Here is a 72,089-nt window from a genome sequence, read left to right as displayed (position 1 = left end):
ATTTAGGAGTGATTTCCCACCAGAGTGTTGTCAAGTTTCAGAAGTGTGTGTGTGTGTGTGTGTGTGTGTGTGTGTGTGTCTGTAACATTAGGAAAAATGCTACTGAGTTCCGTGGATGAAGATGTTGAGGTATTGTATCTGGCATTATGGACACTGTAATGCCTCCTTCATTTTACCGGGTGTATATAAACAAAGCCCAAAAAGGGAAATACACACAGACATCATAGTGTTAAATATCCACAAAGAAAGATACTCATGTCTCACTGAGGAAAATAGCACTGTTGAATATTCATGATACCTGTTTTATCCCCTAGAGGCACAAAATATTTATACAAATATGAAGTGTGTACATAATTACAGGAAAGCAGACATTCCCTGGAGGTTCAATGTGTTAACATAGTATAAAAGGTCTTGTTCTTACTGAAGGAATTCAAATTATCAATAACTATGCATTTACTGAAGGAATTCAAATTATCAATAACTATCAAAAGGACACAATATATTAGAATAGTCCAAAAGATAAAAATAGAAATAGTGATATGATGCTACTTAGTAGCGTTTTACTTGGGAACATTTAACTATATTTTGTTCCCCAATTCATAGGGATGCATTTAGAAGTGCTTTAATTCTAAAATTTCTATTATAAAGAACTGTTCGTTTAAAACTGGCTTTCTGGAGATGTGATGAAATTTCCAATCCTTGAAATGCGAAATATAACTTGACTCATGATTTAAATCCATCTTAAATTGGTTCAAATTTAGAATAAGCCAAACAAATACAAATTTGGTTGTATTTGTTTTGCTAATTACTGTTACGTAAACCTAGACAGTTTATTTCATTTCTTGAGAAATGTTACTTCGTGAACTGGCACCTGCTTTCTGGTGAGGTTGTTTGTTTGTTTGTTTGCTTTAAGAAAAAATCCGTTGGAGGGTCTCCAAATGATAGAATGTATAATGCCTTGCAGAATAATCACAAATAGTGTAGTAAAGTTTACATCAATAGGTGATGTATTCATATCACATGGGCCAGAGAGATACCAGGTTGTGTTGCTTTATTCCGTGAATGGTCAGTGACTTGCCTGGATGAATTAGCACTGAATGTTTTTAGAAGCTGCTGAAATGGGTAAATATCTAGAGTATTATCAGGAGAGCATGTATTCCTTACACGTGTCAGTTCCGTTTTGATGGAGTAAAAGAATGTGATTGTCTGTACACTAGTCTACTGGCTAAATGCTTGCATTAGTTTGGCCTGAGCCATGTCAAACTTGACCTGGAAGCCAGCTGAGTTCTTAAGCTGTCATCTGCAGCCGCTCTAGGTGCCTGTTGGCAGGAAAGCAGATCAGAAGTAGAGTAGCTATGACTTGAACTACGCCCTGGAAATTGTGATTCTTTTGTCCCACGTGGCATCTCCAGTTACTGAACCTCAATGTCTGTCCCAGCACACACATCACAACACAACCCTAGTTTAAAGCAGACTTGTTGTACTGTAATCTTCAGACATCTCAACTCCACAATTGGGTCAGGTTGCAATGCAAGCATGTACATGGAGCTACTTCTTTGTGTCTCTTACCAGTTCTGTTCCCAAGACCTGAGCTACTTTGTTGTAGTCTTTTAAGGTTCAGTTTTAAGGCAATAAGAACTGATTTTGTTGGCTGCTGATTTAGTAGTCATACTTCATATCATCACATACAAATGACTGTGCATATGTAACTTGATAATGACCTTTCGTTCAGAGCCCAAACAAAACAAAACAAAACAAAAGTGATGGTAGTTGATGCAGGCTTCTCTCTGAGCAGTGCCTCAGTGTATACTAACCGACAAAATACAGATATTCTCATTATACTGAGACAAGTTAAACTATATGAAATTGTCACTTGCTCATTTGCTGCTTGTTTCCTATAAGGTAGAGAAAAAGTCTGAGCAGCCTAGAAAACTAGAAATTTTGAGAATTAACTTCACTGTCCACTGCTCTGTGCCTGTACCTTGTTCTTGCTTAGAGCTAAGTCAGCTTCATCAAGTCTCTTCTACACATTGCAGGTAGATGCTTTTCTGTACCTGTGATGATAATGACTTTGCCCAGTACAAGCTTTGATGTTAACTCACTTTTTAAAAAGATTAAAAATAATAGTGAGGATGGTGATGTGGCACAACAAGCTAATCTTTCATTCTTTGGCACAAGCATCCCAAATAGGCACTGGTTCATGTTCCGGTTGGTCCACTTTCATTCTGGCAATCTGATTATTGCCTAGGAAAGCAGCAGAGGATGCCCTTAAACCTTGGAACCCTGGGCCCACATGGGAGGTCTGGAAGAAACTCCTGGCTTGGACCATCTTTGGCCATGCCAGCCATTTTGGGAGCAAACCAGTAGATAGAAGACTGTCTCTCTCTGATTCTTTCTTTAAATTTGCCCTTCAAACAAAAGCATGATTAAAATTAAATAAAAAAATCTCAAAACTCAATACAGTAGTCATCAAAACCCTATGTGTATGCATCTGGAATTTATGCCCTGCATTCCTCAGTCTTCTTTCTGTGTATGTTATCTCTTCTATTAATTTGTTGATTTCCTCATTATTTGTAAAGTTCATCAAACTCACCCATGACCAGTTTCTCTTTATTCTCTGTTGGAAGTGTTGCTTCAATTATTTGTTTGGTATTGTAGGTAAGAGTAAGAGGGTAGATAAGTCCAAACTTGCTAAAATAAATTGAGCATTCTAATCTGTCTTAATTAAGGAGATATACTTTGGAGAAAACATAATCTATTCCCTGCAAGAGAAGGAGTTACAGCAAAAACTCCTATCAATTTACTCTTCATATACTTTATGTGGCCTGTGCCCAGACCAAGCAGAAGATAGGAGCCCAGAACTCAATCCAAGTCAGCCACAAGAATGATGGCATCCTAACCACCAGAGCCAACATCTGCTGCCCCCCACTTCCTTAACTAGAAGCCATAATTCAGAATTAGACACTATACTCATGAACTTTAATATGAAACGCAGGTATCTTAATTAGTATCAAAACAGCCAAGCCAAATGCTTGTGTCATTTGCACATAATTTAAATGTAGTTTTTATATTGATAAATGAATGCTACTATATAATGAACACATCAGTAAACACCTGTAGACAAACGTAAACAGACGTGACCATCAGCATGAGGTCCTGTCTCACATGCTGCTGTTTTACTAATCACCAGGCAACTGATACTGACTTTTATTATTATAGATCACTTCACAAAATTCTGACATCTTACATAAAAAATCTACAATAGTATATACACATCCAAGGTTTTCTATTTTTGCTTCTTTTGCCCAAGACATTGTTTTCTAGAAAATTGGTGGTTATATAATTGGGTTTCTGTTGCAGATAATAAATAAGATTCCACAGTAAGTATATATCATGTTTGTGGTTTTTGGTTTGTCAGCAATTTGTTGCATTACAATATGTGCTATGAATAAAACTATGAAGAGTAGCTTCAACATTCTCTCTTTTCCTTTTTTCCTAAGTATTTACAAATGGATTGCTGGGTAAATTGGTGGCATATATATGGCATAAAACATGCTAAAATATTTGCTCAGGTGGACATGACACTGTATACTACTGGAATTCAAGTGTTAAACATCCAGGAAAACTCTTGATGCTACAGAGTTTAATGTTAGCTGTTCTATTGATTCTCCCAGTGATTCTCGTTAGGGTTTTAATTCTCATTTCTGGATGGTTTATGATGATCCACATATTTTCATGTCAATGTAAGTGACCTACAGCTCTTGGAAAATTAATGCAAGTTTTTGCCTTATTCTACACAGTGTTCTATTCAGAGTTAAGAGATGTTTGCCTGCTTGAGAAACCTGTGTAGAATCATCTCATCACTCTTCAAGAGTAAAGAATGAACATCTGAGCAATATTAAATATCCCCAAGAAATAAACATCGTCAATCTCTGCTTTATTTTTGGTCTTACCGATCAATCCCAGTCATGTTTATCATTCCGTGCTTAGAAGTAACATCACTTTGATTAGGGAAATCAATTAATTTTTGTACATTGAAACCACTTTAAGCTGTGTGTCATGGTTTTAACACTTTCAACTCAACTCTAGTAGATTTGATAGACTCAACTTCACGATATGTATACATGTACATTTATAAAATACATCTTAAAGTTGGATCTTAATGGACTTCTTATGTAAATTTTATCTTATTGGATGTAGTATGATAATTACTGGAATATGTCCAGTCATCTTGAAGCTATTCCTTGTCCAAACTTTGATGGATGCTTTTTGCTGTAGTTTTAAATAACTCTGATTGGGAAAAGTATGGCAAAGAAAATAAAAATACCTAGACTTGGCCCAGTGTCTCATAAAGGAGGCTCATCTACCATGAATGGGTGTGTGGAAAATTTGGGAAGTGTGAGAATTTCATAGAGCCATTTGGAGATTGGGGTGCAAAGAAAAAGCTTGCTTTTAATTTAACTATATCCTGAAGTATTACTTTCATAGCTTTCAGTAACTTTAGGCCCATTGATTTATAACTGATTTCACCTGTATGTATGGCTGGTTCATTACAGAAATTAATTTGTTAAACTGAGTCTTGAGTGTTTATAAATTTATTTTTTCACAGTGCACAATAAGTAGTGACGTAGTTGGTTTACTTTTTTTCAGTGGAAGCTGATAGATCATTTCAAAGAAATGTCGCTTACTCCCAGCCAGATTAGTTTGTCTAGTTAAAGTGTCTTTTATATCTTACTGGCAACAGGGAACATGTTAAGTTGGAGCAAGTAGCACTTTGGAATACATCCTAGCTATAGAGATAAAACACATTGGGGAAATGGTACGTGCTTTACTTCAAACTTTCACCTCTATATCGTCACAGTCTTGGGGGACTTACAAAAAATATTAGAAGAAATTTGAAGTCCACCAATTAGCTAGTGTAATGCTGAATTTTTGTCTGCTTTTCTAAGAACTTTTCTGGTTGTCTCCAGCAAAGCCATGAGGGTGGTTGTCAATTGGGTAGATAAATTGTTACAGGCTTTTTGGGTATCTGTGGCATTGTACCTTTAATGGGTTTGGAAGCCCCTATTGGATCATTGTGTGAGAAACAAATAACTGAAGTGCTGGAAGTGAATAGTTGGCTAGACCTGCTCAGAACTTCCTGGGATTTCTATCTTGTAACCATTTGCACACACACATACAATGTTTCTCACTTTGTAAATAAGGAGTATGGAAAAACTTGGAAAAGATAATGAAAGCAAGGATTACTATATAAATATGTATATTTTATACATATATAGATGTATATGCATATATATATATTTAGCAAAACAAATATTAAATTTGATTTTCTACCAACTTGGAGATGCTTTATTCACACTTAATTTCCTAAGCATACCATGTTTATGCACTTAATTAAAGGTTGATTTACATGAGTACAATTGCCCAACATAGTCTGGTAAAGTGTTATTAACATGCCTTGTAACTGAAATACAGAATGGCATGTCCCTATCTGCCTTTGAATTTTTCTCTTTTTTCTGTTTTTTGGGGGTAGAAGGGTATATGTTAGGTTACTTTTCAATGCCAGCAAAATTTTGTCAGGATTACCAAAATACTATAAAAATCCTATGCATTTATATGACTCTAGTCACAGGATGGATTTACAACTACCTTTGTCGTTATAACATTATGTGCGCATTCTTGAAGATGAAGTCTTAATTTTGTCAGATAGGTAGAGAATTGGTTGTTGAGGTCACTTGTTCTATTTCATGCATAGTTGAGTCAAAGGCCAGAGTCATGTGCTCTTGATGAAGTATCCATGATCCAAGCCCATGATAGCGTGGTGAGCCAGTCTGCTTTGGCCCGTTACTACTGTCTTCCCCATCAGGTCTGCCCTTTGATTGCTGCCCACCCCTTGAGGCAGTGACCTAACATCTGTGGACTTGAAAGGCTTAATGAAAAAGAGTCTCATAAAATTACATTTCAAGCCCTCAAGGCATCTCATTACTCTATTATTTCCTGTTAGGTACCAGCATTTTTGTTCTGGCTTCCTCTGAAAGTGGGAATTTAATCTCACTTTTATACAAGTGCCTCATAAGTTAAAATAACTTGCATTAAGTCGTCTCAAGTCTCCTTAATTTCCTATGAGAATCAGTATGACTTTTTCAATTTTGATGAGTAATATGAGACACAGTGTACAGCCAGTAAGTTTGGCATGGATACGTTGAGCTCCTTTGATTTATATTTCCCTTTTTCTAATACACTGTAGCAACCTATGTGAAACTTATATTACTGTCTATATATTTGAGGTTAGAGATGAAGTGTGAATGTTATAAAATGCCTTTTAAAACTAGGTAGTATGTGTTTGTGATGATGATTTTTTTTAAACTCTGGTTTTTCTAAAACACTGTAATGCCCACTTTAAATTTCAGAGTATTTGAAGAAGTATTTTTTGAAGAGAAAACATGTATATAAACTAAATGACTGTGTGTTGTGAAATACCATTGATACAATGAGAAGCTAGATTATTCATGCTTTCTGTGATCTTAAAATTGAGTTTTTCATAGGATGATTTTATTTTTTAACACGATCTTGTCGAGGAATAAGTGGCTGTGTGTACATGTAATCAATACAGTTTTTCCAGTAAAAATATTTTTGGAGGTATGTATTTTTGTGTCTTCCTAATTATTTTAGTGTGAAAGATTTACTTTTTATCATAAATTACTTGAAATACAAATATCAGTATTTGAAAAAGACAAATGCTCAGAGAAAGCTATAATCTACCATTTGGTTTCTCTAATTGCCTGGGATGGCTAGGACTAGGTCAGGCTAAAGCCAGTTATGGTAAAGTTAATCCAGGCCTCCCATGTGCATGATAAGGATCCCATTATTGAACCATAGTCCACTACCTTCCAAGATATCTGTTAATGGGAAGCCAGAATCTGAAGAGAATCCAGAACTTGAAACACCTGTGCACTCTGAAAAGGGATTATAGATGTTGTGACTTGACAGCTTAAGTAAGTCAAAATGCCCACTCCTGGTACAATGATACCTTGATCACTTCCTCAGCAAATATCTACAGGATCTATTAAGCAAACTTCAAATTGCATGCTACACATGTCAGTGCTGCCTGAAATTGCTGATGATGGGATCTCTTACTGGCTCTTAGTGTTTGCTGCTGGCGTTCTGACATTGGGTGAAGCTAGGTGATATACAAAGAACAGAGGCTGATTTGAGTTCATGGCTGTTGGTACTGGGAAGCCCCCAGTCTAGTGGTGCTGTGTCGTGATTTTTATCCTGACTGGGAATGTGGCAGAGACCATCACAGGGCAGAACAGGGCAAGAATGTATTAGCTCATGTCACTTCCTAATGTGTGTCGTGAGAGTCCTACCCTGGAGATTTAGCTGACTATAAACTTTATCCCACCACAAAACTCTGTCTTGTCACCCCAACAAATATATGCTGCAGGCAACTTAAGACAAATGTTTATTTACCTCCATTAAGGAGACTGACGTTCTAAATGGCATTGAATAGGCTCCAGCGTGCATTGGTGGGATGACATCATGACCAATGGCAAATGTTGGCAGCATTGTGGGACAAAGCAATAACATCTAAATAAGAAAGCCAGAGACTCTCTGGGGCTAGGCCCAGGCTTACAACAATTTAAAAAAACCAACTATGGTCATATGAGGAAAACCTTAATTCCTATTGAGGCGTATTCTCATTTTGTCCAAGGATCTCCTGCTTGGAGGAACCCATTATGTTTCCAGCTTTTGGTCGTATCTTGTTGCCGAAGATGATGTTAACACAAACTTTGAGTAGTGGGGGAAGTTAAATTCAAAGCCATGGAAGACCCTACTCAATTGTTGAGTTTGTGTGTGTGGTCTGATTAGTGTTTGGTTTTTATGGATTGTGCCTTTAGGGAAGTAGCTGAGATGTTTGATAAGCATTTTGTTTCATTCTGTGATCTGTAGGTTTTCATGTTATGATTAGAACTGTAACCCATTTTAGAGTCTAGTTTATTATGGTTCGGGAAAGCTAAACATTTTTTAATATAGGTACTCAGTTTTCCAGCACCATATATCGAAAAGATTATCTTTCCTTTGGTTTCCTGATAAACTGATCCACATAAACTAACATTTATGTACATATTTTGTCCTATTACAGTGTCTTTTGCCAGAACCACATTATCTCAATGACTATAACTTTATAATCAGTCTATCATGAATAATTGCTTCTATCAACTTTTTCTTACTTGAAAACCAGAGAAAGATATGCTAAGTTTCTGGGATCCACTAGGTCCCTCAGATGGCTACCACTGCCAGGACTGGACCATAGTAAAGCCAGGAGCCTAACAGGTCATTTGATGTCCCCGCATCCTTGGTTGGGACAGAGGAACTGAAGCTTTCATTTGCTGCTAGATGGGAAGGTGAGGAGCCAGGCTTCGTCTGCACTCCAATAGGGAACCTGGGCACAAGAAGCTATGGATTCACATGCTCCACCACACCTGTGCTTCACTAACTTTTAAAATTGAATGTGGTAAGCCTACGGATGTTCCTACTTCCATGTTTTGTTATGAAATCAAGCTATTGTGCTTGTGTTATGTTATCTGCAGAAATCTTTCACCTTTTCAATCAACACAATACTTACCTTTCCTGACTGTTACCTATAATAAAAATGGAGAGATTATTTTCTGCAAACACACATAAAATTAAATTTGTTCCATACCATTTTACACTTGCTGCCTTTCATTATCCCAGTCTTGTGCATTTATGTTACTATTAGTCTTCTGAATTTCCATTTTTTTTTTGTTGGTTTTGTCAAGATTCTGTTTTGGTTTTTTTTTGGGGGGGGGCTGAATTTCTCTGAATGGAGTAACAGAAGCAAGGGCAAAGAACAGGAAGAAAATAGAAAATAAGCAGAGGTCAGAGGTCATATATAGAATCATGAGTTCAAGATGCAAAGCATTGGACAAACTATGTTTATCATTTCTACCCTACTAGTCACCCTGCTTCTGTAAAACCAATTAATGCAAGCATTTTTCACTCTTATGTAATTAGGTTCAATAATTGTTTGGACATATTTGTATGAAAAATTAATCTTACACTAGTCATCTTTCTGTCAGTGCTACATACTTGTTATGTGCTAATTTGTATAATCCCTAATACAGATGATTTTGTTGCTATCATTTACTTGAAATAATTCACTCTCCTGGATATGAGGTGTCTCATGTCACCCAATCTGTGTGATCTTTCTTGTACCAGCCTTGATGAATGAATACACCTCCTTCCTTTTTTTTCCCTCAACCTTGTTAGATTTTTTTTTTCTAGTTTATACTCCTGTTATTTGGAGTTGTAAAGAGAAGCCATGAGATACTGCAAAATAATGAAATGTTGCTTTTGGGAGGCATTTTACATGCCATTTCCTGTGGAGTTTTAATTATAGTTAAACTACCACCTTTAGTGATGGGAGTCAACATGAAAGTGGGATCCTGTTTTGTGACTGATTTGGGCAGTACTCTGGTTGAAGCCCAGGAAGTCAGGCTGACTAATCGCTGTACTATCCGATGCGCTGCAGTTGGTGCATTGGGACAGTGCTAATAATGCCTAGCGTGACTCCCTCAATAGTTAATGCTCCAGTTGTTTTAAATGTTTCAATCCTCAAAACCTCATTCAAAGTGAAGGATCTGAAAGTTAAAATAAAAATTAGATGTTTCATAGTTGTCTACATGGAATTAATTCCTTCCCAGGGTTCTGGTAAAAATTAGAAATGATTGAAAGGCTGAGCTCTGTTAGTAAATGAGTCATTAGGCTTTTTCTATGGAACCAGTGCCTCCTTTGTAGTCCGTTTATATTCTATCCACACTTGGTCTCTTAATTGCTCTAGTGTTCCTTAATTGCATCTTAGTAGTAGGTATTCCAGCCAACAGTTAACTGGTATGTAATCACAACTAACACAACTAGTCTGAACTTGATAATTAACCATGTTTACTGTGACACAACAGGCAGAGCCACTGCCTTCAGTGGGAGCATACTATATAGACAGTGGTTTGAACTCCCACTACTCTACTTCTCCAGTGCCCAGCTAAGGCCCTTGGGGAAACAAGTAGAAGATGACCCAAGTGCTTAGGACCCTGCACCCAAGAGAAAAACCTGCAGGAGGCTTCTGTTTCCAGGCTTTGGGAAGACACAGCTGTAGCCACTACAGCCATTTGAGGGGCGAGCCAGCAGACGGAAGATCTGTTTGCCTATTTTTCTGTAATTATGCCTTTCAAATAAAATACGAGCCAATACCCACATCGAATCCCGGTGGATGCAGGCAAGGGTTTAGCCACTAGGATATCATGCCTGGCCCAACATCATCTTTTTTCAAATTTGAATTTACAACCTCTTGTGTGTAGGGGTGGAGGTTGGGGAGTGGTACACATTGTGCTCATTCATTGCAACTCCTACTTATAATGATATCTGTGTGTGAAGTGGTATGTGAATTTAATAATACGATACTTCAGCACATGTTTGACATATAAAGCAATACATTTACAAAATTCACTAAAGGAAATTCTGTTTAAGATAAATGTTCATGCCTTTAAAGGTGGCTGAACAAAACGAGTAATGGTTCTTGCCAACCAACTTAATTATAGCTTGTCCCTTTCTTGAATGATGGAGTGGTTCTGGTTAATGCATTTGCTTGCAGTGTGGAGTACAGTAAGCAGACACTGTGGTACACAACTTCCTGTAAGACAGTAGGTAGCAACAGAACAAGTGGAGAAACCCTGAAGGAGGATTCTGCATCTTTGGAATTGGGGCTGTATAGGTATTAGGCTTGCTAGGCTTGCAAAGCTAAAATGCTACTGGCATTTGACAAGCCTGGCCACCATTTTAACAGATACTGCCAAAAAAATTTGAGAGTACACTACAAAGTAGTGTGACTATCACAGAATGAAGGACGAAACGTGGAACCAAATGAAATTTCATTCTTGCAATCATACTGAAGATCAATACTAAAAAGTCAGAAGATAAATGGACAAGGAATTTGATCTGATAGCTGAGTAGGAAAAAAATCAATCCAGGATCTAAAACAAATCACTGATAAAGGAGAAAAATGTGTTTGTAATTGGAAGGTAGCCTTCTCCAAGCTAGGTTTCTTTGCGATGATGGACCAAGAAGATGTACTTTGTTTGATTTAGTCATCAGATGTGAGGTAATTGAAGCAAAGACAAAACAGTAATGCCTGAGCACTTGGTATGAAGAAAGTTGTAGATCCTTACGGTGAGCCTTTGACACTCTGTGTTAACAATTTCCCTGTGCCCCACGCTCTTAGGAGTGCTACATGCAAAAGGAACAATGCACTACTTCTTTGCCTTCTCAGAAAAGGAAGCTTGGAAAAACACAGTAGCTTACAATCTTAGCTTATTTAAACATTTAACTGCAGTAGGAAGTCAGATGTAAGATGTTTCTATGACAAATATATGAAGTTCATTTTTAAGTCACAGAGAATACATTTTGACTCACCTGGGGACTAGGTAGCAGTGAGAATGGTTGTATGGATAACTGACTCTGCATCATAAAAATCTCTCCTTTGAGGAGGTGGCAGATCCTTCGCCACATTTCAAATATGGAATCTGAGGTTTGACAATCAACATTTTCTTTAGTATCTTAAGACAACCTTTTAAGAATAGAAGAATATGAATGAGTAAAGCATATTTTAGTTGTGCTTACATGGACTAATTGGGGGAAATAGTTTCATTGTTAAAGCCAGAAAACTTCATTTCCTAAAAATGTGAAACTAAATCATTGACATACTAAAATATCTGACTTTGTATTAATGAAATCCTTCCAACTTCTGTGAACTTCCTTATAGATTTAGAGTGATGCGCTAAATGATACAGGGTGCTTCCTAGTTAAAATTAGATTACAATTATGACAAAGTGGTAGCTTGGAATTATAAGTTGCCAGAAATATTATGCAACATTATCTTTCCAATTTTATTTTTGAATGAAAGAGGAATAGCTTATTAAACTACTGAATGCATGAAGCTACCCATTAATCTGGTAGAATGGAGTAAGCATTTTTGAATCCCTGACTTACAGAAAAAGCACAAGAGAATGAATTGAAAAGAACTGAAGGTATAAAGTTCTCTATTTCCTGTTTCTGAGATTTGTTCTGGTTATGAAGGATTCTAAAAGCAATTAAAACCAAGTCAGTATCATGGAGTGAAGAAATCTTAGAAATATATTTAGCACTTATGAGTTTTAGTTTTGTTGCTCACAAAATGGAGCGATATGTGTGTTATATTACTAAGTCTCAGAGAAATATGATTATTTAAGAGCAAAAAGTTAGGGCCACTGGGCACAACATGTTGACTTTGAAACTCAGAAATATGTCTTAAATAAGTTGATAGGAGAGAGAGAGAGAGATCAAAATGGCAAGAAGTCTTATTATAGATGCATGGCATATGAATGATTCATTTTAGAAACATACCATTCTGTGTCTATAAAAGTATGGAGAACTATGAACATCTTCTTAATCATGAATCAAGCAGTGCATCTGAAGAAGCTAGAAAGAAAAGCAAATTAAGTTGAACACAATATATTGGAGTGGCTAATGGGGCTAATGTGGCTAAAAATACAAGCAAGACATGCAGTTACAGTAAACAGGTGGGAGATTTCTCAACATACATCAAGTGGGCAGAGGTAGTTTATTCACTGGTGGACTGAACTGAGTTATCTAACGGAGCTGAGCATCAAACTGTGGCTTCTTAAACCAGTTACAGGCACACCACTGATGGACTCATTGCAGCCCGTGTGAGTTTAGGACCACATATAGAGGTATGACCTCCATGACGTGAGACCACACTGAGAGTTCCCCCAAGGTGAGTTGGTCAAGCAAACTGGTGGAAGGAAGGAGGTTAGAGCACTTAGAAGCCAGTGATATCCTTCCTCCATCAACCTTTAAATAACTGAAATCTGGTTGTATGTGTGCCATCTTCATTTCAAACAGTTTAATTGTTAAATGCTTCTTTGAATAAAATGAATGATGAAATCTACCTTGAGTCTCACTCAAAGCACAGGGTTCCCTAAAGCCCCACAGAAGAGCTCAATTCCTACTGGGGCTTAAGGTAGCTTTTTAATCCTGTAGACCCATCTTAGAAAAATTATAAATCAGTTTCAGACAACTGAAATCAAATCACATTATATATATTTTTTTCAAAGCTGAGACTGGTTAGATCTTTATACAGCTAAAACATTTTGCATGTCATCACTAAGGTATACACACGTCATCAAGGTGTGTAGCTTCTTGATCACTAGGCTGTTCACCGGAGTGGCTGTTGTAACTTGAAGAACACTATGTTTATATTACTACTTCTTCTGATTGGTACAAAACGCCTAACTTTTAGTTTATCTAAGCTTTTCACATTTTATCTTCACTAAATGAAGCATCTATAGTGTTTGATGTAGAATGAGGGGCGTGTACCCAGCCTTTGTTTGACATGGGTAGCCGTTGAAGGTTATTAGTGTTGGTAATTTCAATACTGTTTAACAGAATGTGGAAACCCGAAGAAAGAGGAGAGATAAAAAAAAAAAAAACCTAATTAGTGGAGCAGTTAGGATGCACAGAAACATATTGAATATGTTTGTGTGCAGTTTATGTTGCCCACAAACAATCTCAATGTTATAATTAAATATTACTCATTAATGTAACAGACAAAATCATGATGTGTTTTTAAAATACTGTGAGAATGACCTATAGTATTAATGACACATAAAGCGAGCCTATGCGATTAGAAAAATGGCACAGACTTGGTTGCTGAAAATCATGCAAAAAATGTTGTGTTTCAGGGTGTGAAACTAACACCTTAGGAATAGTACTCCCTGAAGATCAAAGCATTTATTTCATTGTTTTGGGATCAATACTTCTTCCATGACTTAAGATGTCATTAAACTTGAGCCGGAACATCATGCTGCTGCATATATTAAAAAAAAAAAAAAAAACCAACTTGTAGAGGCGGAGAGATGATGCTCCCATCCTTTAAGGTCATTGAAGCATACCTGCACTAAATGCAGGGTATGGGAATTCAGTCCTGGTCTAACAAGGCTGTAGCAAGTACCCAACTACTCAAGTCATCACTGCTGCCTTCCAGGGTTTGCCAGAGCAGCAAGCTGGTATCAGGACACATACCCAGCCACTCCACATGAAGATACTGATTCCTTAACCAGCATATTCACTGTTAATCCAAGTGTCATCTGTTGTTGCTGCATGTTGGACCTTGATCTAACCATCCACCTGTGCTTCCTTTTAGAGACCTGGAAGGTACAGGTTTTATTGTGTTTACAAAGAATCAGAACACAAGAGGTACTAGTCTGTTCTACTTTAATATTATGGTAAAACTCTATTAAACAATATGGCTTGTTTAGTTTTAGTAAAAATTCTAAATTCTGTAACCACTTCTTCCAGTTTATCCCATGGAACTATAACTTAGAATAAGTGTGGTTATAATCCATGAGACAAAGGGGCCACTTAGCTAGAAATGTCACTAGTAAGTTAAAGAAAAATTGGCTTAATTTGTTTTTGTTAAGTGGTCAGTGTATACTAAAAGTATATTTTACAATTCAATCTGCTTTTTATTTGATTCAGCATCAGCTGCTGTGATATCCTCTAGACTTACACACAAGGCCACTCCAACATGCAATCCTGTTGTGACTTTCTCAATGTGTAGACATTTAATGCATTTCTACAGCACATATCCACAGGTGTCTGGGGAATATTTATTGATCTGTGGCAAGCTGTCACAGAGAAATAGATTTCTGGGAGTGTGTTACGGATTTGAATTATATTTTCAATCACATCTTCTATCATTAGAACAGTAACCTGCTGTGGTAGTGCTTCTTAGTTAATAGCCTAATTCTAATGGTGTTATTAAAAAGTCTCCCATATATCCATTGCTTCACAAAAAAACAAAAAATCACACAAGCATGGTAGGTAGCAGCAACATATCTGTGAACACCAGACTTTTAATTAGCCTGTTTCCCATACCGCTCCCTGGTTTTGGCCTGGGAAAGCAGTCAAGGACGGCCCCAAAGCCTTGTACCTCTGCACCCACGTGGGAGACCTGGAGGAGGCTCTGTCTCCTGGCTTCAAATTAGATTATAATTCCCACTTCACACAATGGAGGCATTGTCTTACAGGAAAAGAACAAGGGACGGTCAGAAGTGGGGACAGACATCTTCACTAAGGATGAAAGCTGGTAGCGAGGGTGCAGCATGCAACAGACATGGTCTGTTTTATACAAGCAGCATGGATATACACAAGATTTTCCATCTGATTTGGTACTTTCAATACGAAGTATCAAATCTTAGAGTTTGATAAAATCAGAGAGTTTGGTGATGCTGCTACAATAACAGCAAGCTAGATCTTACTAGTGGCTGCTCCTTTGGGTATGCATATTTGTGCTCTTTGTGCCAAATCGGTCATAAGCCTAAGAACAAATATTTTCTGATTCCTGATGACATCTTGGAATATGTTTACCTAAAAATGATGATGGTGGAGATGACAGTAGTGCTCTTTTGAAGAGCGATGTTGCATTATGGTTAGATAAAAGCCTTATATGTGAGTCTATTTGGATTTCCCAACTGATGAAAGTATTATGTCCTGCATTGCTTCTTGTCTGTTATTTTCTTAGCAAAATGTCAAGAATAACGAGATCTATGCAGTCCAGATGAAGGATTTCAATGTTCTTTCCTTGCTGGGTTCAAATCAACTGTTACTGCTGCTTAAACAAAGGTCTTGTCGGTCAAAGGAGTATCATTGCCGCCAAGATCGTCAGAATGGCAGCTGCCAACCTACTCATGTCTGTCATCATCAGGAAGTTCAGAGTGGTTCACAGGCTAACTGAAGCAGTAGAATCATAAGATAGCACCAGATGGGGCAATCTGTCATGTTTCAATTGTACAGGACATGGTGAAGTTTCTTTATATGAGTTAAGAGTGCCAAGTGCCACTTCTTTTCTGAAGAAGGGGCAAGGTCTGTCAATCATGATGATTGTTGTAATGCAGAAAGGTCAGATAGTCTTGTCCTTGTGGATCAGAAATGTCAACTCTCCATCAGTGATGAGGTCAAAAATCTGTATCAAATTAAAGGCATTTGTGCCTGAAGCTTCAAACTTCAAAAGGTCAATGTTAGTGCCAATCAAAAGTCATGTATAGGATGAAAGTTCATTTTTGCATAACTCAAATGGGTTTTCAGTTTTATTTTCCATTGAATAACTGAAACCTCTATAAGAGTGTTCCTAAATAGTTTTCTGGTGATTCATACAAATCAGTTACATGCATGGTAATTTTTGTTGTTGACGATACAATGATTCTCAAATTGGGAAGTATATCTGATTGACATGGATGGCTTGTTGGAGCATGGGTTATAGGCACTGACTTGTAATCCAGTAGATCTTTGATGGGACTCCAGATCAGGCATTCCAGCTAAATAACTGTACAAATGATGCAGGTCTAGACTAGAAATCACACTCGGGGAATCAATGTGCTCACACACAAAAAAAAGAAAAAGCAGGTGTTAAAAGGCCTTGTTTTATGGGATTATTTTAAATGATTGGGTGTTATTTAACTTGATGTTATAAATCTTATCCTTTTACGATCCTAAAAACATTAGTGTAACTATTAAATAACTATCATTCAGCCTCACTCCATCTGTAAAATCAAGTGAAGGATCTCTTCACACACAAGTTCATTACACAACATTCTTTATCGTAAACGTTGAATTTTTAATGCCTTGAATATCTTGTAGCATTTGAGAATCCCCTGGCATTAATGCGTGTGTGTGTGTGTGTGTGTGTGATGCATATATATTTTACATGTTTGGTTTGAGTTTTTTTGGCTTTCCAGATGAGCTCAAATGAACAGAAGTGTGTTGGTGAGCCTTGGAAATGCACAGCAGACTGTCAACGCTGTTTGTGCATACTACCTCTTCCATGCTGTACAATTTACTAATGTTTAGTTTCTCACCTACAAACTCATTCTCCAATTATCTAAACTTCAGTATTTCTCTCTTCGCTTTCTAGTATTGCTTTGCACTCATTTATTCACATAAACATGTAGTACCATCATGTGTACTTCAGAAATTAATAAAGTAATAGCTGGGAATTTTGTGCAAATTATTTTTCACTCAACATTGTTTTTAGATTTCTACAATTTCTATAAATGTATGTCATAACTACAAAGAGTTTTATAATACTTGCATGATCTTTTATATATTCTCCATTGACAAACACCTGAAGTGATTTTCCACATTTTTGTAACCACACATAACATACCACGCGGTTATTTCAAACACATATCTTGGACACCTTGTTGTATTTTCTTTTCTGCCGAGTGTAACTTGGAATTGAACTGACAAACCATCAAATGATTGTGTCTGAAGTTCTTGGTACATTTCATTTTGTTTCTTGTTCCTCCTGGGCTATGGTTGACTACATTTCCAAACTTCTTTTGCAATAATAATCATGTGACTTGGTCCAGGAGAATGGGAGATGACTGAGTAATGTTACTGCCGAAACTTAACCCATAGGGTCCTTCCATGAACTTTCTTCCCAAATTCTCCAAGGCTGACAGAGTAGTCAGCCCTTGAAAAACCTTAGCAGGATGTGATGAAGAGAATGGAGTAATGGTGCTTGTTGTGTCTCTGGATTCTGAGAATCCAACTGATGCAGGGACTGACAATGGATGCTATTATGAGAAAAGAAAGTTTTCTTTTCAGTTAAGTAACAAGGATATTTACCTTTTGCACTTGTTTCAAATATACTCAAGTTATTAAAGTTCTTACATCAAGTTTTCTCTTAATGCTTCCACAAAGATCTCAAAATGACTGTCCAAATTGACATTCCCATTTGTAAGATTTTAATATCCCTGCATTGTAGCCAATACTTCATTAATTGACTTCACAGGTTTTTCCAAGCAGGCAGATCTTAGACCAAATCTGGCATTACTAATTTGCTTGTAACTGATTCATAAGAAGGTCAACACACATCTATGTGTTATTATTGATCTTAGGACTTCCTCTTTCTGAATTCTGATTTACATTGCTATTTTACTAATGGATTGGTTTCTTTTAATACTGCACAAATTCCACACAGCAAAACTTACCATTCTGAATGTTACAAATCTTTCTAAATCTGATACATGTCTGTTAGCTTTGATTTTCTTGACTGGGTGTATACATTTAATTTTCATAAATCAATCCATAAATTGTTCTGCATTTAAGTAGATCTTATCTTATACTGATTAAGATACACAGTTAAATTCTTCCCTGTGTCATCAATTGCATTGGTAACAGGGCTTGTCTATTTATGCACGTACAGTGTAGAAATCTAATTAGTGATAGTACTCATTTTATATGTAGTTGCATTTCTTTCTTTTTTTTTTTTTTACCAAAATCAACTATCTTGACAAAAATTGCAGCCAAGATTCATTTTTAATAGTCACTGATGTCATTGTTTTTTGTAATCACTTAGTAATTATTCACAAGTGATCTATAAGCATGCTTGTTGAAGTACATAAAGCAATAATACTTTTTACTTAAAACGTATTTCTCAGGTAAAGTTACATTATTTTGTGTATACTAATAGATTGAAGGCCTCTCTATATCTTTCATGTTATATAATACTCTTGACTAAAATGTGACCGCTAATTTGGTAGCACTTTTTAAAATTAGAGAGCAAAGGGCCCTGCTAAAATTGCAATAACTAATGAAAAATAAACACATAGCCATATGTACATATCTTAAATATGAGCCCACTTACCTAAGTTTCATTTGATTGTATGTGATGGAATGAAATATAGGCATGGATTCAGTTTGTATATCTGTTTAAATATGGTGTTCTACAGAAATGGAGCTAACATAGAAAGCTGTTGCATTTAAATAACTGAACCGTATTTTTCAATAGTTTATTTTTTCCTTTTCCCACAGTATCTGTAATCACTGAGTTTCAAGAACATGTCTTTCCATATGGGATAAGGCACGAGTGTGCACAGCACATACTCAAGGGTACTTGACAACCCCTGTGGAGCAATAGGAGTGCGCAGAAATCCACTGTGAAGAAAATTGTAAAATCGGTTTCTGATTTCAGAGCATTGAGTCATCCTGTGGCTAGAAGAAGTATAAAGTAAAATCATAAACTCACTCAAACCATTCAACCTGAAGTAGTTTTCATTCAATATTGTTCCAAATCAAAAGAATGACATTTCAAGTGTCTTAGGAGAAAACCAGAAAGGAAATAATATTATGAATACATATTTTTAAAAAAATAATGTGCCTACAGGTTCCTTTTTTATGAAAAATAGGATAAACTAAGTTGTTGAATACGAAGGTTTAGGTACATGCACAGTGTGCCTTGAAAAATTGAGATCCTTTGCTCAGTATTAACTGGATATACAGCAAAATGAAATTCTCTGAAATATTCATTTGGGGAAATACTCTTTGTCATCCAGAAATGGCACCTTATATTTCTGAAATAAGTCATGAGCACGCATACACACACACACAACCTTGTATAATATAAGAAGCTGCCTTTCAAATTAATTTATGTAGCATTTTTAAAGAAATAAGAAATGAAAATATCTTATATAGTTTATAAATGGAATCATAATTCTATAGAGAGTTGGGTTGTGTAAATTCAGGGCACTCCTGAGTTTAGGCAATGACGTGGTAGGTAGTGTTCATCCATAATGAGGTCTCTTATAGCACAAACACAAAGCCTAGCTTGAATTTGCATATAGCTGCACCCTTTATTTCAAGTGCTTAGGATGTGAAATCTGTTGCCAAGCCTCAATGGATCAACACTCAGCATAAGAAAAGTAGAAATAAGTGTAAGCATCTAGGCCTTCATTTTAGCCTATTAGTTTTAACAAAGGTATCACCTGCATTTCCATTCTGGTTGAATTAATACTAGACATAAAGAGAAAGATTCTGGGCCTGGCATAATAGCTTAGTAGCTACAGTCCTCGCCTTGTATGTGCCAGGATCCCACAGTCCGGCCACTGTGGCCACTTTGGGAGTGACTGAAAGATCTTTCTCTCTGTCTCTCCTTCTTTCTGCGAATCTGCCTTTCTAATAAAAGTAAACGAATCTTTAAAACATGTGCTAAAAATGTCAGTAATGTTTTATGGTTAGACTTTTTTAAAAGATTTTTTTTATATATTGGAAAGCAAATATACACAGAGAAGGAGAGATAGAAAGATCTTCCATCTGCTGGTTCTGCTCCTTCACTTTCCAAGCAGTCTCAAAGGCCGGAGCTGAGCCCATCTGAAACCAGGAGTCAGGAGCTTCTTCTGGGTCACCCACGCAGGTGCAGAGTTCCAAGGCTTTAGGCTGTCCTCTACTGCTTTTCCAGGTCACAAGCAAGGAACTGGATGCATCTAGGATATGACCTGGTGCTCATATGGGATCCTGGCATATGCAAGGCAAGGATTTAGCCACTAGGCTATCGTGCCAGGCTCTTTAGGCATGCTTTCAATTAAAGTTATTCTGGCTCTGTAAATTGCAGTTCTGTCTTGGAAAGATCTAGAATCAAGTTTGATTTTCTGCCTTCAAGGGGAAAAATATTGTCTCTAAAACTTCTTCGAGAGATAATATGTCTTTCACCTGATCACTTCTGCTACAACAGTCAGAGCTAGAGCCAGTAGTAACCAGGATCCCCAAACTCCAAACAGGTCCTTCGTGTTGGGTGAGTGGATCCCTAAATATTTAAACCACAACTGGTTATTTTCCAAGATGCCTTAGCAGAAAGTTTGGATGCACAGAAGTTGAAACTTGTACCAGGCACTCCAACAAGGGAAATATATATCCCAAATGGCAACTTAATTACTGTATCAGTTGTTCACTCCATCTTTAACTTTTTAAATTTATTTCTGTTATTGTTGAAGGATGAAATAATCTCTTAGAGGCTGATGAGATAAGTTCAATAGTCTAGACATACCTCAGGTCCTGTTTTATAATCTAAAGCATCTCAGTCTTCAGAAAAATTACTGTTGCAGTACTGGGAGTAGAGCAACTGTGGAACACATAATTCACAAAAGGCTGCTGTCTAAAACAAATCAGTCCATTGTTAATTACAAATAAAAGTAGAAAAGGAAAGCAACTGGAAACATTTTCATGGAAGGAATTGGTCTTTGGCTGCCCAGCTTTCCTCAGTTATCTTTGGAGAAAGTATCATTGAAGCAGGTGTTACTGAAAGGATGATTTTGGAAACTGCTGGGTTTGACAACTTAATGTGTGCTGTCAGGATTTCCCTGATAAATTGGTGTAAATACTTTGGCTAATGGTCTAGGATAGTGGCTTTTAATCAATGCAAAGTACATTAGCAACTCATTAAGGTATTTTCTTTCCTTCAGACTTGATAGAAACCACAGTCAGTGTGTTGATAGTCTTTAAAATTATAACATAGTTATTTATGTCTGGTACAATCACCATATGCCAATCTGGTTTCCACAGTCCATATCTTAGAAGGCCAGCTAAGCTTTGACATTCACAGCCATTGTTTCCATTCTCCATTTATTTTGTATTTATAATGCTTTCTGTTCTTTACCCAAATCCCCATTTGGGGATTTTATGTGGAAATCTGCTAATGTTACTGCTTTTCCTATTTTAATTCATACAACCAGTTTCTATCAATAAAGAAGGATTAAACAAAATGTTTACAAAACGACCATGAGGTTGTTGAAAGTTGTTGAAACTATGAAATTTTAATAATTAGTAAACTAGTCTTAAAGAAATCCAAACTCAAAGCTGATAAGCAAAAATAAGACTTAAATTCATGTCTATTTACAATTTGAATTGAACCATAATGATGTGCCTATTATTTTTTATGGTTTTCTATAGCATTCTGATTCTTTGAAAAGTTACTAAGCCATGTTGGATGCTGCTGCTTCTTCTTCTTTTTTCTTTTTTTCTTTTTTTTCTTCAAGCAAAGTAGAAAACTTGAGGACTTAACATTATTATGGAACTTAAAATTTTCTAGATAAAATATTGCTAACTAGGTAGCTGCTATAATTTATGTAGTTTTAAATCCAGCAGAGTACAGTGACCCTGGTGATATTGCTTGCTGTGTTAGACTTGTTATAAATATTCTCTAGAATATTTATAGAGTACTCTAAGTGTATATGGAGCTTAGTAAAACATAAAACAGTGATGACAAGGTGCTTGCCCTGAAGAGCTTATGATCTAATTTAGATGTAGACAGGATATCAGATACCTATAAAATACTAACAGTGTTGGGTGATTGGTATCATGAATCAAGTGAAAAGATTATAAATAGATCATGAACACTGGGTCGATCAGCAGGACAGTGATCTGGCTGCTATGACATCATCAGGTGGTTTTATTCTGAATTACCAGGGAAAAGAGCCACAAACCCTATGAAAGAATGTAACATCTGACTGTGTGTTGTATGTTATATGACAAAATATCCTAGAAGGGATACCTAGGAAAGATTACATTTAGAGGGGGACTGTACTGCTCCATCAGGTAGCCTCATGCTCATCACTTAGGATGAATATTGTAAAAGATGTGAATTTTGTAATCCAGTGAGAGATGCGGGTTTTCAAGGAGTAACCTAGTGAACCAGGATCCTCCAATGGCACTGGGAATGGAAAATAGACTGGGAAGGGAGTTTCAGTCTGAGGAGCAAATGCATTGCAAGGAAATCAAACGTTGACTTTTTCTTTATATCCCTTCACCTAATTAATTTCCTCATGAATTCTTTCAAGTGATTTTTTTTCTTTCTAACACGGCTAGCCTTGCAGTTTCTTGTTGATGGAAGTGCTTAATTTTTGTTGTAGCAACTAATCGCTTCTGGTTTTCATCTTTGTGTTTTTACTTTCTTTCAGCACGTGTAACTATAGTCATGCTGGAATCCAATGATTTTAGGAAATGAATGTTGATTTTGTGATACTGAGTCTATTTGAATTGGCATACACTTTGCCATTTAATTTGATACTATTGTTCTTTAACATAGAATGAGCTTCTGCTGCGGTTTTGGATACCGTTCAGCATGAAAAATCAATATGTTTTAAAAAGGTTAATATGGTAAAAATTAAATTGTTATGACCTGGCCAGAAGAGCTGCTCCATGATTTCATTCAGTTTGTGTTGTGAAAACAAGCCACGTTGACACACTGCCAAAAGTAAAGCCATGTTTATTTATGAAATCATAAACCAAGGAAAATTGTAATTTAATCCACTAGTGCATGATTCAGTTTTTAAAAGAGGGAGGGAAAAGGTAGTGGATCACATGTTCTAAAACTTCACTTTAAAGAAAAATTCTGAAGTTTACTTTTTTGGGGGGGTCATGAGTTCAAACTGGCTCTAGAATTCAACCCTTGTGCCCTGTATAGGCCACAAAGTTCTCTGCTAAATATGTAAGTGATCTTTACCTACTCACGGAAAAAAAATGGTCAAAAGAAAAGATTGTTTTGATGGAAAAACGATTTTGAAATCCATGCATAGTTTTCTGATTGTGAATTGTCATGAACTCTTTAAAAGCATCCATATGCAGTCATGTGACACAGCAGTTAAAAATCAGCCTGTTTGTGAGCGAGGAACAGCCTTTGTGTGAGAAGACAAAGCATATCTGGAACGAAAAGTCCTGAGCTCTTGTAGCTTCCCCAGCACCACTTAGGTACAGCTCAGACTTTTCAGCTGTATAGTCCTGCTCACACCCCGATGACTGTATCCATGGTCCTGTCAGTCTCCCAAGGAGAGTCCTCTGTGTGTGGTACTCAGTGAACTACCCAGTAGGCACTGAAACCCTGGAACAAAACACCTTTCACACCCAGCAAACAGGAGAAGACAGCGTAGGGAAGGGGGTAACAAAAGTAAGAACTAGAGACCATTTGCTTACCAAGCCCCATTCTGTATACACACTCCATGTTTGGTCTCTGCACACATACTGCCTGATTCTAGCAAATGCATTTTGCTCTCCTCTAAGTTCTCGGCTAAGAAGCCTGCCTAGCCAGCCAGGTGTATTCTTTGTATTAATGTATGAAACCTGTGTAATCCATCCAGAGTGACAAGGAACATTTTGATTCGATCTGCAGAGATATCTATCTGCTGTGATATTCCATTTCACGTTGCTATTAACACATTATGCTGTCAAATGCCAGAATGCCTAGCAGAGACAAAACCTTTGTTCCACCCATTTCTGCTAATAGCAATGGATTAAAAAAATGTTTTAATGCATTTTCATGTATTTGAAAAACAACATAACCTAGTTGGTTCTAGTTGCTGTTTGTCTAAGTGCCTACAGCAGTCATGGCCAAGAAGAAAAGGCTAGAACTCTTCCTCCCTCGGGATGGCAGGTTCCTGGGTTTCAGATTGGCAGCATGATCAGAAATCAAATAGCTGTATAGCACTCTTAAAATAAGAATCATTTATCAATGGTCTCTTAGCTAAGAGATATACAAGTATTTTAATTGACTACGGGACAGTAAAGTATACATGAATATTTGAAAGTTTAACAGAATTTAATTTTGAGATTTTCTTTATAAATTAATATGATGGCTCTGAGTAACTTGAAATCATTAAATTGCACCAAGCTTATGAAATGAGACGTCTACATGCCAGTATGTAAGAAAAGATACAAGAGGTTATGCAAGTACATACAGTGCCAGACTGTGACTCCTGTTTGATATGTGTGAAGTTTTTGGCACATACTCAATAAGCCATTTTTAATTGAAACAGAGGGAGTAAAAAAAGTGACTAATACTTAGATTTTAAAGAAAGGGCAGCTATGAAGGTTAAGCCACTGCTTACAACCCTGGCATCTTGTAGATGCCAGCTTGAGTCCCACTTCCTATCAAGTGCTCTGTTATTGAGCCTGAGAAGGCAGTAAAAGATGGTTGAAAGTTTTTGGGTCTCTGCACTCATGTGGGAAACCTAGATAAAGTCTTCGTTTTATCCTGATCATTACAACTATTGGATGGAGGTAAATCAGCAAGCAAATCTCGCTATTCCTGTGTGTCTACATTTTATAGACTTTTTTTGAAAGGCTGATATTGAATAGCTAGAATCAGAATATATAAATGATTTCAAGGAAAGCAAGTAGCATTTGAAATGATCAATAAAGTATTTGCACACATTGGCTACAGTGAACACAAATTTATCCCATGCTTGCATTATGCTCGGGACCTTGAACACGCCAGAGTGAGTAATGAGAAGATTTCAGTTTGTTCACATTACAATGCTGAGGAGAGAGTGGTGGGAGATCTTGTGTAGAATACGGGTTAGGGCTGTTCCTCTTGAACGGCTCAATAATTGGGTTTATAATGGCAATAACATGAAGCAAACTTAAGTTTAGGAAATCAGCCTGTCAGACTTGAAAAGGCTAAGTCTATTCCGTCTCACACTTATAAAAATTAAGCAATGGAAATCAAAAGAACAGAGTATTTGTTTAGAAATTTAACACTATTCCATAGGGGGTGTGTAAGTAAAGAATGTCAGATAGATGTAGGCTGGAAATCAGTCAGCTGAAAAATGAGGACAAGCTGACATATTGAGTAATAGAAAGTAATAAGGAAAGATCCTACATTTGGAGTGAGAAAATCTGAAAAACAGATATGGTGAACCAATGGAATAAGTGAGTTATGTCAGGGTTTGCATTTTTTTTTTTTTTTAGGCATACCGCTTAGCAGTGCAAACTCATTGGCTTGTAAGTTCAGTACTTACAGAGGAACTGTGTAAGGATTTAGGAGTTAGAGGGACACTTGAACTATTTGTAAAAGTGGTCATTTGAGTTGCATTTAATGAGTAGTCGAAAATACAATCATTGATCATATCAAAGGGATTGACACCTAAATATATAGACATCATAGGAGAGTTTAGTTGAAGCCAGGAAAGCAGGTATGTCGCCCAGCGGGGGGGGGGGAGGATAAAACATAGGCAGAGAAATAAAGAATGCGGAGAAATGAGGAAAGCCAACAGCTGATAAGAGAGCTTGAAGAGGCTGGGAAGGAGTAGCCAGGGACATAGGTGGCGACCTCGCTGGAACCTCTGCATTACATTTGTTTACAGCTCTGGCAGAACTGTAATTAATGTGACAAGCCTAGCTATTTGCAGCTCAGATATCCGTCGTGCCCTTGACATTGGGGATTAGAAGGTTTCTCTGAAAATCTGGAAACAAAAGGCAACCTTTGCAGAACTTAACAACTGCTTGATGAATAAAGCACTCGAGTTCCTCTAAACGTGGCTTGGGGGCTTGAGAAACACGGATGAGGAAAAGACTACCTTGTTGCTGCTGGATGAATACTGTTTCGCTATGATACTAGGTGTAGTCACTAACCCATACAGGGGATAATGACACACTAGAGTCGGAGATGTGCACGTTGACCTCAAGGGAAGGGGTAGTGGTGCTTTCTAAATGCTCTACATTTTTCTCCATGGGTGTCTCAGTTGGGGTAGACCTGGTGAAGCTCACTGTTTGCACTACTTACTACAGGAAAGTGGTAGAACATCATTTTTATTGCTTTTCTGTTTCATGGCCTAGAGCTAAAATGACATGGTGATGATACGTATGATAGTGTGGATGGAATCCTCTATTTCTGGTCCCCTAAAGATTTGGATCATGGTAATTCTACATCATTTGTGGGGGTACTTAAAATTGCTGTCTAATCCTCCATGCCCAAGCACCAGCTTACCATATGGGCACCAGTGTGTCCTGGCTGCTCCACTTCCCATCCAACATCTGGGAAAGCAATGGAGGATAGCCCAAAACCTTGGGACCCTATACTCATGTAGGAGACCCAGAAGAGGTTCCTGGATCTTGGTTTTGGATCAGCTCAGCTTCAACTGTTATGTCCACTTTGGGAGTGAACCAACAGATGGAAGATCAGTCTGTTTCTCCTTTGGTAAATCTGCCCTTCAAAAAAAAAAAAATAAGAACAAAAGCAAAAATCACTTTGTTCCTGATAAAGTGGTTTCCAATCATAAATCAAAATAAACTTTTTATTACTAGGATTTTCCTGAGGTATTCCTGAAATTACCTAGCAGATACATTGTATAATTTCCAAGGGTTTAGGATCCAGATAAGATCTAACTGGTGTTAAATTACATTTGCTTCTCCCAAGAATCCCTTTGAGTGATAAACATTTGATGCATGTTTTTTTTTTCCTTAGACATATTGTCTGCCTTCACTGAACAAAATTAGAAACTCGGGCTACAGGGTTATCATTGCACAGACACAGACTCTGCTTCTAAGACCTTACAATTCAGTAGGGCAGAGAATCAGAAAATTAAAATCCAGGGAGATGAGAACAATGATAAGACTTGAGCGCCATTGAGAAAAGTAATGTAACAAAGACTCCCAGGTCAGAGTGTCTTCCCCAAAGAGATGACATCTTAGCCAGGGCTTAATGCTTCTGTAGGAAAGAGCCAGGTACAATCGAATGAAATTCTCAGTGAGGAGATTATGTTTAAACTCCCCAGGAGAATGGTTGTTGAATGAAAGTGCTGTCTCTTTTCCCTTTGGAGACTTTGTTCTCCCCGAGGCAATTATAGGAGCAAAATTTCCTGCATAAAAAGAGAAATCAACAAGGACTGGCTTGCAGCATGCTGCATTATCAGAAAGCAGCACTCAAGCCTCCCTCTCGGGAAAGGGGAGGGGAAGAGACAGGGAGAGGCATGCTTGTTGCTTCACCAAAAGCACAGAAGCAGAGCTGGAAGCAAGGTCCCGAATCAAAGGATGTTGCCCCCGAGCAGCAGAGATGTTGAGCAAAGTTGCTGGGTTATCAGCGCTCTGCATAAATCGTGTCAGCTTGACATTTCCTCGCTCGCAGACACAGAACACCCCTGAGGAAAAGACACTGATCCTAGTTTTGTTTATTCAATTGGGGGTGATGTATTGCCAGGTTTTGATCAATGTTTTCAGAAGCTATAAGGGATTTAGTTATCGCGTGACTTGAGCTTATTGCAGTGCTGGTTTTACCTATCTAAATTTCAGAGTGGGTCTGGAATGGCGCAGACTTAAAATGCAGAACATCAGCCAGTTAAAACCCTGACTAATGCCTACTAAAATAGACCTACTTCAGTTACTGAAAACTTTATTTGCCCATTACCTAGACCAGGATATGTTTCAATAGGCCTTTAAGAAAGACGCTGCATTCCCTCTAATAAGTGGTCACTGATGGTTGAAGTTCTTCTATGGGAAGTGAACTTCTCATTCCACCATCAGCTGCCTAGTTATAAAATGCAAATAATCCTGAGGAGCTGAAGCATTTGATTCAAAATGTGGTTAGTGAACTGAGCGGTTAAGAGTAATTTTTAAAACACATGTAAGAACCAAGGAAACTTGCTTATTTCTGAGAGTAGAAGGAGAAATACAGAGGGGTTGGGACGGAGGTGAAAGTGGAGATAACGAACCAGTCAGGAACAGGCTCAATTGTGATTTTGAGGAATTGCCAAGATTTTTGCACAACCTCAGTGGTTACAAAAACACCATATTGGATTAAAGATACATTAATATTATCTGTAAAATAAAAACCTGCTGTTTATGAATGTGTATTTTTCACCTTTAATAACTTATTTCATTTAAAAAAAAAACACCAGTAATTTTGAGTTTGTGGACCTTCGACACAAGAACTATCCTGGAAAAATAGCATGTTAACAAATACAACTCTAGTTATTTGCAACTTGACTCTGTATTCCAACTGGCAGGTGTTGAGAACAGGGCGTCAGTGCAAGGAAACATCCAGAACACTTAGTGGAAACTCAGTCTAGTGAATTTAATGCCATGGTTTCCTTAGTAGGCCCATGTGTTCCTTTCTGGTGTGCATAAAAAAAAAAAGAAAAGAAAAGAGAGAGAATTGTTTTTCTGTCTCTCTGTCTTTCAAAGTTTCCATCTTCTGGTTCCCATACGAGGTGGGTGCAACAGGCAGGGATGGGCAGGCAAAAGCTAGAACTCACCTGGGTCTCTCATGAAGGACAGGGGCATAGATATTATGGCTGTAATCTATTTCTTACCCAGGCACATATGCATGGAGTTGAATACAAGTGGAATATTTGAGACTCCAACTGATATAAGGTGGCAGGTGGCTTACCTGCATGACAGCAGTAGCTCTAGTGATTTCTTGAGAAAAGGAAGTCTGCAAGCATGAAGGAGTTGACATCTGTGGACTTTTCCTGTCAGCACCACTATCCAACTTACAGAAGATCTGCAAAAATACTATCAGGGGAATGTTTATAATAAAAAGGAGTAAACAATTTACAAATAGAGTGAATGTGAGATCATTAGTATTCTTACAATTGGAGAAATTGGGGATAGGATGAACTAAGGGATATTTAGATCACATAGAAGTAATTTTCATCTCTAAAACATGTTGTTGACACTGAGAAATCAGCATCATGAAGGAAACAATACTCTGCTAACAAAGGTTCAATCACAATTTTCAACTTCACCATGGTGTAAAAACATAATTATACAACCATTGTCTTTCATTATTTTATTACAAAATTCCTGTGTGCAACATGATTTTGCTCAACAGTGGGCCATCATAGATATTCTGAATATATTTAGGATATGTTAAAATATGCTGCGTTGTTTGATAGGTTATATCTATTAAATTCATTTCTTCCTTGAGTATTGATTGTAATAACATAAGTGATTATGGAAATTGCACGAGTTCTAGATCCAGGCAAGCATATATGGATAACTTTTACCACCACTTCCTCTTGGAATGACACTGAAGTTACTAAAGTTGGCTTTGGTTTGTTTCTATTGTAGAGATACTATGATCTAGATCGTAAGATTTGTTGTGATGTAATTCCAAGGACATTTCAGAGGGAAAAATACAATTCAACTACTGATTGAGAGCATCACCAGCAATATTATCAACTGTAAGTAGAAAACATTGACATGTAGCAATATTTCTGTTGTACTCTTGTGAGTTACATATGTGAGTTCAACTGTGCTGCTCCCCCGGTTACTTGCCAAGGGACAAAAGTTTAAAATCTGGTGCCTTTGATTCTAAGTTAAGGTGCTGATGACACCACACCAAATGATATAACCTGTTTGTGCTTTCAAGTTTTTGTTTATTTTGTTTCCAAAGATTTTTATTTTAAAGAGTTGGGCATAGAGGGAGAGACAGGTACTCCTCACTGCCGCACTCAATGAATGAATGCAATGGCTGGAGTAGGGTCCGCCTGAAACATCTGAGTCTCCCACATGGGTGCAGGGTTCTACCTTGTGGCCTATGCTCTGCTACTTTACAAGGCACATGAGCAAAGAGCTGAATTCTAACTGGAGCAGGCAGGATCAGCACTGGTGCCCACTGGGGATGCCAGCAATGCCGGTGGTGAACTTAGCTACAATGCCACACTATTGGCCCCCATGCGTCAGATCTCTCATAAAATTATTGAAAAGACAAAATGATGGATCGTTGCAGAATACTTGGTACAGAGTAAGCACAACTAAATTTATTTCATGCTTCTTGGCTTTGTATCCTATTAGATAAGAGTAACAGTCCCAAATGTTAAGTGTCGTTAGCAAGGACTCCATGGTTGGGCAAGTCTGTGTGGAGAGAGGTCTGTGCCTAATAGTCTTTAAACATTGTTTTACTGTGGGGTAAAAAGTGCCAAATGATTGTGATTTCAGCTTTGGGATATGGGTGTTAAAAGTAACAGCTTGGGATCAAGGAAGTGAGGCAAAAACTTTTGAAAGAAAGGCAACTAACATAATAATTATCAGCTGGGTATCACAGCAGACAGCTGAAGCTTGCTTCTACTGAAGGAGTTCTGGCGGTCCATGTTAAACAAACTCAAGGGCCTGGGATGTCTAAACATGAGCGCTTTATTTGAATGCTCTAATGAAAATCATCAATTCCCCTGTCTAGAAAGAAATGCCTGTTTATAAGTTTGGAAATACAATATTTGGTGGGAAATACAAAAAAAAAAAATGGTCAAACTTTGTTTTACGTCTTCATCAGAAAAATTGATAGCAATTATATACTATTATAGTTTTCAATGATTTTATCATTTGAATAAAGTTGAATTATGCTTTCATCACTTGTTATTTGAATTCTTTGTTGAGCAGAGCCACTAAGCCTTTGAAACAATGTAAATCGAAAATGTTATCTCAAAAAATATTACAGTATGAATTTTACTATACATGAAAAGATGTATGTGCTTATTGGAAGGTGGACTGAGAGACAGAACCTGCTCACTTAATCCATGAACAGTTGAACTGTTGGGACTGGGCAAAGCCAAAGTCAGGAATCTCCCATCCAAGTACTAACCAAGCCCGACCCTGCTTAGCTCCCAAGATCAGAGGGGATCTGGCGCGTTCAGGGTGATATGGCCGTGGACTAGAAGGCAGGCATCTCAACTGAGTGTCCTTCAAGGCTGACAGGAACTAAGTATTATGCCCATCAACTGCTTTCCATGCAGACACACAGTGAGGCTAGACACACAGTGCAGTTTAGAGTGGCTAGGACCTGAGATGGCTGTCTCTCAAGGGAGGTGGGCATCACAAATGAACCATCTGCTTCCTCACAATGCTTGCGCCCTAATTTCCCTATTCATCTACCCTGTGAATTAGATCACAAGGCTGACTACGTGAAGAACAGTAACATTGCCTTCAGATAAAGTCGGTTGTTAAAAGGTAAAAAACCAGTGTTGCTAATACAGACAAGATCGAAATGTGAAGGTGGGAAGTATCAGTCATACGCGTTGTCCTTTCCTCTCGTCCCTTGATATGCCAAACACATGCGAGACATCAGATCATCCAAGTTGTTAGCTTATCTTTTGTAGATGTCTTAGACATGGTTGTTAACTTCAGAGGGTATCTCAGTGATAACCGAGTGAGTTTCTTTTTTCTGTTGATTCATTGGTGAAAACATTATCTCCTTCACATGGGAAGGAGAGGGCTTGTGAAAATAATGAAAGATGTTCAAGTTAGGAAGTGGATTGCACTAGATTTCTCTAGAACAGAAAAAAAAAAAAAACAATGCACAAAACAGTGGCATCCAAATTCTTTTTCTTTAATCATTTCATCAAATATTTAAGCCTGCCTTGTTTTCTGGTCTTGCCTCTTGCAAGTAGGAAATTTTTCATACTTGTTTGCCTGTTGATATTCAAGTTTTGGTTTTCTTTTCCTTGTTTTTGTACTGTAACTTATGGTGTATTTACTGTTGAAATTCAAAATAGTTTAGTTAGGGCATCTCAACCGATAGTTAGGAATCTGAACTACAGAAAATAATAGAATGAATGTAAGTTCAAATGCTGCAGGTCAGCTGATCATGAACATTATAGAGACATATAACAGACAGATCAAAAGGAATATGTTGATTCTATCATTTGTTTGCTATAGGGATCTAACAGCTAACACTATTGAAATATGCATGAAAGTCATTATGCAGATGTATAACAAACACAAAAATAGTAGTCACCATAACATTATATGTGTTTCATTTTTCTGTTCATTTTAGAGCAGTGAAAAGTAACTGTGTGGGCTCTAAGGATAATGTATCCTGCCCCCTGCTTTTGTTAAGTTTTATGTGAACACATTGAAACCCACTGTTTTCTCCAGTTCGCTACTACAATGACAGAGTTCAGTAACTGTGATAAGAACTGTGAATGATCTGCCAAGATGATAATTATATCTGTTATTTCACTGAGGGTGTTTTGTTTTTTTAAGAGAATGTTTTGGGAGACAACAAATTTCGCTTAAGTTTCTCTATTGTGTTCAAGAAAATAGCATTCTCAACATAGATGGAAATATGAAATAATAAAATTTAAATGATTATAAAATTCAAACAATTTAGCAAACACAAATGAACTTTAGGAAAGATGAGATTTGAGTTTTTGCACTTATTCAATGTTTTATTTTATGTGTATGTTTTATTTATATTAATTTGCACTTTATCATGCTTTGTCATGTATTTGGATCAGTGCTACGAATAAATAGGAGGATAAGACAGGGAATCAGCACCTCACGAATCTTATTCCGCCCCCGCCAAAAGTAGCATTTAAGGTGTTTTTGTACAATGATACTTGCCACTTACCAGGAAGGAATCCTATAGAGCATTAAAAAGGTAACATAGAATATGATGCTGGTGCTTGTGAAAGATGACTTGTCAACTGAACTGAGACTGGAAGCATGAAAAGGAGATGATTACCCAGGGTTAATAACATTGCTTAAATACGTGGTTTACTAGCTGCTGTGGCTGGCCTGTGTTCCTCCAAGTTTGAGTGTAGGACACTTTGTCTTTCATAAAGCAATATTGGAAAAAGGGGCCTAATAAAAGGTAATTAAGCCATGAGAGCAGGGTGATTGAATTCATGTTATCTCAGGACTAGGTTCATTATGAAAAGTAACTTTGGTCTCTGCTGGTCACTGTCTCACCCATTATCTCTTCCATTTTTCTCTCCTTCTCATTCTCTCCAGTACTTTTGGCTCTTTCTTAGGAAAAATGCAGCAAAGATGGGTCCTCTATCAGATGCAGACATGCTAATATTGGTGTAAGAAATGAGAACTCTAAGAAATAATTACTCATAAAATGGCCCAGACTCCTATATTATTATTATTATTGTGTGTTTCTACTTTATTCTCTTGGATTATTTGAGTTCATAGTAAGATCAGTGACCTGATTTCAGAGACCCTTGGCTTAAATCACAAACATGGAGCTGCTGTGTTCATATCCCTTGTGCACAAAGAAAAAGAATCCATACCATCCATTCCTGCTTTGCTTTATAGCCAGGGAATCTCGATCTGAAATGAAAGACATTCATACACTCTCTGCCATGGTTCCAAACTGTGCAACTCCTGCTAATCAAGTTCTGCCCCATAGACCTTGAAGGGAGGTTGAAAGAATAAAGGGAGGTGGATAAATCAATCAATACGCAATAAGCAGTTGTGTAGAAAGGTGCTGCAGTGTGCTGGATATAGGCCTCAAGCTTTCAACATGAAGTCCTACAGGACTTCACGATGGCTGAAATCCATATCCCCATAAACAGCTGGGAATCTTCATGCATTCATGTTCGTTTGAAAACAAAGGACCTTAGGGAAACACTAAAGTGAGCTTGTGCTTTGGAGTTGCATGCTTTTCCCCATGCATTTGAACACAGGCAAACTCACAATTTCTACCTACTTCTTGTGCATTTCACCTTCTTAGGCATAAATGTTTGGCAGTATTATACAAAGACTGCCTGTTAGCACCGGCACCCGATTTTTAAATTTTCATGCAATGCTGTGAGGAACTTGACAAAACATCGATAGGTTGAAATGGACTGTGGTGGGATTACATATAGGAATGGATCTGCTTGGAAGTACTGCTCCTTTCGCTTCCTCTTGGCACTGAGCAGTGTTCATCACTGCTAAGCACAGGAGCAGCACGAACAAGCTGCATCCAGAGACTAGTTATTCCCAGGTGCAGAGTCTAGCCCCAAAAGAAAAAGGGGTTAGGGAAAGGGCAGGTGCTTTCTGCTGTAGACGAAGACACTTGTTTCAAGAGTTACCAGGAAAAAAATACTCTAGCAGACCTTTTAGCTGTTGACTCTCCTTGGCTGGCTTCTGGTTGATGTTCAAGGCCGTTGCCTGGTGCTTAATGCTCAGAGCTTCTAGTAGCATCTGGGGGAGTGGAGTCAGCAGAGCAGGTGCTCAGTGTTGGGTAGAAGCCCAGGGTGCGTCACCACCCTGCTGATGCTGTTTCCTCAGCTCACAGCTATTTCTGTGCATTTTCACATACCAGGTGTGCTGGACAACGTGTGACACGTGCCCTACTTTGGAGGTTTCTTTTTATTTCATTTCTAAAATAATCTGCCTTTTCATTGGTGGCTTCCCTGCCTTAACTCCTTAGGAATTTTAAGTAGTTTTAGGCACACTTTAAAACTACCCTTGCAGTTGAGTCCTAAATGGGTTTTAATCGATCTTCCTGGTTTTTTGTTTGTTTTTGCTATACTAATGCCAATGTTCAATATCAAGTCTATGGAGATACTTTCTAGTGCAACAACTGGTTGTGCTTCTCATCTCGGTGCTAATCCAGTATGCTTTGTTTTGGAGTTCCAAGAAGCAAACTTGAAATATTGGCACTTCTCTATGATGTGGCTTTGGGAAGAACATTGGATCCTGTTGCCTGTGTAATAGGTGTGTTTTCAAGTGAGATGCAAAATAAAGTAGTTACCTTTCACATTGTTGAAAGGAGATTCTAGTTATGGCTCTCATATCATTGAGACTGTTAATATTTTATTTTGGAGGAAAATCTAAGTAATATTTTTGGAGAAAAAGCACTACAAACAATTGTAAAGAGCATTGCTTCTAGCTTAACGATGATGAAAAGACCATCTGCTGTAAGTGGCCGAGACTACTCTAGTACGTATTGTGAATGATGACCCAATACCTGTCGGTGAGAGCTGGCTATTCTAAATCAATGAACTTTTATAACCTGGGAATAACTTGTGTTCCAAACTGAACCAATCAAGTGGCAGCACGGGATTTATGTTCTATGAACAGTAATAAAAAAATGTGTGCACCTGGAGCTGTCACCTATCTATAAGTTTACAAAAGCTGATGAATTTCTAGCTCTTTCTACATTGTTTATAACAAATGCTTCTGTAAAATTCCAAGACCAAAGGGGGAAATATAATCGTAGGAGTTGAAACTTGCTGAGAAATTTGACTCTATCAATATGTGGTTACAAGCCATTTGCTTTGTAGTTGGCCTCATTGAGTGAAAATTATTCTGATTATCTGTTGCTGTTATTGTTAAATATTCACTGTTGGGTTTAATTTTAAGATTGCCTTTGTTGTTGTTGTTTTTAAAGTTTATTTATTTGAAAGGTGGGGAGAGAACATTATCATGTTGACTGTCCTGAGCACATGGATTCACACATGGATTCAGATTACCTTTGCATTCTCTTTCTTTCTCTCTCAAGACTTGGCATTTTTACTGAAAAGGCAGATTTGCAGTGAGTAGAGAGAAAAACAGAAAAATCTTCCACCTGTGGTTTACTCTCCAAAGGGCTACAATCGGCCAGAACTGAGCCAGTCTGCAGCCAGGTGTCAGGTGCTTCTGCCAGATCTCCCAGATCTGCCACATGGGTGCAGGGTTCCTGGGCTTCTGCCTCTCATCCACTGCTTTCTCAGTTTAAAAGCAGGAACCTGGATGGAAAGTGGAGCAGCTGGGACATGAACTGACATCTACATGGGATCCTGGCTCTTAGGGTAGAGAATTAACCAATTAAGCTATTATGTTGTATCCTATTTTATCTCTTCACATTGTTTAAGGGTAACTGTTTTATAATTGCAATTTAATGACTACCCTGTTTACTTCCCCCTTATTAGCATAACAAAGTCACAAAAAACTGTCAGAATAATTAGAAATCATTTATCCATGACCCAGTGCAGTAGCCTAGTGGCTAAATTGCTCACTTTGAATGTACCCGGGATCCCAATATGAGCATTTGTTTTAATGCTGGTGGTTCCGCTTCTCATTCGATTCCCCAGCTTGTGGCCTGGGAAAGCAGTCAAGGACGGCCCAAAGCCTTGAGATCCTGCACCCACGTGGGAGACCCGGAAGAAGCTTTTGGGATTGGTACAGCTCCAGCTGTTGCGGCCGCTTGGGGAGTGAATCATCCGAGGGAAGATTTTCCTCTCTGTCTCTCCTTCTCTCTGTATATCTGACTTCGCAATAAATAAATGTTAAAAAGAGAAAAAAAATGAAATGATTTATTTGCAATATCCATCCCATTTTATAATTTTGATGAAATGTTTCTAGATATCACACAAATCACAAATGTTTCTAGTTGCAACGTTCTGAAAAACAGGAAAAATTTTTAATTCTAATAGTAATGGTTTTAAGCAAGAAGATTTTGAAGGCTGATTCATATATAATCCTTTGAAACAAGAAATAAAAATAGGCTGTCTCCCTGTGCCTTCAGAATATCCTTTGCTGAGGGTCACGGCTAGCTTGTTCCTGTCGGGGTCGTCATGGGCCTTCCAAGCATGACGGCTTGGTGCATCTATGTCTGCCTATTCTGCCACTAAATATTTACTCTAAATTGAAAACCACATTAGAATCTAGTCCAATGAAACGGCTGTTAGCCAGTAGTACATTGATTCCTGGTGAAGTCATAAAGGAACTTCAAGAATGAAAATGTATGCAAAGGATATGCACATTTCAGCAGCTGAGCGCAAGCATTAATGCGCTTCTTACAGGAAACCTCGGTATGTGCAGTTGCACGTGGTTTTACAGATGGTAAGCTGAGACATTGATGGCTGGCTGACGGAGCATGATCACTTGCCTAGTTAGAAGTCTCGTGTCAGAATGAAATAAGCACAAGCATCCTTCAGCTAGGGCTCACATCACTTCACGGCAACCTGGTGCATGTAACAGACACTAAAATCGCTCCAGGGTATGTTGGTTGACCCGCTCAGTATGAATCTCTGTGGAATAAGCCTTTCAGAAATGTCACTGATTTTCATCTGTAATTTGGGAAAGAAGCCTGTATCCTCCATATGCCCAACGTTGATAAATGACAGACTCGTAGTGAATATATGAACGGATGATGCCATAGCTTAAAATCTTTAAATTTAAATCTGCAAAATTTAAGATACAGCTTAAAAATTAACTTTCATTTAATTTACCATCTGTAGCTAAGATGAAACCTGAGCCAGTCTAATTAACGATTAGGAAGATGGTAACTGCTTTTGGCTTATGAATGTGAACAACTTCTCTGGGGTAAAATGCCAACTTGTACATTTCTGAATTCTTTCAAATTATTGGTGTCCATATTCTAAAACTGAATCACATGACTTTCCATTTGAGGTTTTACAAAGGGTTGTTGTGTGCGTTTATTATAGAATGAGTCCTCCTTTCAGTTTATTACCCATCTCCGTAGAAGATGCTCAACTTGGTCACGATATGCATTTAAAATTTTTTTTCTATGCTGTGAGAACTGCTCCATACCTTGTAAGATGTTCAGCAAAATTGCCAGCCAATATCCAGTAGATGCTAGAACTCTGTCATGACATAAATAATATAGACATTGCTTCCGGATGAGAAAATTCTCTCCTGAGCTGTGATTTCTTGAACACAATAGAACAGATGCTTAATGCTATAGAAATCCATATTCCTGGTGTTAACATCAAAAAGTAAGATGTTAGGGATTACATATATCTCCTGGCCAGAAAATGAAGATGCCAGATTTTTCAATAAAGAAAATCTTTTTTGTTCTATAATACAAACGCATGCTTCAGGTTTCTTATTTGAGGGACTAACGATTACAGTTGGTTAACTTGTTTTCTTGTGTGTGTTCAGCTGTTTCATCACATATCGTCTACATTGTGCATTTTCACAGCTAAATTTCTTTCCCATAGTAACTCTGGTACGTCTGTACCTCTGTATTCAATCAGTGTACACTTCATTGGAACAATGCAAATTGAGAACTATAGCAAAGGTGCACAATAGCTCAGGATGTCTCACAGATGTTGCCCAAGTCAGTGTTTGAGTGGATTAGAGCTATTCGAATGATCCCTTTTCCAGTGGGCTATCATTAGATATTTACCATAATGAGGATCCTGGACTTGGCAAGATCAGAGAACCAGGTAGGGAGGAACTGCAATTGACTATTTTGTTAAACTAAAGGCGGTTCAGGAAAGGGGTCTCCCTCTGCACTGCTCCATCCCCTTTAAAAAATCCTTGCATTTAGTCTTTGCTTGAAGAATGGTTTTTAACTCTTTTATTTTGTCCTTGATACCAATTTCTAATTTTTTATTTTTGTTCTTTTATCCAGTGTTTCCATTTTTGTTAACATGTCTATGGAGATGTCCCAAGTTCTCTCTTCAAATCAGGCTTGATATTATGTCCCTTAATTGAATAATGACTTTCTAAGTAGCAATTTTCAGCTGTTTGGCTATGAAAAAGCCCCCTGTTCAGAAGGCAGTCCCATCTTTCTTTGTGTCACCTTGTTTGAGAAGCGGTGGAATCCAATTATCTCTTACAATGATTTGTGAAGTAGCAAATGGGCTTGACATCTGTTCAGCAATTCTGAAGACAGCCCATTTTTATTTTTCTCCCCATGGAGCTAAAGTTGACACAGATTTTGTCCTTTGGCCTTTTTTTTTTTGGTCCTTTGCCATTGTTTTCTGAAAAGTTAAGCAGGGTTAACTTGTCCTTATTCCATAAGAGGAGCATTGCTGGGCACTATGCACTTCACTGTGACATCAGGATAATTAAGCAACTCATTTTCTTATTGCAATGCTCGCTTACTATTTCAACTATATTTTCTGTGGTCCTTCCTGTGCAAGGTGTCTTTCTTGACATGGTAGATAAGGGAACGCGAATCGGCCTTCATGCACACACGCTATCCCTGCTCACATACAGCATCTAGAGAAAATGATGTAACACTATGGGAGCAAGGCAAGCCTTGATACAGTGAACACTGTTCTGAAAAGAGGAAGCATCAACAAAGAGAAAGCAACAAAGGAATTTCCCTCAAAGGATGAAGAGATCTCATTCAATCTGGTCTCTGACTAGAAAGGAGCCAGTGCTGCAAATGCAGGGGCTGTTTAAAAAGATGAGCCTTTGTCACTCTAAAATATGTCACTTGAGCATGAAGGTCATTTTAAACTGCAGGCAATGGACAATTACCAGGCACAGGACTCCATCATATCCTCCTTTTGTGTCTAAAGGGGCCTGAATTCACCACTAAAAAGGTGAAGTTTGCCTTTCTAAATGTGTTCACTTGCTCTTAATAAGAACCTGATACTTACTCAATGCAGAGGACACTAAGTAGAATGATTCCATGCAAGCAATTTATCAAGCAAGACCTTTCTACCATTTAGTGGCCTATCCACAACTTTCCACCTATGTTTCATTAAGTAACTTCTCCACAGTTTGATTGTATGTTAAAAACGCTATGTAATCCTCCAAACAATGGCTGCTTTTAAACTTTAATATCCAATTTCTTTGCATTTAAATTAAGCCATCAGTTCAATTTATAGTCCCTTGTTCAATTTTACCTTTTGGCACTAGACCTGACACAGTGGTTGAGATGTCCATGAGGATCCTTACGATGCCGCTGAGGCCGACTGTGTCCCACACTATGTTATGGGGTTTGATTCCTTTCTCCAGCTTCCTGCTAAAATAGATCTTCATTGATGACATCTAATTAATGACTCATGCGACTGAGCCCTGCCATCCTCAGAGGGGACTTGGAGTGAGTTCTAGCTCTCAGCTTGTGGTTGGGCCTGTTTAGGCAGTGAACGAGTATGTTCAAGCTCTGACTCAGTTTCTCTAGCCTTCTGTCTCTTTGCCTCTCAGATAAACTGATAAAACTTCTTATAAGAAGTTCCTTAATTGATAGGCTTCAGTTACAATATGAGCATGATAAAGGAAGGGTAGACATTTTGATGCAACTGGCTAATAGACTTCTTGTGATAGCCACATCCCAAATTTGAGGCCCCTGTGAATGGCCTAGCTCCTCTATTGTTGCAATGCAGCTTTGTACCAACGCATTATGGGTGACCTAAAATGATGGCTCCTACACATGGCTCCTACCTCCCATGTGGGAGATCTGGAGGGAGTGGCGGGTCCTAGCTTTTGACCTAACCTAGACCAAGTTGTCCTATGCAGTTTGGATACTGAAGCAGCCGATGAAAGAAAAGTGCCTGTCCTCCTCTTTCCCTAAACCTTACCATTCAAATAAACATTGATTCTTTAAAATAAACTAGAGTAGAGAAAACATGGTTTTAGTTCTCCCATAACTAGGGATTTGTCCATGATATAGAAATACTGAGGAATAAAGTCTGGGACTCAGAAACAAACTTACGATGTGTAAATAGAAAAAAGCACAGCAGTGATAAACGTGTGAAAAGTGGGTAGGAACTAAAGCGTGGATGATATTAAAGCCAATGGGAAGGCCTTTGGAGTTTGCAAATTGCATTTTTGCCTGAAAAACCATGCTTTTTAGAGTTATATTTTGTCTAAAAATTAAAGAAAACCAAAGGAGCAAAAGAGAAGCGTGTGCTTTATTTTACTCATTTATTTAAAGTTTCATCCTGGCTGTTCTAAGAATTGAATGAAGAATATTAAGAACAGGAGTGACATGAAAGTTTTTGGGGAGAAGACAATAGTGCACAGTAGGTTTTTTTCTTCTTTCTAAATTACTACATGAGAACAAGCAGAACAGTGAGATGCAAAAACAAAACATAGAAATGGGCAGAGATTAAAAATATATATACATATGGCAAGACTGTTGGAGAAAAATTGAAGAAATTTTATTGAGTGTGATGAGTCCTCCTGTGTTTGGGACAGTTGTGATAGGCACAGGTGGTTTGGCTAGTAGGACTTTGCAGTCGTTTGGAGAGATTTGGCTTCTCTCCAAATCAAGGATTAGCAACTGGGAAGTTGCAACCAAGGAGCCTGGTGGACATTAGGGTATGGAAACTTACTGACAGGACACTATAGGAATACAGTTACTTTTATATCTTCCTCCAAATATTCAGGTTAAAGTTAAATGGCTTTTGTAATGGCAGTAAGAGGTGGGACTTTGTTGACTTATCAGGTCATGAAGACAGAGACCTCAAGCATTCTGCTTTTATCATGGGAGTGGGATCCTGATGAAGGTGACGGCTGGTCTATGTTGTGTCTCTACCCCATTTGAGCTCCTTTTCACCTTCTGTCACTGAATTATGAAGCCCAAAGGCCCTTGCAAGGTATCAATACCATGCATCATTTCTTGCATCAAATATTTTTGTCTTCAGAAGATTCTACTACAAAATATTTAATCCTCAGAAGATTAACACTTACCTTAAATTAAATTTTCAGTGTGGTTATTTGTGAGAGATGCTGTAATCTACATTTTTACACACGACAATGTATATCACTGCTAACAGGGGGGCCATTCTGGAGAACTGCTAGCAATTTGATTTCTTCCAGTGTATTTCCACTTTTAACTCATTTAGCCTAATATTGTTGTGAAGCAATAACCTTTGTAACAAGTCTTTGTGAAAACACGTAGTGGAGGAATAAAGTGAATTCACCAAATGGACGTCTCAGGTGGTTCAAACTTGAAAGGTAGACATCAGAAGCTTTCAGAACAATTTAACCTTGACATTCTCCCTCCTAATTGAGAAGTTGGATGTTACCTACCTGCCGAAATAAGAGATTTTCAGGTTATATTATATATGTGATTGCTTTTGAGTCGAGTCCATTATAATTTATTTGATTCCAGACAGTTCTGGGTAATTTAAAGAAGAAAGACTGGCATTATTAGGTGATTTTTTCTGTCTGCAATAGTGCTACTTTAATAGATAGTAATGGTTAACAACTTGATGACATTTCCCTGATTTTATTTTAGAATTTGGGAGGTGATGAATTCTAGGACTCACTAATGTTTGAATGAGATCACAGCCCAGAATAGTAAGTTTGGGAGTAGCAAAAAGTCCTTTCTTCCTAAACTTCCGGCTTCTGGCTTTAGATACGTGCCTCTCCAAGTACAACCTGACATTTGTGTTGAATTGGTTGAGAGCTCTTAGAAGCAGTAATGGCATACTTGGATCCACACCCGAGGTTCCAAGTTAATATATTTCATCAGACTCAGAAGTGCAAATAGTTTGCCAAGTTTAGAAAGAAGGGCTCTGGTGCTGTTTCATTCTTGGAGCGAGTCTGATATCTAAGTGCCTTGGTGATTTTTTTTTCCCCATGAAATTTCAGCAGGAGATCTTTAAAGCGTTTTGTTCCTTCAAATCTCCTCTCGTTCATCCCCAAATTCTGAAAGCTCAACATGCAAAAAAAAAAAGATTGTCATGGTTAAAAGTGAGATTGCAAATACCACGGATAATTATGCCCTGGCTTATGCTGATATTTTGACATATGTAATGTTGAAAAAAAAAATCAGATCTGTCCCAAAGTCTGTGGTGGTGTGAAAACAAAAGAACAGTGGATGGCTGAAGCCTGAAAGTAGGAAAGGAGAAATTGGCACATTGAAAACAAGTTTGCCATTTAACCCTTTGCCAAGAACTTTCTCTTAACACTCAAATCTATCTTTCACTATTCTGCTTATTCGATTATGGCATCATCTTCCCCAAAACTCCTTTAGTTTATAGTAATTATTGTTCTTACTAAAGTTGCTATAGTGTGTAAAAATGTAAGGATGTCCACCAAGTGATCCTTTTTTTTTGTTTGTTTGTTTGAGTTGAGGTAAAAACTTATGTATATGCTAAGAAAATATTATATTGCATGATAAAGGGATAACTGTGGATAGGCCAAAGTTTAATCGTAGGAATCATTGTAAAAGTAGCAATCATTTATCGTAAAAGGTGAGGTCAAAGATTTATGTAGAAGGGAATCCGATAGTCCTTTGCCTGCTTGGAAAATGCAGGGCTACATGAAAAACAAATGCTTGCGGTTCTTTAAAGCCATGACTCAGTGGTAGCTATTGCCCAAGGTGGGCTCCACATCACGACAATGGCACAAAATTAGATTCTGCCAGTAACCTGAAATTTTAAGATGCTTCTTCCATTAGTTGGTCTGATAAAAACTTCATCTAGTCATATTGTTGAGTCCAGCTATGTAAGGCCCTCAGAAGAGGATCTAGTTGGATCCACCCACATTCCTGGCCTACATAACTGTAAGAAATCCACTGAAGAAAATATGTACCTTGATATGTGTGTCCCTTTGCTAAAAAAGCTCTTGGATAATCCCATTTCTCCTTCACTTAAATGTTTGCCAATTCACACTGCAATTTACAAAACCAGATTCTCAGCTTGTTTGATGACAGATTTTCTAAATTGTTTTAGTTGATGTATTTTTCATTATTCTAAGCAATGTATTCATTCAGTGAGCATATCTGAGCATTTCCCATTGGAGAGAGGAAACATAGGCTGATGCATTGGTCTTAAAATCATTATAACTTCCCAAAATAATTATGGCTTTGGTAGTAGATTTTTTTTTGTGTATTGTTAAAGTTATGGAAGTTTATAAGTTGTTTATAAAAGTTTATAAGAAGTTGTTAAAGGAATCTGGAATTGGAGGCTACTTCAACGAATGATCTAGTGCTTACCAACCTGGATGGCGACACTTACAATGACATGAATGTTTTGGAGAGAATTAGAGAAGAGGAAACCTCTCAACTTCACCTGTGAACCTATGTTCATGTCCTTTTTAGATAAATATCATAAATCAAACTTCTACATTTTTCTGATATGGGCAAAATCAGGAAATTCATGTTTGATCAATATAGTATTCAAAAGTCTATAAACAAAATAGACTCATCAAGAATTTAATAAATGTAAGGATTAATGTAAGAATTATTCCTTTTATCTCTTTAAATATGAAGGTTTCTGGATCTTGTGAATGCTCTTAGAAGTATAAAAAATAGTTTCCTTTCTGTGCTTCCCCATAGTATTAAGAAGTAAATATTTTAATTCATATCTGTTTTTGAATGACATCACAGTAAAAAAGCATGAAAGGAAGAAAGTATATTTTCAATCATAGAAAAATATTGTCATGTTAGGTATTACCCTAGCAGTCAAATGTTCAATTCCCATATAAGAGTGTCTGTGTCTCAGGTCTGGTGCGGTAACCTAGCAGTTAAATCCTTGCCTTGCACTCCCAGGATCTCATATGGGCGCAGTTCTGATCCTGGCAGTCCAGCTTCCCATCCAGCTCCCTGCGGTGGTCTGGGTAAAGCAGTCTAGGACATCCCAAAACTCTGGGATCTTGCACCCATGTGGGTGACCTGGGAGAGGCACCTGGGGCCAGCTTCAGATTGGCAGAGCTCCAGCTGTTGTCGCTGCATGGGAGTGAAACAATGGACAGAATTTCTTCCTCTGTCTTTCCTCTTCTCTCTATATATGTGACTTTACCTTAAAGTCATGTGTTTCTAGATCATTGAGATGAATCGCCAGAGCATTTAATTGGTGCCTTTCTAGTATATGGAGTAGGCACTACTTACTCACAACTTCCCTCCTAATACTGCTTTTGCTATTCTCCCTAAGTCCTGATATGTTGTGCTGTCATCTTTGTGGATTTCCAGGAAATTCTGATTCCCTTTTTGATGTCTTTTGTAACCCAGTGTTCACCCAGGAACGTATTGCTTAGTCTCCATGAGCTTTTGTATTTTCCATTTCTTATGTTACTTAGTCCCAGTTTCATTCCATTGTGATCAGAAAAGATACATGATATGATTTGGTTTCTAATTTGTTGACTCTTGTCTTACAGCCTATCAGATCATCTGTTCTAGAGAAAGCTCCATACACTGATGAAAAAAATGTGTACTCTGTACTATAGGAAGAAATGATCTGTATATATCAACTAGGTTCACTTGATCCATAATATAGACTGACTCTGTTGTTTATTTATCTACTTGAGGCTTTTAGGTCCCCCATTAATAATTGGAGTCGATTTATCCCTTTAGACTCATCCTTTAATTGCTCCACTAATGTAAACTTGTTAGAATCTACAGACTTCAATTTTAACTTCTCAAACTGGTTTGCTAGTTGGCTTTTCAACTCAAAGGTACATCTTTCAAACATACAGCAAACAATGAGCCGTAACTTAAGTGGTGTTCATCCTTGCTGTACTAGCCACTTACTCAGGTATCCCCACTTCCGCCTCCCATTCACTCATTTGACTCTTCTGATATATCTGCAAATTAAATGCTAAAGCATTGCTTTGATGTTCTGTGTGCTCTGAATACATTGAAAAAGTATTAGTTTGAAGATTTTTAAATGAGATACCTGTTAGCAATTAATATTAGATTACTGCTCTAAAGAATTTCACATATGCGATATATTTTTAAAGTCACAAATTGTGTAAGGCAATGCGTTTCTGTGTATTGTCACTTTATAGATATTAGAAGCTGATTCTCAGGATGGTGAAGAGCTTCAGACAAATATTATTCAGCCTCTAAGGACACCCAAGTCTGGGAAGGAGACTCATGTTCTCACTTTGTTCTGAGAATAGCGCTGCATGGCAAGCATGTACTTGATAAAAGTCCTCAGTTAAGATAAGAGTATCGCGAGCAGTGTTAAATGCGATTTCTTGCAAGGGAGAAACAACAGTATGCAAAGTAATGGCATCCAGGGGTTTAGGAAACTGTGCAACAGATCTTGTCACTCCCGTTACTACCTGTGGGCTTCCTGGGTTGCCTGTGGTTTTTTTGGTTTGCATGGGATTTTTATAGTAATGTTTATTCCATACTGTGTGTGTAACATTTCGTACAAGTACTTGTGCTTTGGGATTCAGCAGTGCACACTGCAGGTTACACATCTAAACTACCTATAGTCATTCCATCAAACTCTCCAGATAATGAAGCCCTTTAAGTCCCCAGGAGGCTGACCCCTAGACATGATGGCAGTGGCTGCAGCCTCACGAGGGACTTTTCTGTTAGGAAAACCATTGATTCCCCAGGTAGCAGGCATGAGTCCTCTGACAATATTCTATTAAGATGCTATCTTGAATGACATAATTTGATTTCTACATACAAACTCTGCAGATTAGCAATTATTGCATTTTCTTTTAACAAGAGGAGTCAATTTAGGCAAATAATGATTCTAGATCTTTTAAGTAGGAAAGGTAACTTTGCAACCATCTCAGTATCAAGTCCTTAGATTTATGTAACAAAATATTCTAAAAAATAACATACATCTGTAATCGACCTCCAATAAAGTTAATACATGAAATAAAATTAATAAAACTTCATATATAATGGCAGTCCAGCAATAAAGTAATCCTGTGCTCAGCTAATGGCTTCACTATTACTTAAATAGCTAATATTAATATAATGGAGAAAAAAAATTTGCATCCACAAATCTTGAGTGTTCCAGATCAAAGTGAGAAGATCCTAGCGAGGCATCTGAGGTCAAGAATGGCCAGCAAAGAAACTGACACCTGCTGTTATCTTGGCAGTTTTCACAGTACTTGTTTCAATATATGTGTAACATGATTTTTGCTCATTTTCACTGACTTGAAAGTTACACTATCATTTGACAGTTTTTAAGATAGGTTTACCATTTGTCTGGAAGTGAACTTGGATCATTGTCCCCTCACTATTCAGATAAGAGATATAAAGCTCAAATAATTATGTAATTTGTCCAAAGTGATAAGAATTCTTAACTGAGGCAGGATTAGAATCCTAGCATTTAGCCTGCTGTTCTGTGATGCCCCTGAAACCACTGAGCCAGAAAGCAAGCGTGGAATCTGTAACATGTAACTGCCATGCCATTTATATAGACTTACTATGTCGAGAGATATTATTTGGAGGTCTGGCAAGAAGGCTATACTGACTAATCCTCCATCTCCAAGCACGGGAATGGCAGCTGGGTACCTGTTCATGTCCCAGATGCTCCACTTCCCATCCAGCTCCCTGTTGTGGCCTGGAAAAGCAGTGGAGTATGGCCCAAAGCCTTGGGACCATGTGGAGGAAGCTCTTGATTCCTAGTTTTGGATTGGTTTAGCTCTGGCTATCACAACCATTTGGGGAATCAGCCAGTACATGGATTATCTATCTCTGTTTCTCTCTTTTCTGGAGGTCTGTCTTTCCAATATAAATATATTAATTAATTAGTTAATTAATCAGCATTTTTGCTGCTAAGAATGGTCACCTTAACAAGAAACAGAATCTGCACTTCTGGTTTTGTTACTAATCCTAATTTATATTATATTATACTATACTATATTATATTATATTTTTATTTTATTTTATTATATCACAATTGTTCAAAGAACGTGGTTTCTTGGGCCTGCTATGATAGCTTAGTGGCTAAAATCCTCACCTTGCATCCATCAGGATCCCATGTGGGTGTGGGTTTGTGTCCCAACTGCTCCACTTCCCATCCAGCTCCCTGCTTGTGGCCTAGGGAAGCAGTCAAACATTTCTCAAAGCCTTGGGGCTCTACACCCATATGGGAGACCCAGAACAAATTCCTGGCTCCTGGCTTCAGATCAGCTTAGCTCCAGCCATTGCAGCCACTTGGAGAGTGACTCAGTGGAGGATTTTTCTCTCTCTATCTCCTTCTCTCTATATATTGGTCTATCCAATAAAAATAAATAAACCTTTTTTTTTTAAAAAAAAAGAACATCATTTTTTTAAAGCATATAATTATTTGAACAAACAGCAGAAAAGACTTTCTGTCAGCTTCATAAACAATGGGTCAAGAACAAGCAGGTCTGGGCTAGGCTGAAGTCGTGAACTAAGAGCTCCATCGTGCTGGCCTTCCAGTAGGTGGCAGGATCTGCAGTGATAGGAGCATCTTCTGGCATCTCAGATAATTGTTCAGGAGCAGAATAGCTTGTTCCTGAGTTATCTTAATCTGATATACTACAATGTCGTATATATATACATAGACACACAGTTATATATAGGTTAATGAGAAACAAGCATTTACTGCCAAAACTATGTATATATGTGTATATATATATATATAACTATATATAATTATATAGTTATATAGAACATATACATATAGTTATATAGTTATATAGAACTCTATATACATTCATGTACATATATACAGTTATATATATATATACACACATATAGTTTTTGACAGTAAATACTTGTTTCTCATTAACCTTTTCCTATCTCATCCCTAAATGTATGTTTTTGCTTTAGTGTGCTTTACTTTGGAGGAGCTGATCATTTTTTATTGACAACAAATACTAACACAAACAAGCGCTTTCTATTTTGTCTCCTTAAAAAAGAAGTCGGCGAGGAATACATTGCATCATCCGGTTACCGTTATGTGCTAGAATTACTTGCTAGAATTGAAAATAGAATGTACTGAGCCATTCTTTGGAGGGTGACCTAGAAGAGAAAAAAAAATAAGGATGGCATTATGAGTCAGAGTTAAAAGCATTAAGTGAAGAAAAATGTCCCATTTTCCTCCTCACGCTAATGGCAGAAATGTGTTTGTGATTGTGGCGATGGTCATTTCTCATAAGGCTAATAGCCAGATATGTCTCCGATGATTCAATGCCTTTTCTGCCCACATGCCAAATTATTCCTTCCAACTGTAATTCTTACATACTCTAAGTTGCCTAGGTGTATAAATTTAGTGCTTTGGTTGTGAAAAATTAGCGAAAGTCAATATTACCTCCAGTAAACTACAATCTCAAAGGCTTGCAGAAATAGCACTCTTCTGCCTCGTAGCTTTCAATAAAGTGCTCGCTGCACGCCTTCATGACACTCAGAGGAGTCTGCAGATCTGACAGGTTGCAGAATCTTCTCTGAAAGAAAGGTCTGCTTCCGGTGGATGTCAGGAGTCTATTTGCATTCTCATTCCAGAACCATGTGGCCAGGAACCTCAGGGAATAAATTAGCTTCCAGTGTAGGTGAGAACACTTGTTTCAGGCTGACAGAATCCCCACAACTTTTCTTCCCTGGCTCATCAACAAAGAAGCCTGCTGCTCCGACCAAGTGCAGACAATACGGTGGCGCCATGGGAGGGTTGAGGATTACTGAATTGCACAAATAATCTTGAGTGGAATACAGGATTCCTGCTTTCTGTTTACTTAAGCAGCGAACTACCTTGAATTTTAGTTTTTCCCATCTTAAACCTTGAAGGTTGAAACAAGTTGCTTATGCTACAATGAAACTGAGAACAAATGAGATTATGGTAAATATAGTCATCTACTGTCATTACTTTTTCTTCCCTGAATCACATTAAGAAAATTTCCTGTGGAAGCTAGATTCTGATGTAAGGACAGTTTAAGGAGTATTTCAAAACTGATTACTCTTGGGTCCAGCACAGTTGAGGATGGCACAAGGCTTTGGGACACTGTAGTTGCTTGGGAGACCTGGAGTAAGCTCCTGGCTCCTGGCTTCAAACCGGTTCAACTCTGGCTGTTGTGGCCGTTTGGGGAGTGAATCAGCAGATGAAGGATCTTTCTCTCTGCCTCTCCTCCACTCCTTATAAATGACTTTCCAATAATGATGAATAAATGTTTAAACAAATTGATTATTGTTTATTAAGTGTCATTTTTACGCTGTGCAGTAAATTCCCATATATTTGATTTGAGTCTATGATACAGCATTTTCATTTTGCATAAAGAATGTATAGACAAGAGAATACAGGCTCTGACTCATTGAAAATTAACACATTATTTAAAGCTATATTGTACAGATATTTGAGTCTGGTGTTTGGCACATCTTATGTTAGCTCCAATGATACACGAAGAAAAATAAAACAACCAACAAACAACAACAAAAAAAGAAAGTAGAAAATGTTGGGTTGTGCTGTTCCTGATGAGAAAATATCATACAAATAATGTGCAATAACATCTGTGACAATGAAAAAAAATAATTGCTAAAAAATTGAATAACGGACATGGAAACATGGAAGAGAAAAATGATAGAGATTGGAATGAAACTCAATCGCTCTCCCCTCCACTCTTCCTGTAGTCTCTATGGGGAGAAGAATGAATAAAGAGGATATTATCTCCATCCTCGTTTCTTCAGAATATCTTCTTGATTCATTGGATACTAGCATGAGAAACACAGGATTAGCTAAAATAAAATAAAATAAAAGTAAATAAAATAAAAGTAAAATAAAAATAGAGCTGAAAAAATATTTGATCTGTAAGAAGAAAAACTATATATACAAATAGAGACATGTGGTTCAGAACTCATTTTCAGGGGTAGGTGTCTCACGCAGAGGTTATACCATCATGAGGGATGTTCCCATTCCCTGTTGAAATATCTGGATTCAATTATAGCTTCACTCTGCTGCTGGTTTTGTGTTCACAGTACCCTGGAACCAACAGTTGAAGGCTCAAGTTTTGGACTCCGTGACACCCAAGTAGGAGACTTAGATGGAGATGGTGGTTCCTGTCTTTGGGCCATTCTACCTTTGATTATTGCACATATTTAGTAAATGACCTAGCAAATGGAAGATAGCTCTTTGCTTCTCTCCATATTTTTCTCTTCAGATAAATTAAGTACTTACGGTTGAGTTTCAGAGCCAGCGACCTTAGCCAGGAACTTCCAAGAGTTGACCTTGCGCACCTTAGTCCGTAGGATTAGGAGAAAGGAAGGAGATGATATATGTAGAATTGTGAAGTGATAGGCCAATAATTAGTGCTCAGTCTTTTAGTATATTAACATATTCCTTAATATTAAAGTGATCATTGTTTCTAAAGAACTAAAGGATACCATGATTTAATATTACCGTGCCATCTGGAATATCCATATGGAGTGGTTCTTGAATATGGGTTTAAGTTTCTAAGTGAAGTTTCACCAGTGATTAGCATGATGATCTATGTACTATGCTGTCAAGTATTCTCTGATTGTTTTCATTAAAAATTTTTCTTTTTCCTCTATAAGGCTGAGTGACAGAGAAACCATATTTATGCTGGTTCACTCTCAGAATGGCAAGAAGCTGAGGCTGGGCCAGTTTTAATCCTTGAGTGGGGAAGCCCATGCAAGTCTCCTACCGGGTGGGGAGGGGTTGGGAGAACTTTAATACTTAGGCCATCATCTGCTGCTCCCCAGAAAGAGAGGCTGAGACTCGAACTCAGCTGAGAGCGTCCACAGCACTGTCTCGTTCTGTGCCTCGTGGCCAGTCCCTTTCCTCTGATCACTTCGTGTCCTTGAAACATTTGTGCTGCTTGGCACTACTTAAGCAAAGTTTAGAGAATCAAGATCTGATTTCTATCACTAAATTTAGTAACCTGGAACTGAGAATGGTTTCAGAGCCTCATCTTCTTTTGTTAATTTTCATGGTGAGAAACTGTTTCTTGGTGACATCTATTTTGCAGATAACAATTCCCCACTTACCCCTAAGTTTTCATCTAAAGATTAAAAATGTTAAGGGATTTGAAATTTTACTAGGCGTATCTAGTGTTGTGTTAAGTTTCCTAAAACTAGTTTCAGATTTTGGCACAAGAACTTAATGATTTATCGTCCTGTGAGGAAGAAAAGGATGCAATATCCAGAAATATGATCAACACTTCGTAGTAAATGAAGGCTGTATAAGAAGAAATCGAAATACTGCTTGGTAAATATATGCTTTCACTTGGTGAAGAAGTTTCCCCAAAACTTCTTCTGATTTTTCTCAGTATTCTCTGGCATCTATACATTGCAGTGCTGTTGTATAGCATAAAGCAGCAGGAGACCATGGAAAAACTTCTCCAGAGGAAAAGATAATTGCAGATATGCTCCAAAAAATATCTAAAACATATTTTCCATGTGTGTGTGTGTGTGCATGTGTCTGATTCTTTGTAGAGAAAAACACAAACAAACAAAAAAGAGAGCTCTGGAAATGAGTTCATTGCATTTTGAAATGATGACTGTTTACATTTCAGTAGGAGTGATTTTTAGATCTTTTTACAGTGTAGGTTTGATGGTGCGAGTGTGGGGAAAGAAGTATATCACAGGAGGACGTTTTCAAAACAAACTTTCACTTTGCCCTGTAAACACAGGAGCTTCTCAAGTCACAGAATATGACATTTTGAAACAAAGGAAAATACCAAGTAAAATTTGGCTAAGTCAGAAGAATCTGAGACAGAAGGAATTCCCCAATTTGAGCACTTAGGTCTCAAAACAAATGTTGGAAAAGAAAAAAAAAAATCACACAAAGTAGAGCACTATCTGAGAGTATACAGTTTAGACAAGTTCAGCTTCAGAAAAAATAATTTTATTAAAATTTTGTTAAATATAATTAAGGAAAAGCACCAATCTAACACACTCAGTATTAAAGAAGGAAAACCATGTGTGAGAAGTGACAAGTGTCAAATGCAAAGGCTCCTCTCCCTCTGTGTAAAACAAAAGTCAATCTTGAGTCAGAAACCCTTTCAACTTCCAGAGATCCCATCTTTGGAATCTCTGATACCCCAATGTTGGGCTGCCTGACTATAGCACTCGTAGCATCCCATGAATAATTATCTCTGTCTTGAGCTCTTGCCAGCATGATGTGCCTTCATTAAGGGCTAGAAGGACAGGGTGGAACTGGCAGTGGCAGAATTCATTTATCACGTCTTAATGGAGAAGCAGCTCAGAAAGGGGGCCTAATGAGATATTGCTGGAGAAATTAGGTGGTTTCTATTAAAGGGCCATGCCCTCTTACCCTGGTGGTGATGGATGGGGGGATGGCACTTCAAAGCCATAGCCTCCGTCCCCCTATTTTGCTTTGCCGAGGCACAGAATCATTTGGGGGTGATTTTTCTCTTAAATATTTGAATGAATCTTTTAGCAAAGTAATACCCAATTTAAAAATGGAGAGAAGGGGGCATGAATCGATTGGTTGGATTTAGTACAGAAAGACAAAGGAATATGTATTCGGGTCTTGCTAGCGCTGACATTATTAAAACAGCGAATTTCCCAATACTGAGTATAAGCAGAGATGAGCCCTCATTTCCTTCCTTTTTAAAGTCTCCTGGTAGCATTCATATTCTTAGTGTGAGGTAATATGTTAAACTTAGCTGGTATGCTCAACTTTCAAAAATCCCTAAGGGTGTCAGAAATCTTTTGGTGTATATTGGTTCAAAGTGACTTAACCAAGACAAAGCCTACTTGTCAGTTGATACCATAATCTTGGATTCTGTATCAAACTCCCCTTCCCCATATTCTTTGAATGAGACTGGCATAAAGAAACCCCAAATTAATCCAAAGTTCATGATATAAATGTCAGTTAACAAGCGTGTGATGACCCAGCACTATTTTTTTTTTAATTAATTAATTTGGAAGACAGAGTTAGAAAAATGGAGAGAGAAATCAATCCTGCACACATTGATTCACTGTCCAGAGCACTGCAACAGCCAGGACTGGACAAAACAAAAGCCAGAAATTCCTTCTGGATCTTCCATATGGTAGCAGAGGTCCAAACATCTGTTGCTTTTCCCAAGCCATTAGCGGGGAGCTGGATCCCAAGTGGAGCTGACAGGACATGCACCAGCAGGGCAGGTCACGGCTTTGCTGGCTCTGCCATCATGGGGGCTCCTAATCCAGCAGTGCCCCGTTTTTAGATTAGAAGCTTTATTATTACATTACAAAGAAAACAGTAATTTTAAATTTAACAGAATTCATTTGAAGAAATAATAGCCTACAACGTCGGACCGGATTAAGGTAGAGATCTTCCTCCCACAGGTGTTTGTGAGAATACATATACAAAGCAAAATAGAAGTAAAATACAAAAGCTGCTTGCTGATACATAAATATTCACCTGATTAAGGCATGATCTGATAGGTGGAAGTCTGGCAAATGTCTGGCTGTCTCTGATTGTGACTTTTTTTCTCTGCTATCTTAGATTTTTAGTTTCTTCAGGCACTGAAGGAGGCTGCAGGTGAAGTGGGAACTCTTACTTCTGAGTCAGACTCTGACCAATTTCCTTCTGCCAAGTTAATGCTGAGATCCTTAGTAAATGATGTGTATAAAATTAGTGGCAAAATGGGAGAATGCACATACTTTTCATAGAGACATTAAAATTGCAGTTGATACTCCTTTTTTCCTAAAATTCAAGAGGTGAGATCTTTAGTGATTTATTCACACGACCAGTGTTTATTATTGAGTCTAGGCCAGATGTTTCACCAGGTCTTAGGAAGATATTCAGTGAATAGACCAAATATCAAAGTAAACTTAGATTCTTACAGTAACTTAGCATAGCAAACAATAAGGCAAATAAATACTCTATTGCTTGCTTGTTCATCAAAAAAATCATGTTCAGTTTGCAAAATGGATAAGAAGCAGCTTAAAACACTAAACATTTATACTAGTAAGAAATATTGTTTTTATGGTCAATATTAAATAAAAAGCTTTGTATGATATCTAGCACATGAACTTCAGAAAAAAATTAGAAGTCAACTGAATGTAGATAGATATTTCAAATCCAAAGGAGATACGATGTAGCCCTTTGGAAATTGTGAAACTCATAAAAAGCCATGTAACACTGAGCAGTGGATAAGATCTGGAAGCAAGGATTCGTAGACAAAAATTGGCAAGAAAGAGCATTTTTGGCAGAAATACATTGAGTAGATTGAAAAAGTGAACAACATAGCGAGGAAGCAGAAGGTTGCAGAAAGCAAAGCTGTAATATATTGAGGTTGAACTAAATGTTTGCTTCTCTGCAATGCCAGGTCTCCATCTGTCGTGCAGAATTTGTGGTTTTCCAGTCACCCCTTCATCTCAACGTCTTCATCCTGCATGAGTGCTCATTTTTCTTTGGTTCCTAATGGACCTTCAAGGCTGTTACATCATTTCATTTGGTAGTCATGTGACTTTGAACGAATGTGTTTAAAAGTTCAGTCATGCTAGCAGTACATTGATTGCTAAATATACGGTCATAGGCAGCATTGTGCATAGTAAAAAAGAAAAATAAGATTAAGAAAATGTCTAACATTATAGAATGTGCTTTTGGACAGTATTGTTCTAGAAGAGCAAGAATACAAGAATTTTGTTCTACAAGAACAAAATGTAAGATTTTTGATATTATATGCCATGCTATCATATGATATATGGTATGGTAATTAGTGCATTTGTGGAATATGTGCTAAATAAGTAGGTACAATATTCACTTCAGAAATACAAGTTTTAGAGAGATCGAACAGACTCCACTGAACCTCATTTTCCACCTCTGTTTCTCATTTATAAATAACAGTGTGATTGGCCATCATCTTTGCATGCAAAACTAATACCCATATACGTGCTGTACATCTATGAAATTGTCCGGGCAGCACGTTTGCTTACACAAGCATTGTGTGAACATCTCAGTAATTCATTGTAATGCCATGTCAAAATGACTAATTCACAGAATGGCAGAATTTTCTCTGCTCCTATAGAACCTTAGGGGACCAACACTCACATATGGCATCTACCACTGACTGACCTGCTTTACAGGGCATGAGTATGAGGGAACATCAAGAAATCCCTGGAAAAGGCATAACATTTTCTTTAATTCCATTTTCCCATTATCATTTTGATGTATCCTTGTATATCACACAGTTAATTGTCAAAACTCCCTGAGAAGCAGATGAATAGCACAGGTTTTTTTTTTTTTTTTGTAGGAAATGATGTAAACATCAGATTAGTAGTTAGACTAAGCTAACAAAATAAATTGAAAATTCATACGTTTCAACAGTTGAAGTAAATTAAACTTCATTTCTCGGTTATCTAAAGTGGGTGCTCAATTTGAAAGGTCTCCTGGTCCACTCACCTGCAAGTGATGTCACAGAGACATTTCTACCTGCTGGTGGCAAAGGTCCAGGAAAGCAGCTTTCCATGTATTTGGTCTAGCATTGTGGTCCATAAATTCATGCCCATTTCCATCGGCTCTTACTCAGTCATATGGCCAGATGTGGCTAATAGGTTAAGAGATTCTGTGTTGTTGTCCAATTACATCTTCAGGTATAAACTCATGTTAACATTGAGGAGTCCTTTTCCCAATTCTTTTTTTGTATGGCAATGTTTAGTATCAGGGTTTCCTCCAAGCAAATGTTATAGAACTCTTAAACTCCACATCACTTTAAAGATCACAAATCTGAGATAAAGCTTTTGAGAGAACCTGTTAAAATAATCACATTTGAAGTGTGCATTAATCTCTCATCCCCTAAAATTGTAAGTTGCTAATTAATCCTGGTCCAATAAATATCTCTAGCTGAAATAATGGGCTCTATAGTTGAAACACGAAGCAAAACTTTGATTTGTGTAAACACACACACACACGCACACACACACACACACACACACACAGAGTAATCCTTCCTCTGCCCATGCTGTAAGAAATGTTAACAATCAGGAACTGGAGTTCATCGCAGTGAAGGCATGCATCCTGGGTTCATGTCCCTCCAGTGCTTCCAGCTCTAGCTTCCTGCTAAAATAAATACCCTGGGAATTTTGAGTGGTTGGGTCTCTGTCACTCATGTGGGAGATTTAAAATAGGTCTCGGCTCTAGAAGACAGACCTGCAGTACCAGTCATTTTGCCTAATGGGAAGTAAGCCAGCAGATGGCAGATTTCTCTCTTTGATTTTCAGATGAATAAAGGAACAAAAAACTCGAAGAGAAATAACAGAATCTTTTAAACTGCCAAGCTGGACCTTGAAACTTACGTCTTTGAGAATCAATAAGTTATGTTACAAATTTGCTGTCATCTGTGGTTGCAGGGTTTATCACTACAAAAAATATCATATCTTTAATAATGAAAATTTCTATTTAATGAAGTTTATGGCAACAGTGTTGCTTCTGACATTCTGAAACTTCTGGCCTTTCTACAAAAGGGCTAAAAGATGGCATGGCCAAAGGAGGGTAATGAGCCATAGGTAAAAACTTTCATACATCAGTCATTCTCATGGACAAAGAAGACCATGAGGAATTGATTTGGCTGAAATCCAGGCAGTTTTCTCCTTGAAAATGTATTCTCCTTGTTGGTCTTTTTCTGCACTATTTCTGATCTCTGTAATTTACTCTTCAAATATAACTAAATGACTGATACGTGAAAAAGTGGAGTTAGTACAAACTATAGGTATCTTGTTGCTGAAGGAAATGTAGCAAAGATGATGACCTATTATAGCACAGGGGCTGTCGTCCCAATTTTCAATCTAGAGTGGCAAGCCAGTATTACAGATCATCACAGGTGTCTGATAAAGACAACAATTTGATGAAATTAAGTATAAAGATTTTAGGAGAGACAAATACATTTAAAAAATAATAACATAGTTCCCTTTTTGATCCTTCATTTACTTATCATTGGACGGTAACATAAGGTTTTTGGCAATTCATCCTACATAGTTTGCTTTTTTGTATATAACAATTAAGCATTTACAATTCTCTAGAGCTTTTTTTTTTTAAAGATTCTTAAACCATTCTATTTTTGTTCGTTGAGTATTAGCACAGAAAATGAAACTCTAAAGTGAATTTAAAAAGCTAAGCTTAAGTGTAACAGAAATGGCCATAACCACAGAGCTATTGGAAGAACAACAACGAAGTTACTTTTTATAATGGAAATATGTAAATAAGGATAAAATGCAAAATACAAAGGGGAAAAAAACCTAGAAGATGGCAAAACAACTAATATTTCAAGGCATACATCATATTTTTGAAGATCTAAGGAATGTATCACAACATTCAGAGAAATTTATCAGCAGCTACTGGTGAAACGAAATGCTTCCATCCATCTAAACCTTGAAATTTAAAACGCAGCAGTATTTAATTCCCTCATCATTCTGTTCATCAAGGAATGGATTCTACGCAAGGCACAGAGAATCCAGTATTACTTGCTTTGGGGCTGTTTTTGTCAGTTTGAAATGCATCCTTGATGATCTGTTTTGTGAGTAAGCAAATTTATTTCTATAGCTGATGAATTTTTCCTTCTTGGATTCTTTTATAAATTCATTTTTTCCTCAAAAATTTAAAGCAGAGAAATCTTCCACTTTCTTAAGAGTGTGTGAGGAAGATGTTAAGTATAATCTATCAAAATGGTAACAGGTAACTTATAGACAGCAGACTTGAATCTGCCTTCGACATTAGCAAAAACTATAAAGACATACAGTGGGATCCAAAAACGATCCTGACAGCCTCTTAACAGGAGGTCATATGCACAGAGCAGGAGGGGACCCCAGAGTGGAACAGGAAGACAGGAGGAGGCTTGTGTCCTAACCCCGGAGAATCCTGGTACTTCACCAAGAATGGGCACCAAGGACTATATCCCAACTGCCAAAGGGATCACAGGGAATTGGAATGCCCTTGTAGGTCGAGAACTCTGGGGTCAACAATTCCCTACTGGATCTCCCACACGGGATGGAAGAAGCCCAGAACCCTCCTCACAGGGTCTAATGTCAACAGAATTACAACTTTTGAAAAGCTGTTTTCAGAAGGTCAGAAGAAAACCAGAGTTGGAGAACCACGGGAGGAAATTACGTTTCTACACACCTTTGGTGTGAGTATATAGTGGTACAGCCAGTATGGAAAATGATAAGAGGGATGGGAACAGATGGTTATAAAGAAATATACAGCTATCACTTTGACATTGTGATCTCTTCTAGGCAGATACCTGAATCTCCATGTTTATTGTAATATAGTTTACAACAGCCAAGATTTGGGGTGGAACAGTAAATGTCTCCCAACAGATAAATCTTTCTTAAAAAATCACACACTGGAATATTATTTAGCTTCCAAATGAGCAAGATGTTTGCACCTGGCACAATTCACAAGACTTGCAGAAATTATTCTAAGATATGGAAGCCTGACAGAGAAAAAATATTACATCATCTCACATATAGAATCTCAAAAACAAAATTTAAATATACAGATATACAGAATAAAGTGATGACTCCCAGGGCAGGAAGGTTGTTGAAAGATTCAAGGCAGAGAGTATAAGCAGTAAGTATGTCTGGAGTAAACATAGAAAGGTCATAGAGAATTAGCATTTATTGTCGTTGAGATACAAACTAAATGAATATATTTTAGCCCTTCTGGCCACAGAAAGAGCTAAGTGAATCAATGTGAGACAACTCCAGTCCGTAATGTTTTACAATTTCCAGTATTTCATAGCATCCATCATGTTATATTCCTCTTGGATATGCACACTAAAAATAAATGGAACATGAACGTGGAAAGTGATACTTACAAGGAACATGTGAGAGGGAATGTCGTAAAAATAAATTTGGGGTTTTGTGTCTGTAATTCTGCTTTACAAAAAAAAAATCTTAAAAAAAGATTGATGTGCCAAAATAAGTAAATGAATGAATTTATTAGGGATTTTAAACTATTTTTAAACAGATATTAATTGGAAATGGAAATATGAAAATTTTGTCTCACCTTTTTATACAAGTTAGAATTCTCATAGTGTTTTGTGACATCGTGGAAAAATCTGTTAAGGTCTGCCAGTCAAAATATCTACCAAGATCTGTCTAACAAGATGAATGTATTTTGCTAAAGTAAAAAGCCTGTTGAAACAAGCGCCCCCTACAGGAGTTGCTTCAATCTGTGGCTTGATGTTATCTTGGTATGCGAGAAACAGCAGGTGAAAAACCATTGTAATTCATGGAAAGATGATTAACACCTCCAAGTGAAAGAGATTCTCTCTGTTTTGGAATAAAAACATTTTTCCATGGGGCAGTTGACCAATAAAATTCTTGTAGACAGACTGTTGAGATGATTTTTAAAAAAATGTTTATTAGCCAGGAACAGAGAAGGAGAGACAGAGATCTTTCATCTGCTGGTCCATTTCTGAAGTAGTTACAAGGGCTGCAGCTGCGCCGTTTGGAAGCCAGGAACCAGAAGTGTCATGCAGGTTTCCCAGCCGGGTGCCAGGGCCCACGTCTTAGGCACATCAACAGGGAACCACGTTGGAAATACGATAGTCAGGTCCAGAACTGGCACGCACGTGAGATGTGCAGGCTTCACAAGCTCTGCCACAGTGCTGGTCCCTAAAACAACACTTATCTTCCTTTTGCTGGTTCCTAAAATCCACTTTGTGTATTCACCTGTGTTCAACCTAATGTACTGGCATCTAGGATCTATCACTTTTTTGGGCCTACAATTTGTCATACAGTCTCCTAACAAAATATGTTGTTTGTATGGTTTTATATTTTTTCTGATGTTAGTTTAACTGTTAAGACTCCCAAGGATTGCAAAGATGTGGAGATAGTTTTTCATCTTTCACAATTCTAATACTTTACAACAATGAAAATGTGAACAAGGGCCTGAGGCAATAGCCTAGCGGCTAAAGTCCTCACCTTGAATGTGCCATGATGCCATATGGCCCTGCTTCCCATATAGCTCCCTGTTTGTGGCCTGGGAAAGCAGTGGAGGATGGCTCAAAGCTTTGGGAACCTGACCCGCATGGGAGACCAGGAAGAGACTCTTGGCTCCTGGCTTTGGATTGGCTCAGTTCTAGTTGTTGTAGCCGCTTGGGGAGTCAATCATTCAAGGGAAAATCTTCCTCTCTGTCTCTTCTACTCTCTGTATATCCACCTTTCCAATAAAAATAAATAAATCTTAAAAAAAAGGAGAAAATGTGAACAATACCCAAAAATATGGTTGACCTCTCAGAATCATTAAATTGGAAAAAATAAACTTAAATCCCAAAAGTTTTATATATATCCATTAATTAAAACCACAACAAGCAAAACAAATATGCTTTCCAAGTAAGGCTAATGCTTATTCTTGATGGAGTATGCAGCAAAACGGGGCTTCTGAACTGCTGATAATGTCTTGCTTCTTAACATTTGATATTGAGGTGAAAAATCGAGCACTTTGTGCATTTGCGCTTTTGTTTTTCTCTGCATATCCTTGCCTGTTAGAGGTGAACTTCAGCGATCTGTTCTTCCATCTATTGAGAGACAAAGTGATCTCACTTCCAAATTTGGATTAGTGTTAGATTTAACAGATTGAAGACATGACATGCAGAGATTGTTGAAGCAACAATATAAAATCCCTTCCAGGCTCTGTTCAGATGGCGGGAAAATGATGCATACATTTGTCTACCCTAAGGCTACCATGCTGTAGGGAATCCAAGCCAAAGAAGTCATGAGTGGGCATGTGGCTTGGCTTTTCCCATTCCTCACCTTAAGGCAAAAGACACGTGACTGCAGCTGCTGAGCTGCTCACAGATGCTCTTGGCACTTAGCACTCAGTTAATGCCACTCAAAAAAACAATTTATCTGTTCTATATGCAAAATCCTGTCCCTCATAAGTCACAATACTTAGTAAAGTAACTGCTTACATGTAAAACAGAGTTTATGGTAGTGGGAGATTCATTCATAATGAAAGCACATAGCACTAATAAAGCGTTTTCAATCTATAAATAATTTTATTATTAAAAACTATATATGTCTATTTAATTGCCAGAAAACTGTTACTAACTGAAAATTCGTATAAAATATTTAAATTATTTTGAAACTAGGTCTTAGGTCTGATGGTGATGCTTTACTTGCATTGTCACATCTTCAGTTGCAGAAATGTCAAGTGGTCTCAAAATTGGAAAGTGTATGTTATGGGGAAAAAAAAAAACATGGATTTCAAAGCTTGCATCAGATGAGGTTTGTGGTCTTATTTTCCAGACTTTCTGAAGGACTCTGATGTTACTTGATCAATATTTTACAGAATCATAGCAAAAGCCTAAATTCAACACATTTTCAACACTTAACAACTTAAGCTACGTTTTACCATTTTATGAATGTAAAAGGAACAAATGATCCATTCCATGGGTATAGTTTCAGAAGGCACTCTTCCCCCACTTCTGCTCCCCCATCATGCTCTTCACTGCTGTCTCTCTCTTCAATAGTATTTGTACTGACAAAATTTTAATCCCCTCTATATTCACAAACTTAATTTGCCCCTAACTATAGTATTCAACAAGTTATACATAATAAGAGCTGAAAACCACATTGTCACCGGAGTCTAAACATGGAACAAAAATTATCCTGTCCCAATGGTTCATTAAATTCCTACATTTATGTGTGTGTTCTATATTAGTTATTGCATGTCAGGAAACATGATATTTGCCTTTTTGAGATCCATGATTTTCCTAAGCATAATGATTTCTAGTTGATATTCAGGTAGAATAAAAATTGTGAAACCCAAAATTAAATTTTATTACTATGTTATTGATACTATCTATAAATAAGCACAGTATTTTTTATCAACTAGGTAAACAGTTGATGTAAATAGTTGCATGTCATAATTAGCCAAGAATATTTTTTAGACTATGATTTTGTAGATTATAAAATAGAATAAAAAATGACCTTAAGACTAAACCTTAACTGCTGGTCATTACGGTGCTGTTTGTTCTACACATTGTACATTTTCAGAATTGGAATTGGTTGCACACGTTTCAACATTGCAACAGAATGAAAGTCCAGATGCTCACAGATGGTAAGCCTACAAACTTAATTAAAACTCATGCTTTATTATCCTAAAACAGGGAAATTGAGAAAGCTTGGCCCAAAGAAAATGTTTGTTTTGTCTCTCATCTCCAACCATCCAGAAAACTTTAGGGTTTAAGGACGTGGAATTAGAATCTTTTTGTTGTCAGGCAATGGGATGAACTAAGAGTCACAGACCATTAACCGAAATGCTGATTCAAATATCAGTGAGACAACCTGTGTGGTGTGTGCTTGATACTGTATTGCTGAATTAATCAGAGTGTAATGAGAATATTATGAAAAGAAAGTTACCAACTTTCATGAGCAAATACGTATTGAATACTTATATTCTGTGAATGACTTAAATTCGGTTGTGATAGTTTAAGCTGTTAAGGATGTGCTGTTCAAATATGGTGAAACAAATTAAATCTACCATCCTACGTGTGCTGGTAACTTCAGGCTCCAAGATATCATCGCAGTACATTAAGCTATTTTACAATGGCTAATAATCCAGGAGACAAGTCAGACTTCAGAGACTGTATTCCTTAGCAGGGCTGGTTGATTATTTGTCTGTATGCTTACTATTGATTATACAATAACTAGGAAAGAAGACATATAAAAAGAATGGGTTCTCCTGGGTTCACTTTATTTAAATGTTCCATAACCATCTAGGTCTTCCTGGGTCCCAAGTGGGGAGCCGGATGGGAAGTGGAACATCTGGGACATGAGACAGTGCTCATATGGGATCCCTGCTTGTGCAAAGCTAGGATTTAGCCCCTGAACTGCCATGCTGGGCTCGAGGGGCACATTTTAAATTACTTGGTAATGTTACACAACTTATTTTTCTGAAAGTTGAGAATCTGTGCTTCAAATTAGGCTATTTTTTTAAATAAGCATTTATTGAGGTTTTAAATGTTAAATTTGAAGACAATATTTAAGCCATTTTATGTATCTTCTTCCTTCCTTTCTGATTAGTTAAACGTTTTCTGCTTTCTATGACCAGCAATATTTTTTCTATTTTTGATGGTTTTCCATATTGGATATTTTTTCCATGTTGAATAGTTTGAATTTTTATTGTGCCCAATTTTTGTATTTTTAGTTAATATAAGGAGAACACTTTCTGTGCATCCCATAGTTAAAGTTCTAAGGACAGTCCTACCTCCCCGCTCCCCTGTCCTACTCTTTATGCGCTCCTCTGCACCCCCCACCCTGCCTAGCGTCTCTTCAACAGTGTTTGCACAGACAATATTTTGACTCCAATATTCACAAGCTTATTTAGTCAGTGATAATATTCAACTCATAATATCTGGTTAGCTAATCATAATATCCATTAAGTAGAAAAAGGGAAAAGAACTGTAGACCACAGGACTTCTTAGCATAAAAAGCATGAAATCATGTCGTTTGCAACAAACTTCATACAAATGGAAACCATTATGCTTAGTGAAATAAGCCACTCTCAAAGAGACAAATATGTTTTTTCTCTCTCTTTTTTTAAAGATTTGCTTATTTTTATTGGAAAGGTGGATATACAGAGAGGAGGAGAGACAGAGAGGAAGATTTTCAGGCCGGAGCTTCTTCTGGATCGCCTATGTAGATGCAGGGTCCCAAAGCTTTGGGCAGTCTTTGACTGCTTTTCCAGGCTACAGGCAGGGAGCTGGATAGGAAGTGGGGGTCGCTGGGATTAGAACTGGAACCCATATGGGATCTTGGCGTGTTCAAGGTGAGGACTTTAACCACTACATTATGGCACCAGGCCCACAAATATGTTTTCTTTGACATGGGGCAGTTAATGCAGAACACACAGAAACACATGGCATTGCATTTTCTCAATAAGATATTTTAGGTTTTTGTTTATGTTTTTGACGTTTGATCTGTTGATTTCTGTTAAGGAATCTTATTCCTAATTAAAAAAAAAATTATTTCACACTCACAGATGTGTAGTAAAAAGAAAAACAGTATTTTTAAATACACCTTTAATTTTCTCATTCCAGAAGATAATCAATGATTATTCAAGGATTGAAAGTGATCGATCTTGATCATCATACACAGTGCAGCATTGCATATAGCATGAGTGTTCATGAGAACCCCAAAGCGTAAAAAGCTATCAGAGAATAGGTAAATTATGTCATTCACACAGAAAAAGCATATTATGTCACCCAGATAATCAGTGCAAACTACTGATAGGCAGCTACATGTAAAACCAAACCAAACCAAACCAAACCAAACCAAACCAAACCAAACCAAACCAAACCAAACCAACCAAACCAACCAAAAACTTAACCTGAAGAAAGCTGAAACAAAAAACAGAGTGCATTATATTCATAGGAAATTTACAAGCAAGTAGCAGATATAAATTCAGAGTAGAGGAATATGCTAAAACAGAGGTCTTATGCATATTTGAGGATTTTATGTATTAGAAGGATCCCTAGAAATCATCTATCATGCAATAAATATTCTGCATGTTAATATGTTGCTCCAGAAGTGGTATGCAAATGTATGCATACCTCTGTGCTTAGAATTTATTTTAGTGCATTTTTTTCACTTCAAATATGTGTAAAGCCAGTGACAACAGCAGGAGAATGATGTTGAATGACTCAATTTTAGTTGTAATGAACTCAATTTTAATAAATCATTTCCACTAAGAAAACTAGCTTGGCCGTTTAAAATTAGAAAAAAAATCTTACAAGACAGATGCTTCCTAAGGCAACTAGAACCTGAGAAACCAGGGGCCAGCACAATAGCCTAGTGGCTAAATCCTAGCTTTCCATGGATGGGGATCCAATATGGCCAATGGTTCATGTCCCATCTGCTCCACTTCCCATCCAGCTCTCTGTCTGTGGCCTGGGAAAAGAGTAGAGGCTGTTCTAAGGCCTCGGGTCCCTTCATGCAGGTGGGAATCCTGGAGGAAGCTCCTGGCTCCTGGCTTTGGATCAGCTCAGCTCTGGTGATTGTGGCCATTTGGGGAGTAACCACTGGGCAGGCGAACTTTTTCTCTGCTTCTCCTTTTTCCTATAAATCTGACTTTCCAATAAAAAATAAATAAATCTTAAAAAAATAAAATAACTTGAGAAGCCAAACTTTGTGCATTCCATAAGCAGATTTTTTTTTTCCTTTTATAGTCCTTGCAAATTCACGTAGTATGTGAGCCATCCTTGCAAGGATTATAGCTTAGAGGTAGACAAAACATAAGATCTTGATAGATGGCATGAGTTTAAGGACAATTAAATAAAAATTCAGTGCACCAAGTCATGGAAGACTGAAAAGATGAAAGTTCAATTATGTTTGTCTTAAAAAAAAAAAACAGTTTCTATGGGATATGCAGAGCTAAACAAACACTGGTTGGCAGGAGCGGAGGACAGGAAACAAGTCTGATAATTGAGGAGACAAAAGCTAAGTGTACCAACAGCGAATCCAGATAGCATACCTGTTATTTGAAATAGTTGTGCTCAGTGTTCAGCAGTTTTTACCCATGAGACTGAAGTGTAAGAATGGCATTGATGCTGATGTGTGCGTTATCCGTACAGCCTGAGGCTGTGTCACTGCAGGGTTTTAGTGTTATGACGGCAAAGGATCACATATCACGTGGTATGGAATTTTACTATTGTGATTGTGTGTGTTTCCTCAAAGTATTTTGAACTTTTGAGCATTTTTGTTTTGAAAATTTAAGCTAAGAATGCTGACCTGAAAATAGGAACCCTAGTGATCACTTGGGACTTTCAGGTAAGATTTCTAGAAAGCTGGTACTGCAGCAGTGCCAACGCACCAAACAGGCAGAACCCAGCCTTGGAATCGGTCTCATTGTCAGGTAGTTTAACACTATTTCTTTTAGTCTGTCACTGGAGAGGTGCACTTTCTCTGTATGAGGAATACATATTCTAGAATTTCCCTAGTATTTCATAAATGATCATTTGATCTATATCAAAAAGAACAAAAAGAACAATGTGTCAATTGATAACCAGATTTTGATATGACACTCTAATGCAGTTCTAGAAATTACAAATGGAATCTTTAATGTGTGAATAATTCTCTGTGCATTATAAGGATACTCTCCATTCTATCTTTGTGGCTTGCCTGAAGATATTAAATTATTCATAAATTCAATTTATTTTATAGTTGGAATACATTTAATTATCATCCGAGCCTTAATTATTACCCGAAGAAGTGGGTTAAAATATGATACATGAGGTAAAGAGAATGGTTTCATTAAAAAGATGACACCTGATAAATAGGAAGAAATTTGTAAGGAACATCCAGCATCAATAAAAAGTGCTGCTGCTTGTGGTAACAGAGATGAGACTGGAAGACATTCTGTTACATGAGATAAGCTAGACATAGAAGAAAATAATAATAATGTCATATTTGAAGCCTAAAAGAAAAAGGAAATGTTTGATAAGAACAAGAAAATATAGAAGGGATTAACAAAGGGGGAGGAGATGGTAAAAATGTTGGTGATGAATGACATGTGGTCCAAGTTATAGTTATCTAAGAATGCGAAGCATTTAGGATCTCCAAGTGTAATAACTAATGAACACTGCTTTTTGCATTGGAATTTTTTGAGAGTAGACTGCAGGTACTCTTAAGAAAAACAAGGATAAATTAGTGTGTGAGACGATTTTGGCTAAGTTACCTTCAGTGATCATTTCTCTTATCACACGGAGATAGTCATCGACGTAATGTGATTTGACTTAAAAACGCTGATATTCTCTCGCAAGTGATATGGTCAGAGGAAACAATTCACGTTTTTATATTTTCTTAGCAAACTGTAGTATGTTAATTTTCACAATTTTCTCAAGATTCCCCAGCTTCTACTCAAATATGCAATCACAAGGATAAGGAGATGGCCCACATTATGTTATGTTTTCATTTTGCTGTTAGATGAAATGTCTTGAACACATTTGAGCCTGTAACAGCTTTGTAAGACCAGTAGCATCTGTGTACATACATATCCAGCTGAGTACCTCACACTTATACAACAAAAAAGAAAGGATGAAATATCAGTACAAAATATCCAGGTTGACGTCATGTGAGGAAGAAGTGAATGAAAAGCTACAGAAGAGAATTTTAAAAATTAAGAGAAAAAACAATCTTTCTTTTGCAATGTGAGCCTTGGGGACAAATATGAAAAAAGCCGTAAACAATATTTGAAAGGACAATAGATAAAAACTTTCCAAAACTTGAAAAAGATATAAAGCCACAGGTTCATGAAACTTAGGGCTGTAGAATGAACATATTATGGCTCTTCTTTTTATGCAGGGGGCTAAATATCAAAGACATAAATTGAGGGTACGAACAGAGTAATAACTTAATCCTATTAGTATGGCTCAGCTGTGGCCAAATATGAGCTCCTTAACCCACTGAATTTAAACCTTAAGTATAATTTAAGAAACTTAATATACCTTTCCTTTCTTTGAGTTTTTGAGTTCTTTGAGGCACCATATTGCCTCTTTAGGCAAGAGGTGATGTTAGTTACTGCCCTTTATATAATATATAATAATATGTGAAGTGAGAAAATATGAATGTTTATTATTTTTCTGCAATTCCATTTTTAATATTTTTCTTTAATATTAGCTCATACATGAATCTTCTGTCTTATTTTATGTAGGTTGTAAATTTAGCTATTGGGATATTGGTTAAGGATCTAATTCTTTACATAATAGCCAACGTGCACTCAAATAAAATTGATAAAATTTCTTATTGTTGCTCGCCTATTTTTTCTGTGACTTAAGTTTGACCAAATGTTCACAATTCAGCAGCGTTAAAATGTGTCACATTTCCAAGCTTGAAAAGAGAATAAGAGTGGACCATTTAAAAAAATAAACCACAGATAATATATGTCTGAATTTCAATGGAATAACAATACTACCATGTTTAAAAGTTGCTTGCCCCACTCAGGCATATTTAGATTTTTTTGCTGATTGGCATGCTGGAAGGTTTTGTTAGGGTGAGTGTGTGAAGGTCTTCAAGAACATATAAAACAAAAAGTTAGCAAGATGTTATGGTGGGGCAGAGAACATCGTGACTCAGAGAGGACAAAATGATAGATGAACTGAGCAGATGGTTCTATGGGCCCGAGACTGGAGTTACTGCTCGCTCTCCTGCCCAGAGCTCTCATTGCCTCACAGCTGAACTCTGGCTTTAATAAAAGATGGGAGTCAGGAGGATTGAATGCATTTGAACGCTCTGCCTTTGCGATTGTTTTAAAGGACACGTGCCTTTCAGGTAGTGTTACTGGATTTGATGATGGCAACAAGAACTCAGTAAATACATTAATGACCAAGGGAAAAGAAATAGTTGAAGGGAAAATTTACAAATCACAGCAAACCCCTTATTTCACAAAGATAAGCAAAAAACAAACAAACAAACAAAATACAGCAGAGAAACTGAAATTATTAACTCTATGAAATGCCCAATGTTTGTCGTAGTTTGTTTTCTTATTCATTGGAATTACCACTGAACATTTGCTAGGAAATGATTACTGTTTAAATTCCCAGCTACCATTTGTTCCAATTCAAGAATCTGAAATGTCAATTTTCTTTTCTGACCTGGTATCCCAAACTAGGGGCGACCTGTGACCGATGAGAATCAACGCCATTTCACCGCGTGTGTTTATCCCTGTCTCTCCATAACGGCTCCCTTGGTATCTAACACACAAATGGACCTGACACTGACTTGGCTTGTCTTAGGCAACCTACTTAGAGAGAAATCTCATGTACTACACTGTTAGATCCTTGAGAGCAAGAGGGTTTTTTTTTGTGTATTAGATGCATCTCTCCAGGCTGTAACAGAGTGTTAGCTTTCGGTGAAACTCAAGGCCACCATCGAGTTTATTCAACAAAGAATGCAGTAGTGAGATAAAGAGAAAGGAAAGAGGTGTTGGAAGATTTAATGGGTAGGGCTATTATTCCGATACATATCTAGTGTTTAGGGGTGTGGATGGTTAAAGTACTGTAACATTTCTGTACTGCTTGATAAGCATTCAGTAAAAGCCTTAAGCTACTTGCTGACCACAGCCCCTTGGCAAGCCCTGGGAGTTGCTTGCCAAGATCTGGTAACACAAGAATAGAAGAGGTCAACAACAAGTACCCTGTAGAACAAAGCTTTTTTTAAAAAAAATATTTATTTATTTATTTCAAAGTCAGGTATACAGAGAGGAGGAGAGTCAGAGAGGAAGATCTTCCTTCTGTTGATTCACTCCCCAAGTGACCACAACGGCTGGAGCTGAGCTGATTTAAAACCAGGAGCCAGGAGCTTCTTTCTGGTCTCCCATGTGGGTGCAGGGTCCCAGGGGTTTTGACCATCCTTGACTGCTTTCCCAGGCCACAAGCAAGGAGCCGAATGTGAGGTGGGACTGCTGAAATTGGAACTGGCATCCATATGGGATCCTGGCATGTTCAAGGCAAGGTCTTTAGGCACTAGGCTACCTTGCTGGGCCTTTATGTTGATCCGAAACCAGGAGCCAGGAGCCTCCTCCGGGTCTCCCACATGGGTGCAGGGTCCCAAAGCTTTGGGTTGTCCTCAAATGCTTTCCCAGGCCACAAGAAGGAATCTGAATGGGAAGCATGATCAGCTGGGATTAGAACCATTGTCCTTATGGGATCCCTTATGGGTCCTTATGCAAGGCGAGGACTTTAGCTGCTAGGCTACTGCACTGGGCCCTCAATGAGCATTAAGTTTTAATGTGAACTTTGGAGAAGCATTGTTACTCAAACCATATCTGTTTTTACTTTTCAGAACTGTTGCCTGATAATTCAAACACAGGGAGCCCTTCATGGCACAATTTCTAATGTATGAACCACTGTAATTATTTAGGATACAGAGGGAAAAAAGGCATGAAGCTCATGTTTTGGATATAATTTTATAACTAATAGTAACTTTACGGTCTAGTTTCCAGAAAGGCTTATTTGTTTGAAAATATTACAGAGACACAGAATTCTTCCATCCCCCATTCAGTCGTGGTCTCTCATGTACACTGTGGAACTTTGTCTCACACACATGTGCCTCTGGTTGAGTTTGCCATCTTCCACAAGACATTATCCAATGACACTCAAAATTTAAATATTATTTTTAAACGTAACTGGCATGCATTAGATGCACTGACATCTGAGACCCCGTAAGTACTATTTTATTGGGTGTTCAGATCTTAGGATAAATACAGTATACAATGTCAAAGAAACTGTCTATTTTACTGGTGCAAAATAATTTGTGTTGGCGCACTTGTGCTAATTTTCCCACGTGGTGGTACTTTGGCTTCTAAGTCAGGCATGTCAATGCACAAGCAAAGAAAGCAATTTACAACTCTGCAAAGAAATATAGCTTCTTCCACTTTATTTGTGTTTCGTCTTGATTATCAACACATTTGTCATTCCCCTGTAATTTATTCATTATTTTTACCAGAGGAATATGAAAAGGAAAAGAAAGATAAGTGCACTTGTCAGAATGTGAAACAGATGCTCGAACAGCGATTGGGGACAATTAATGTTCTCTGGAAGAAGCAACAGGCTGGGCTTGGGTTTGGCTTCAGCTTTTTACAGCAAGCAGATTCAGAAAAGAATGCTAATGTGAAGCAAAGGAAACAGCAGTGTTGTCTGGCTGCCTTGCTGCGTATGTGTGTTATGATCTGACTGTTTAGATCCTTTCAGTTAAATTGCGAAGAACAATGAGAGCAGAATGTGAATTAAACATCTTTGAAGTGTAATTCAGGGACCTTTTCCTTCTAACTCGCCAAATTGGACATGTCCTATGAATCAATTGGCTATAGGATGGTGGATTGTCATGCAAAATTAAGATAAATGTTTGTGTCTGATGACACCTTTAATTCTACTGGATTTGCTGAAGCAACAGCCCCTCTGCTTGGCCATGCAATATTTTCACTTACTCTTTTATTGCAATGAAGAACTTTTGGGCCTGTCACAGTCTGACTCCAGCAATTTCTTTTTCCTCCTCTCCTGGTATATTCCCTAGCTCTCCACATCACTGCAATATCAGTCATCAGCTGCGGCATTCTACCTAACCTTATTGCTCTTTTATCTGCCCAATTTAGCTCTCCCAGTGCATCCATTTTGCGATTATATTGAATTCATTACTTCTATAACTAATGGCCAGTCATCATTCTCATTGCTTTTTTGTAGGAACATGCTGTCACAACCAGGATCAGACATCAAAGCTGTGAACATGAATATCCAATAATATCCACTAACCACTAACCCGAGGTGTTAGACTAGTTTAATCATAGGGAATATACACTGTAGACAGATCATGAATTTTTAAGATCTTGATTAGCTTAAATGTCCAAGGTGGATCTTCTGGCAAGGCAAAATGATGGCTCTCC

Source organism: Ochotona curzoniae, unplaced genomic scaffold (genome assembly GCF_017591425.1).
Source record: "Ochotona curzoniae isolate NIBS_2020 unplaced genomic scaffold, NIBS_Ocur_1.0 contig_2688, whole genome shotgun sequence".
NCBI lineage: Eukaryota > Metazoa > Chordata > Mammalia > Lagomorpha > Ochotonidae > Ochotona > Ochotona curzoniae.
The sequence above is the reverse complement of the archived record's forward strand: the minus strand, read 5'-3'. Positions refer to the sequence as shown.